General features: G+C 47.2%; 1 long non-coding RNA gene across 1 annotated transcript; it reads right to left on the bottom strand.

The window, feature by feature from the left end:
* Window positions 1-8150: 8150 nt before the first annotated feature.
* LOC144328666 (uncharacterized) lies at window positions 8151-13029 on the bottom strand. The gene is made up of 2 exons (XR_013393852.1): window positions 12243-13029; window positions 8151-8262 (listed from the first exon to the last, which is right to left on the bottom strand). It is a non-coding gene; the product is annotated as an uncharacterized LOC144328666 (long non-coding RNA).
* Between the last annotated feature and the right edge of the window lie 59060 nt (window positions 13030-72089).

The following is a 72089-nucleotide window of genomic DNA, read 5'->3' on the forward strand; positions in this document are numbered from 1 at the left end:
TAAAATAGTGTTCTAAGCTGGGTTGCCAGGACATGTGTCCAAACTGAATGGGTTTGGGATGATGATGATGATGATGATGATGATGATGATGATGATGATAATAATAATAATAATCATATTTATTTATTTATTTATTTATTTATTTATTTATTTATTATTTATACCCTGCCCATCTGGCTGGGCTTCCCCAGCCACTCTGGGCGGCTTCCAAAAAAAATATTAAAATACTGTAATATATCAAACATTAAAAGCTTCCCTAAACAGGGCTGCCTTCAGAGGTCTTCTAAAAGTCTGGTAGTTGTTGTTCTCTTTGACATCTGGTGGGAGGGCGTTCCACAGGGAGGGCGCCACTACCGAGAAGGCCCTCTGCCTGGTTCCCTGTAACTTGGCTTCTCGCAGTGAGGGAACCGCCAGAAGGCCCTCGGTGCTGGACCTCAGTGTCCGGGGAGAACGATGGAGGTGGAAAGGCTCCTTCAGGTATACGGGATCCGGCCTACATAAGTTCCTCTCACAGAGCTACAGTCCTCAGATCAACCCCTCTTCCCAGATAACTTTCGGAATTAGAATCATGGAATTGTAGAGTTGGAAGGGACCATGAGGGTCATCTAAATCCAACCCCTTGTAATGCAGGAATCTTTTGCCCAGTGTGGGACTCAAACCCACAACCCTGAGAGTGCTCTTGTGCTCTACCGACTGAGCCATCCCAGAACTGCAGCCCTGTGAGGGGAACAGGAGCTCTCTCTCTTGCACCCTTGACAGACTACAATTTATAGGGTGCTTGTGGTGGGATAATGTGGCATGAAACTGCTTTAAATGTAGCATATTGCAGAAATGGGGCCTTTGTGACTGGGCTGCGTTGTGCAGAGTAGCCCAGGATTATGGAAGATGCCACGTTCAGTGCTGTGTGTTCACTTATCATCATTCATCTTCATTCCTTTTCCACGGTTGACATTACTATTGCCACTAAGGGGAGCTGATACCTTCCTTCCAGCTTCAGGGCAATGTGGTCAATGAGATGGAAAACACCTGATCGCCCATTATCGAAACCAGCGCTTATTCATGTCTGAGCCCTAATAAATGACTCATCGGGCAAAGCTGGTGTTCAGCCTGCAGCTTGGTGGAGCGGACTCTTTCTCCGTTTTCTGCCAAAAACACCAGTCAGAAAAGAGACACCGTCTTTTCTTGATCATACGGTATGCTGACCTTTGCATTGCTTGGAACTCAACGAGGCAGACTGAAGGGGAAATCGTGGCTGTCTGTACAAAAGGGTGTTGGTTTCTTTAAAACCCAATTAATTAACTGGTTTAAAATAAGGCGGCAAATTGGTAGAGATATGAAAACTGCTCAGCGCTGGGGTAGCAGACACAGCACACTTTCACAGAAAGGAAGTGTAGTTCTGCGGAATCCTTTTCCTGTGGGTTTGTTTTTTACATATATATATATCAGCAGTGGGTGACTTCAGGGGCACGGGAAAAGGAGCTTTTAATTAACCATTTCCTTCCCAGCTATTTGCTTCCCATCATTGCTCTGTTCCAGGTGCTTTTCTCCTCAAGAAGGAAAAAATATATACAGGATGCTTATCTTTTTCTCTCTGGGAGAGAAAAACAGGTGAGGAGAAGAGACAATGTGTCATGTAGACTTTTAGGACCCACCTTATTTTTTCATGATTGTAAGTTGTTTTAAACTGATGTTAATGTTTGTGTTTTAGCTGACTTTTGGAAACCTCTTCTTCTTCTTCTTCTTCTTCTTCTTCTTCTTCTTCTTCTTCTTCTTCTTCTTCTTCCTTGCACAGAGATCCAAAATCCCCTCCCCATTCATAAACGCAAAGGTCAGCATACCATAATATCAAGAAAAGATAACGCCGCTTTCTGGCTGATGTTTCCTGCAATAAATGAAGCAAGAGCTGGACGTCACGGGAATATAGGGTGAACTTAAAAATGGAAAGCATGATGCTGGTGGTCAACAAAAGAGGTTTAAAGACTCTCTCGAGGCAAATCTAAAAAAATGTAGTATAAACATTGACAACAGGGAAACACTGGCCTGCGAGCGCTCCGGTTGGAGAACAGCCTTGACCGAAAGTGTCATGAGCTTTGAAGAGACTCGAACTCAGGACACAAGAGAGAAACGTGCTAAGAGGAAGGAACGCTTGGCAAATCCACACTGTGATCAACTCCCGCCTGGAAACCTATGTCCCCACTGTGGAAGGACGTGTGGGTCCAGAATTGGCCTCCACAGTCACTTACGGACTCACTGTTAAGCCCGTGTTTATGGAAGACACTCTTACTCGGCTACGAGGGATCGCCAAAGAAGAAGAAGAAAAATAGGGTGAAGGTCAGGTAATAAATAAATAATGATGAAAATAACAGTAAATAATAGTAATTTTGATCCACCAGCAGGGAAAGAAAGAGTTAAATTTGTCCCTCCCTCTCTCTCTTTTTATTTTTACCCTCCCCACCCAGGTTCTCCACATAATCTGTACCCACCCATAGCTGTTGTACCTGGTAAATGAAAGCTATCGGTGGGGGGGGGGGGATAGCACTGGAAATATGAGTAGAACCTACCGTATTTTTCGCCCTATAGGACACACTTTTTCCCCTCCAAAACTGAAGGGGAAATGTGTGTGCGTCCTATGGGGTGAATGCAGGCTTTCGCTGAAGCCTGGAGAGCCCCACCACCAGCCCCACAAGCTTGGGGGACAGAGGGGAGGCGCAGCGCGCCTTTCCCGCTGTCCCCCGACTTGGTTAGAAGGCTGGTGGGGGGGAGAAGCCTGCTCCTCCCTGTCGCCAGCCAGGCAAACTCAGGGGACAGTGGGAGAGGCGCAGCGCGCCTTTCCCGCTGTCCCCCGACTTGGTTAGAAGGCTGGTGGAGGTCTTCCCCCTCCTCCAGCCCCGCAAGCTCCCAGAGCCATGCCAAAGCTGCACGCAGCTTCGGCATTGCTCTGGGTCCCATTCTGGGGGCTGGCGTCGGGGGAAGCTCAGGCTTCCCCCACCCCGGCCCCGTGCCGGGGGGGGGGAGTAATTCCCCCCCCTTTATTTCCCCCTCCCAAAATCTAGGTGCATCCTATGGGCCGGTGCGTCCTATAGGGCGAAAAATACGGTACTTCTGTCCTATCCAGTGGAGACTGGCCCATTAGGGCAAGTGGGGCACTGCCCCACCAACTTCAGTCTGTCCTGTGCATAACTTAATGGAGAAGAAGATGATTAGTTGGTTCCACCTACCATTGGCTCTGGTGCCACCTGCTGTTGACCTCCCTGCCTTCTGTTCCACCTGTCCCAAACAGCGCCAGCCTCTGCTGGTCCCCTGGCTCATAGGATATAGGACATATTATTTAGAAGAAGAAAAAATGGGGCGCGGGTGGTGCTGTGGTCTAAACCACTGAGCCTAGGGCTTTCCGATTGGAAGGTCGGCAGTTCGAATCCCCGCAATGGGGTGAGCTACCGTTGCACAGTCCCAGCTCCTGCCAACCTAGCAGTTCGAAAGCACACCAGTGCAAGTAGATAAATAAGTACCGCTCCGGCAGGAAGGTAAACATTTCACCAGAAGCGGCTTAGTCATGCTGGCCACAAGGCCCAGAAAAACTGTCTGCGGACAAATGCCAGCTCCCTCTGCCAGTAAAGTGAGATAAGCGCCGCAACCCCTTAGTCGTTCGCGACTGGACTTAACTGTCAGGGGTTCTTTACCTTTTTATTTAGAAAAATAATATTGATGTAGATACAGATGTGCATCGATTGTTGACAAAGAGGCACTGACAAGTTGCATCTTGCAGGTGTGAAGCAGACCCTGAAATACCTCTTGATTCAACTCCCAAGTTCTTTGTGTACATAATTTTCACATCTCCACAGAATAACCTGAGTAACTGGAATGTGGTGTGGCTCTTGGGGCAGATAAATCTGTCTGGCAGGTCAACTGTGATCTGTGAGGATGTGGAGGAAGACTCTGGTCCTACAAAGCCAAAGCCTGTTTTGACAACAGGAGACTTTGAGCAAGTTACTGCCTATATTTTATTGGTGGGAGACCAGTCATTTAGCTTTGCTGAGGTTGCTAAATCCTTGCTCTCACCTGAAAAATTCAAAATGGATTCTGTCCTCCTGATTTAATAGTTCATTTAGAAATATAATGACAACAACAGCAGAAATCTATGAAGCCAGAAATGATAATGGCAGGTTTCAATTATTGTGATTGGTTTCTTTTTTCTTTCCCAGACTTGTTCAAGTTCTTCACATCTGAGGAAAACAGAATCTAAAGATATTTCAGTGTAAGTACAGCATGTTCCCCAACTGTATTTTGACAGCTGCCAGGTTTATGAATTTGACAAGTGATGCTAATTACATGCAATTTGAACATGCTGATTAGCAGAAGTGTTTGTCTCCAAACCACCACCAATGCATGGTAAATTCCTAGAGTGACCCTCAGTGATCAACAAATTGCCCCTTAGGGTTAATATGAAGTCTCCACATAGTAAAACACTAGGCATGGTAGTTGGTTGGTGGGGGTAGATGGAAAGGAATTGAAAATAAAACTACCACTATATTAACGCCATTATACAAATCTATGTTAGGGACGCGGGTGGTGCTGTGGGTTAAACCACAGAGCTTAGGACTTGCCGATCAGAAGGTCAGCAGTTTGAATCCCCGTGGCAGGGTGAGTTCCCGTTGCTCGGTTCCTGCTCCTGCCAACCTAGCAGTTTGAAAGCACGTCAAAGTGCAAGTAGATAAATAGGTACCACTCTGGCGGGAAGGTAAACGGCGTTTCCGTGCGCTGCTCTGGTTCGCCAGAAGCGGCTTAGTCATGCTGGCCACATGACCTGGAAGCTGTACTCCGGCTCTCTCGGCCAATAAAGCGAGATGAGCGCCGCAACCCCAGAGTCGGTCACGACTGCACCTAATGGTCAGGGGTCCCTTTACCTTTACAAATCTATGGTATGACTGCAATCGAAATACTGTGCTAATGGTCACCTCTAAAAGGATATTGTAGAGTTGGGAAAGGTTCAGAAAAGGGCAGCTAAAATTATCAAGGAAATGGAGGAACCATTGTCCTTATCTTCAAAAAAAGGAAACAAGTAACTTGACATTGATACCAGGAAAGGCCCTAGAACAAATAAGTAAGGACTTAGAAAAGGATCCTGTGTTTACTATGATCCAGCATGGATTACTAAAAAATGCCAGATGAATCTCTTTTCTTTTTCTTTTTGATAGATTTACAAGCTTGGTGGATCAGGGGAATGCTGTGGACATAGTGTATGTTGATTTCAGGAAGGCTTTTGACAAAGTTCCTCATGATATTATCATGAGGAAGCTGGTAAAATGAGGGTTGAACAAGGTATCTGTTAGGTGGATTTGTAATAATAATAATAATTTTTAAAAAATTATTTATATCCCGCCCTCCCCACCCGAAGCTAGGCTCAGAGCGGCTAACAGCAGTAAAAGTAGCACTGTTTCCAGTGGTACTTCAGGTTACATACGCTTCAGGTTACAGATGCTTCAGGTTACAGACTCCACTAACCCAGAAGTAGTACCTCGGTTTAAGAACTTTGCTTCAGGATGAGAACAGAAATCGTGCAGCGGCAGCAAGAGGCTCCATTAGCTAAAGTGGTTAAGAACAGTTTCAAGTTAAGAATAGACCTCCAGAACGAATTAAGTTCTTAACCCGAGGTACCACTGTACATAAAATCACAATCAATTAATTAAAATACATTCTAAAATAAATTCAGGAGGGACCTATCAATCGGGTTTTGTGGCTGTCCAATCTACCCAACCACAACACAGGAGGTCAGTCTCCAGTTCTCACCGCAGCACGTGAGAGGAAGGACACGCTTTCTCAACATCTGGGAATCAAGGGTTGTATCCAGTGCTAGTGCTACTCAGAGCTGACTTATTGAAGTTAATGAACATGGCTACTTTAAGAACATTAATTTCTGTCGTTCTACTCTAGGGTGGACTAGCATTGGCAACAACCCTCAGATGTGATGGGAGAAGGCTTACTGTACAGTGGTACCTCGGGTTACATACGCTTCAGGTTACATATGCTTCAGGTTACAGACTCTATACAGTTTTGGGGAAGGTAAACTAGATATACAGTTTATAAAGAAAAGTATTCTAGAAGTAAACTACAGAAGGGGATCATATGATATCAAATTGCTTAATTTCCTCAGGTTTTGTCACATAGCACATTTTCATTAACAGCTAATTTAGATCATATACAAATGGCATACTCAGGCATATCTCAGAATCTTCTTCCCACTAACGAGAAGTGTTTGCCATCTGCTTACTTAATGAATTAATTGTCTGGCCGATACTCAAGAAACCAACTCGATGCTAACTCCACCGGCTATCTACCATCTCGTATCTATTCTTTCCTTTTGGTGTAAGATTGTAAACTGAAGATTGCCTCTCATCTTCCAGGAAACTTGGCCGACCTCACAGTCCTGGATCCATATGGATGTGCTATTAAGATGCGGATCATTTGGGCTTGTGGGTGAGGGGTACTTATGTATTGTCAAAAGAGGAAACGCATCACCAAAAAAGAAGGCGGGAGAGGGCACAGATTTGCATAAGATTTGCATATGGTAACTTATATGTGTAGATGTAAATATTACTATAATTCAAACAAAAATAGCGGGGGAGACTGTGAGATAATAGAGGGCAATAGAAAGGGAGAGCAGCTGGCTCTACCCATGTTTCGCTCTGATCCTGCCCATTGTTGGCTTTATGGGCATGCAGCCCATAAGAGAATGCAGCTTTTAACAGATATATAAGGTTGCCCACCCTGGTGTAGCTTGCCTTGTTAACTACCAGTAGAGTTTGTTGTCTCCCACAACTCTTTCTGGGAAATCGGATTATAAAGACTACATGCCACAGTGCTCTGGAGATGTATTGCAAAAGGAACTGGATCAGTTTTACACCTCCCTGAGATGAACGGCCATGTCAACAAAATGATTTCATTTGGAGCCCCACAAACCCTTGGCAATTGGAGGATGGATGGCGGCTAACAGATTGAGGTTGAATTCTGGCAAGACAGAAGTACTGTTTTGGGGGGACAGGGGTCGGACTGGTGTGGAGGACTCCCTGGTCCTGAATGGGGTAACTGTGCCTCTGAAGGACCAGGTGCGCAGCCTGGGAGTCATTTTGAACTCACAGCAGTCCATGGAGGCACAGGTTAATTCTGTGTCCAGGGCGGGTGTCTACCAGCTCCATCCGGTACGCAGGCTGAGACCCTACCTGCCTGCAGACTGTCTCGCCAGAGTGGTGCATGCTCTAGTTATCTCTCACTTGGACTACTGCAATGCACTCTATGTGGGGCTACCTTTGAAGGTGACCCAGAAACTACAACTAATCCAGAATGCAGCAGCTAGACTGGTGACTTGGAGTGGCCGCTGAGCCCATATAAGACCAGTCCTAAAAGACCTACATTGGCTCCCAGTATGTTTCCGAGCACAATTTAAAGTGTTGGTGCTGACCTTTAAAGCCCTAAATGACTCAGCCCAGTATACCCAAAGGAGCATCTCCACCCCCATTGTTCAACCCTGACACTGAGGTCCAGCTCCGAGGGCCTTCTGGTGGTTCCCTCCCTGCGAGAAGTGAGGTTGCAGGGAACCAAGCAGAGAGCCTTCTTGGTAGTGGCACCCTCCCTGTGGAATGCCCTGCCATCAGATGTCATTGGAATAAACAACTATCTGACTTTTAGAAGACATCTGAAGGCAGCCCTGTTTAGGGAAGCTTTTAATGTTTGTTGTTTTATTGTGTTGGGAGCCACCCAGAGTGGCTGGGGAAACCCAGCCAGATGGGTGGGGTATAAATAATATATGATGATGATGATGATGGCAGTCTGTGATTCTGTTTTCCTCCTGTCCCCATATGCTCTACTTTTCTGTGTCTCTGTCAATGCTAGGTCAGTGGGCTTTGCAAGAAGTGAAGTGGTCTAATGTTGCCCGTGGAGCACTGAAGAGCTCCAGATTGTTTTGTAGTTGTTGTTAGAGTGGAGGATTAGAAGCTTCATTTAACTTTAACAAAATAATAATCCGATGGTCCGTTGTGAGCTGGCTGCCTCCAGCTCTTCAGAGCTCTGCAGGCAACATTAAGGGCAGCCTCACCTTGTGACGTTAGTGGAGGACGTCCCCACCCAACCCAAAGAAAGCTCTGGGAAATCTAAGCTGGGTGTTGTGAAGTTGTTAAATGCTTTACAAGTGGGCAGGCAAGAGGATGCACCAGTTGGTTGAGTAGGTTTCTTACTTCCAAACTCCTCTTGTAGCTGTAGCGGTAACAACTGCAGAGGAAACAGTTTAGGGGAATTAATAGTGGAAGCCGGAAACAGGCAAGAATTTAATTATAATTAATGTTGCATTTTGTATTCACTCTTATATCTTGTGGGGAATCATACGTATGTCAATGAGCTAATCAATTTATCAACCAACTCCATAATCAGATTGCTACTCTTTGCTCTCCTTCCGTCATAGATTTCTCTGCTGCTAAGCAGCTTGGGCACAGAAAAGTGGTGCTAAATGAGAGAAATCGGCTCAAGTCCTAAGGTGACCTCTAGCTATTAAGTGAAAATACAAACACACCAAATTGGGAGCAGGCTGATCTTTCAAAAAAAGTGGGAGGGGAGAGAAAAGGAGAGGGTTTTATAAGGCATCCGAAACAAGACTGTATTGATGGTAAAACTTCTATGCAGCCAAGGTTTACCGAGCAAATCTAAGCCAAGATGACTTGAAGAATAAATCATGAGCTGCTGGCGTGAATGGCTTATCTTTATACTTCTGGAGAGCTGTGCCACTGTTAACTCCTTCACTGCTTAGGAAAGAGCTGCAGCCCGCCACAAACATCTCGCTGAAATGAATGGGGCTTGCTCAAACATACAGGTCATATTGTAGTTTAAAAAATGGTTCACCCTGTGGCTTTGTCAGGTGGCAAAGTTCCTAACAACCATAGTTCTATCCTCAAGTGGGAAGATGGTTGCAGGTAACATGAAAGACTTCTGGTTGAGACTCAGTGTGGTGTAGTGGTTAATAGCGATAGACTCGTAATCTGGTGAACCGGATTCGCGTCTCTGCTCCTCCACATGCAGCTGCTGGGTGACCTTGGGCTAGTCACACTTCTTTGAAGTCTCTCAGCCCTGGTCTGATCACATACCCTCCAACATTTCTCTGATTAAAATAGGGATGTCCTATTCCATAATAATAATAATTTTATTATTTATAACCCACTCACATGACTGGGTTGCCCCAGCCACACAAACACACACACACCACAAAACTTCAAACTTAAAAAAACTTCCTTATACAGGGCTGCCTCCTAAAGGTTGTACAGTCACACCTTGGATCCCGAATGCCTTGCGAGTCGAACATTTTGGCTCCTGAATGCCACAAACCCAGAAGTGAGTGTTCCGGTTTCCTAACGTTCTTTGGAACCCGAATGTCCGACAGGGCTTCCGCAGCTTCCAATTGGCTGCATGAGCTTCCTGCATCCAATCAGAAGCCACGCTTTGGTTTCTTAACTATTTGGAAGTTGAATGGACTTGAATGGATTCCGTTCGACTTCCAAGCTTCCACTGCATAGTTACTTATCTCCTTGGCTCGGGGGGTCGCATAACTCCTCATCCTCCAACATTTCTCCAGTGAAAATAAGGACACCCTAAGGAAAAGCAGGACATTCCTGGATCAAATCAGAAACCAGGACGGCTTCTGCAAATCTCGGACTGTCCCTGGAAAACAGGGACGCTTGGAGGGCCTGCTATCAGAGCAGTGGTGTTGTATGTGTGCTTCCGGGGGGCGGGGGGGCGAAGAATATGCGGGGCAGCACAGTTCCAGGACATTTTCAGAGCAGACATAGTTATGGTATGTCATCTGCTGGAGCGCCAGGGTAATTAATGGATCAGCCTTGCTCTGACACTGTGAGTCTTTCACATTTATGGGAAAAGCCACAGCTAATTGCTGGAGCATCTGATTTGCATACAGAAAGCTGCAGGTTCAGTCCTTGGCATCCCCAGGTAGGGCAGGAAGGGATCCCTATCTAAAATCCTTTGGTGTCGGGGGCACTGCCACTTGGTGTACACAGTACTGAGCTAGAATTCTGGGGCCAGCAAACTTTTTCAGCAGTCCACTGTCCCTCAGACCTTGTAGAGGGCCGGACTAGATTTTGAAAATAATAATAATAATGAATTCCTATGCCCCACAAATAACCCAGAGATGCATTTTAAATAAAAGGACACATTCTACTCGTGTAAAAACATTCTGATTCCGAGACCATCTGCAGGCTGGATTTAGAAGGTGATTGGGCTGGATCTGGCCCCCGGGCCTTAGTTTGCCTACCCACTAGCTAGATGGACCAATGATCTGTCTCAGTATAAGACAATGGTCTGTCTCCTATGTTCATATAGTTGGTGTTGGATCAGCACAGAAGAAGGCAGAGAATGGGGGAAATCATCATGGCAGGTTACCGCTTTCCTTTTGACGAGATTCCACTTCACACCAGCAGTTTAAATAATGACCCTTCTTTGCAAGATTGTTTGCATTTCTAATTAAAAGCTAAAGATTGCCTTTCAGTTGACTGAAGATCTTTTGTTAAAGCTTTTACAAGTTGAACTTACACAGTCAGAGAATGTAAGTCAGCACTGCTAGGGATGGGAGGAGGAATTCGATGCAGTGTGCATTTAAAACTGAATGTCAACAATATGCAAACCAAACACAGCTCTCTGAAATTTGCCTGATATTTTTTTTTTTTGCATTGCAGCTCTCCAGTCAAAGAGTGTTTATAAGAATGTGTCTATTACGGGAGAATATGCGTAAAAATGAAGACTTTTAGGGGGGACATATAAAATGCATTGTGTTAGATAAAATAGCATGCAAAAAGTGTGTGTGTTGGTCAAAACTCACTCTGAAAATATGTTCATTCAGAAAAAATTCCACATCTCAGAATTCTTGGTGGGAAATGTTTTTTGCCCGTTCAGCCATTTTGATGCAAACTGGTGTTGCAGGAATTTATGTATAGGTTGGGGGGGTTACCCCTCCAACAGATATCATGCACATGCAGCCCACTACCAAAATCAGCCCAATCGCTTTTGTGACTTTTGTGATTTGTCCCCACAAAACACTTCATCACAACTTCTTCCTATCTATTCAAAGGGCCTCTGCTGCAGAATACCAAATGTAACAATTCACTGATCAATGTATCTATGTACTGGCTCACTGGGAAAACTTCAGAAATTCATATAGACATGTGAGCTCAGCTACTCAGCAGCCCCTCTGCCTGAGTGATCGTTCCTGGCACCCTGATACCTGAGTGCCAGACAGGTAGCCATTCCAGAAATAACAAACCCAGATGAAGACAAAAGGGTGTGATTAACTTAGCTGGGAAACAGGGAAATGTAAATATCTCTTTTGTTACGCTTGATGGGTGTTTGGTGGAGGGCAAGGGGAACCATGGGGCAGGGTCTAGGATGCTCAGATTACTGCCACCAGACCTCCCCTTTCATGATGTAACCATGATGTAGTTTGGGGGGGGGTGTAACATGGGGATTTGCAGCTAATAAAAGTTGGGGGGCTCTTTTGTTCGGGGCTTCTTGTTCCACCTTGTGGCAGGTGGGAGTCCTGTCGCGACAGTCTTCAATAAAGACCAAGCCTACTGGCTGCTGTTTTGCTCTGGTATTCCTTGCTGGTGTCCTTGTTTTTTGTCCAAGGAAGCCCTTAGATATCTCCGTTAAGACTGGAAAAGCCTTCAGTGGCACAGGAATAAGCAGAGAGTTGTTCAAATCCATCGAAATGCGTTATTAGACCAAACTTGCTTTTCTGTGCAAACAGAAACAAGTTAACAATGCCTATCAGGTCCTTTCAGTGCTGCCTGGGCAGAGCCTGAAAAATAAATAAAACCTTGGCTTGAACACAACACTGTTCGTGGAATGAATTGGCAATTGTGTGAATGGCTTTCTAAAAGGAGGCTGCAGTTGTGGGAGTCTGATCTGGACTGGGACAGAAGTAGAGGCAGAGGCTCCCCATGACGGGGTCCTGATCCGGGTCAGAGCTCCCCTACCAGCAATTATCTCCTGCGGGGTTTTTCCATCAGTAAAGCATTTTCCAACCGTAAAGCATGATCCTTTTATGTTGTTTGCACTGCCTCTCCAGCAGGAAGTAAAATCCCTACAGTTCTCTTCCCGTCTGTCCCCAGGGTAAGAAAAATAATGGGTGCTTAACTTCCCCTCCCACTGAATAAGAATGTGCGGTGGCAACACCTGCGCAATTCTAGTCATACCTGAATGTGGGTCATTGTTTGCAGACAAGGTCACAGGGCTCACATTTCTAGGTGAGAAGCTTTCGTGTAGCAAGACTGGAGAGACCAGTGCCTGAACTTCAAAGGCCCATACTAGGCTAAAGATTCCAATATTCCAACTTGATATTGGTTGGTTGATAAGACAGAAGTACTGTTTTTGGTTTTATTACAATCAAGCAGTGTATAAGTTTTGTGATATAAATAAAATAATAAGCAAACAAACAAATAAATGAAATGAAATGAAATAATCCATGAGTTAACCCACAAACTGTCCCAACCATATGATAATGCTCATGTCTATGTGCCTGCTGAGGAACAGATTGTTTCAATTGCATGCCTCCCCAAAAAAAACCAACCCAACCCCCAAAAAATCCAAACCAGGAAGGAGGCAAAGAAACCAGAAAGACAGCAGAAGAAAAGTTGAAGAGAAGCTGGTTAAAACTAATTTTTAAAATGTACGTTTCAATGCATTTTGGAAAAAAGGATTCCTTTCTAAGGAGCAATATAAAAACAATTAAAAATGCAAACATCAGCTAACAGATGAGCGTAATTATGTACAATTCTGTTTAAAATACTTGAAACAGCTATGAGTGAAATATGTCAATCATTTAAGACTATTACATCAAACGAAACAGTAATACAGTTCATTGGGCACAATATTTATTGTTGATCTACATAACTAGACACCTCTAGAAATGTCTGAGCCAGGGTCAGCGAACCTGTGGTCCTCCAGATGTTGTTGGACTACAAATCCCATCATCCTTGACCATTAGCTATGCTGGCTATGGCTGATGGGAACTGGAGTCCAAAAACATCAAGAGTGCTGCAGCTTTCCTACATCCCTGCAGTCTAAGCCAAATATGTCAGAAGATGGTTGGGTCAGGATCCTCAGTCACAATGTAACCTGACAGATAGTTATCAGCCCGTAGAGCTTAACTGACACCACAGAGAGCTTTAAAAGCAATGGCAAGACCTATTCCTGAGTCAGACATGAAGGCTTCATTAGGAATTACTGGAGCAAATATGCTCGTTGCAATTTAATCGAGGGAAAAAGGCAATTCGAAGGTAGGAACTGCGACTGGCAAGCTTTTTCTATTTTCGCTTCTCCTTGCTGATTTTGTAAAGTCCCCCTATGCAGGCTCGTTTTCTATAATGTGAACTTATTTTCCAGCCCAGCCTTGGAAATGACTGAGTTACTGAATGCCCCACCACTCTTTGCTGCAGTCACGACTAAAAAAAAGCCCCAGTAACCCTAAGCGGACTGTGATGACCTGCCTCTCCCAAGGGATTGTCCCCAGTTATAAGGGCTGAGTAGGGGGAGTAGGGGGACGCGGGTGGCGCTGTGGGTTAAACCACTGAGCCTAGGGCTTGCTGATCAGAAGGTCAGCGCTTTGAATCCCCGCGATGGGGTGAGCTCCCGTTGTTCGGTCCCAGCTCCTGCCCACCTAGCAGTTTGAAAGCTCGCCAAGTGCAAGTAGATAAATAGGTACCGTTCTGGCGGGAAGGTAAATGGCATTTCCGTGTGCTGCTCTGGTTCGCCAGAAGCGGCTTAGTCATGCTGGCCACATGACCTGGAAGCTGTCTGCGGACAAACGCCGGCTCCCTCGGTCTATAGAGCGAGATGAGCGCCGCAACCCCAGAGTCGTCCATGACTGGACCTAATGGGCAGGGGTACCTTTACGGGGATAGTACAACCTACCATTGGTCTGCTTCGGCAGTGTATCATAATCCAAACAACAGTGAATATTCAGATTCTATGTAGCCAATTCAGAGTGAGGGTATGTAGCAATGCCATCTTTCTTAATAGGTGTTGGGGCTTAAAAATGGGGGGAAATGAGTCACCTCCCTTTTAGAGGGTAAAATATCAATAAGAAGCACTCCAGCTGTGGCAATTTTGACTGCTCTCAGGCTGACAGTGTCATTTTGTTACTAAATGCAATTGTCCCTAAGTTTGCTTTTTTCCTCCTCCCTCCCACACCTTTATTTCCTTTTGTGACGCGTCTCTTCGGCTGTAAGCTTGAGGTGATGGAACTTTAAAAGGTAAAGGTACCCCTGCCCGTACGGGCCAGTCTTGACAGACTCTAGGGTTGTGCGCCCATCTCACTCGAGGCCGGGGGCCAGCGCTGTCCGGAGACACTTCCGGCTCACGTGGCCAGCGTGACAAAGCTGCTCTGGCAAGCCGGCACCAGCGCAGCACACGGAAACGCCGTTTACCTTCCCGCCAGTAAGTGGTCCCTATTTATCTACTTGCACCCGGGGGTGCTTTCGAACTGCTAGGTTGGCAGGCGCTGGGACCGAGCAACGGGAGCGCACCCCGCCGCGGGGATTCGAACCGCCGACCTTTCGATCGGCAAGCCCTAGGCGCTGAGGCTTTTACCCACAGCACCACCCGCGTCCCGATGGAACTTTACCACTGATCAAATAAAGAAAAAATCAGGAATAATAGCATGGAAAGGAAAGTACCTATAACTTCCTTCCATGGCTGGTACCAGATTTCAGGTTGGAAAGTGGTTCCTAAGGAGATGAGGAAAGGTTCCCAAGACAGTGGATTGGCTTAGAAAAATTGCTCTGCTGCTAATTTTTCGTTTTCCTTAAGGAACAACTCTGGTCATTTCTGAGTTGGTGGGAATATTACAAGGTAAGCATACTTTGCTCAAGCCCTCCATCTCTCTGTGCAATTTGAGTCATTGCACGGGGATGTAGTCCTGCGTTCCTACCCTTTGTCGGAAAGACAGCTCATGGAGAACGCCTGAACTGCCATTTAAACCATCACAATCACTCAGAAGCCGAAGCCGCTTTTCCACGGAGCTTCATCACTGCCTCTTCCCTTCACACAGGCAGGAAGTTATTAACTTCCCAATAAAAAAATGTTTAAATGTCATTAAAAAGTTCCAGTTGTATCATAATTCTCCTTAATGGTGGAAATTTCAGGCCTGGCCCCATAGTCCTGAGATTGCATTTTCAAACAACCCTGTGCTTTAAGTCTCAAATTACCTAATTACCATATTTATTGGCAGATTCTGTTTTCTAATCCCTGATGACTTTCTCAGATATATTTATGCCTCCTTGCTTTTTACTGTTATACAAGGGAAATGTACAAAGGCGGGTGGTGGGCTGCGAAAGGGGCTTGCGGGACCCCAAACTGGAAAATGCTGTCGCTACTGAGCGGCGTTACAGACTGATGACACCCTGCAAAGCAGCCAATCCGAAAACCATTTGCCTGCATTATCAGAATGAAGTACAAACAGGTTAGCTAGGCAAAACTGAGAAATCAATGAAGTAAGATTATTCTGTCTCAATTTTACACATGCAGGTTGCAGGGATTCAAAAGCATGGAGAGTTGGGTTCAAGTCCTGCTTTTGGGTTCCCCATTCGCATCTGGTTGGCCATTATGAGAATTAGACTAGATGAGCCTTTGGCCTGGTCAAGCAAGGCTCATATTTTCTTTTGATGTCTTTCTTTTTTTAAAAAAATATCAAAGCGCCGCCACGCCAAAACCTTTTTTATGCACCGGATTTCAAGCCCGCCTTTCTTAAACAAAACCAAGGCAGCTGACAAAGGTTAGGACAATAAAGTCACAATAAAATAACGACAAAAGAACCCACAGCACCAATGACTGTTCAAATCAGTACATTCTTAATGCCCCGTCTTTAAAAAGCCAGCTGCAATAAAGTTGCTTTTACAGCTCCATCTGAGAGCAAACATCAATGGAGAGTCAAAAATCCCTCTCTTAAGGAGGCTATTCCAGGTAGGAGCATAGGAAGGGGGCTGGTGGGGGAGGAACGCCCCGGATGCCCTCACTGAGGGGGGTGACATTCGGCCCGCCGCCCGCCTGTGACTCCCAAGCCTACCCAGAGCCGCCGGGGTAAGGGGGGAGCTGTGCCGCTTTGCCGGCGGCATTCTTCCCTGTCAGGTGTGCGTGCAGGAGCCAGGCCCTATGACCAATAGGACTTTGCAGGACTGGGGCCTTCCTAAGTTTGTTCTGAAGAGGCAAGGCATGGCATCAGACCTGGTGGCAAGAGCCGGGAAGGGATATAAGGTCAGCATTTCCCTTTGGCTCTTTGCCACAGCAACACACCTTGCTGCGTTTGACTCCTTGCTTCTTTATCCTCAGATCCTTGACTTCGTGACTCCTTGCTTCTTGATCCTCAGACCCTTGACTTCTTGACTCCCGGCTCTCTGACCCTCGGACTCTTGGCTTCCTGACTTCTGGCTTCTGGACTCCCGTTCCTGCTCCCACCCCGCCATCTTGCCCTCAGTCCTTACGTCCCCAGCTGGGACTTCAATCACCTGTGAACCGGACGGTGACACCCACTCCCCCCTTCTTTTTGACAGCTTGGGGGAGGCTTGGGAGCCTAGGGCGGGTGGTGCGCTGAATGTCCACCATGGGAGGCTCGCTCTGCCCCATTGAGCGACTCGCTCAGTGCCTGGCTGCTTGGCACATGCGCCGTTCCAGGCACCCAAGCAGCTATCCTGCACCTGGGAGGGCAGCCTTCGTGCCATGCCCCCCTTGGGAGCACGACACGCACTGGGCAGCACGGGCATATGCTCTGCCGCTGATTCCAGGTTGTGAGCACAAGGGTCCAGTCACTGGTGCCCCTTCTGCCATGCATGAGATAGCAAGGGACCCAGAGAAGGCCCTCTGGAGTGGAGTGGGCTTCTTAGACAGATTCACATAGAGATGATTCTCAAGGTCATCTGGCCTCCAATTGTGTGTGTGTGTGTGTGTGTGTGTGTGTGTGTGTACACAGTGGTACCTCGGTTTATGAACTTAATCCGTTCCAGAAGTCCATTCTTAAACCAAAATTGTTCTTAAACTGAGGCACGCTTTCCCTAATGAGGCCTCCCACCGCCGCTGCCCTTCCACCGTTCAGATTCCGTTCTTAGACCAAGGTAAAGTTCTCACACCTTTGCAGAGTTTGTAAGCCAAATCGTTCTTAAACCAGACTGTTCTTAAACCGAGGTCTCTCTCTCTCTCTCTGGGTGTGGGTGTGTTTGCATTTTCTATTTTACATAAATTCATTAAAGACATAAACATAAAATCCCTTTTGGCTCCCTCCCCCCTTTGTGGATCTTAATAAATCAGCAGCTGATGGATATGGGATAAGGGGGGAAAACAAAATTAATAATTGTGAATTGAACATAAGGAATGAAATGCGAATTAGAGATAAGTATGTAGCATCAAGGAGCAATGGAGCGAAAGTAGGGACGCACCCAGGATGAAGAGTGGGAAGTTAACTTTTTTGGGTAATATTGTATTAAATTTGATGTAATTTGGTATGGATTCGTTAAAAATTTGGAAAACTACTAAATTGTGCTGGTCCCGGGGGTAAGGTACCTTGGGTGTAGCAGAGTCCACACGAAGAGGGGCAAGGTCCGAGGCAGAGAGCCGGGCGGTGAACAGGAACGCTGGAACAGGAGGCTGTGCAGGGAACAGGAACACCGGATGGTCGGGAACAGGAGGCCGAGCAGGGAACAGGAGTACCGGATAGTCAGGAACAGGAAGCCGAGCAGGGAACAGGAGTACCGGATAGTCAGGAACAGGAGGCCGAGCAGGGATCAGGAACGCAGGAAGGTCCGAAGCCAACAACGACGTTGCTCCCGCAACCTGGGGCCGGGCTGACTGGGCTTTTATCCTCTTCTAAGGCCAGGGGCGGTCCCGGCCCCCAGGAGCCCCGCCTCCTCTGGCCTTAAGGCGAGCACTCCTCCTGGGGGCAACCAGTTCCCTTCGCCTCTCTGCTCTAAGCCTCTGCAGATCAGGAGAGGCCGAAGGGTTACTGGGCCCTGGAGGAGGCTCACCTGTGGCCACTGAGTCGTCAAGCCTCTCTGGGGCCAGAAGGGCTTCACCTGGGGCCAGCTCCTGATGCACTGCCACAGGTGCAGGCTCTTCAGCATCTAGGCCTTGCCCCAGTTCAGCCGGCCCTGGAGGCGGGGACTCCTGTGCAGGCTGGGATTCCTCTGTTTCATCCTCCGAATCGGAATCCCAGGCCATCACACCATCCCCCCTCCCAGGCCCCCCCCTCAACCGAGGGTCCGGACCCGGCTTGCCGGGGTACGTCGCATGGAACTCTCGGAGGCAGGCAGGTGCGTGGACGTTGGCCGCTGGTTCCCAGGAACGGTCCTCCGGTCCGTACCCCTTCCAGTCAATGAGATACTGCAGCTTTCCCCTGCGGTATCGGGAGTCCAGGATGCGTTCCACCTCGTACTCAGGCTCTCCCCGAACCAACACTGGCTGCGGTCGGGGACGGTTCGGGTGGAACTCGTCGGGTGGGGCCACCGGACTCAAAAGGGACCTGTGGAAGACCGGGTGAACCTTCAGGGTTGCGGGTAACCGGAGACGAAATGCCACAGGAGAGACTTGGTCTACGATAGGGAACGGGCCGGTGAAGCGGGCGTCCAACTTCCGCGAAGGTCGAGAGGGGTGGAGGTGGCGAGTGGAGAGCCAAACCAGGTCACCGACGCGAAGTTCCGGCCCCACCTGGCGGTGGCGGTCGGCCTGGGCCTTGTACGCTTCCTTGGCCTGGTGCAGTTGCTCCACCAAAAGCTGTTGCTGGGACTGGAGCTCTTGAAGCCACTCCGTCACCGCCGGGACTGCGGATGTCGGCAGCACTTCTGGAAACAGCCGTGGATGATAACCATAACTGGCCTGGAACGGGGTCTGCTGGGTGGACGCATTCACCGCGTTATTGTAGGCGAACTCCGCCAATGCCAGGTGGTCGACCCAGTCATCCTGCTGGTAGCTGCAGTAACACCGGAGGTACTGCTCCAGCACCGCGTTCGCCCGTTCCGTCTGGCCATCGGTCTGTGGGTGGTAGGCTGACGAGAGGCAGACCTCCGTCCCGAGGGTCTGGTGTAGTGCTCGCCAGAACCGGGATGTGAACTGAACGCCCCGGTCGGACACCACGCGCTCAGGTAGGCCATGCAGGCGGAAGACATGCTGAAGGTACAGCTGAGCAGTTTCCTTGGCTGTGGGTACAGATGGACAGGGAGCGCAGTGCACCATCTTGGTGAAATGGTCGGAGAAAACCAGAAGGCAGGTACAGCCACGAGACGAGGGTAAGTCCACTACAAAGTCCAACGAAACCGTGTGCCAAGGGTGCGGTGGAACTGGCAATGGCTGAAGTAGGCCGGGGGGTCGCCCGGTAGGTCCCTTGGCGCGCCGGCAGACATCACAACCAGCAACGTAGCGAGCCACGTCAGCCTTCAGGCGGGGCCACCAAAACTCTCGACTGACCAGATGGGTGGTCCGATACCGTCCAAAGTGCCCCGCTGCTGGGGCATCATGGGCCATCCGGAGAACCTCCAGCCGTAGTGGCCCTGGCGGGATGTACAGACGACCGTGGTGCAGCAGAAGGCCCTGATGCAGGACCAGCCCCGGATACTGTGGGCTGGACCCTTCAGCCAGCTCCCGGAGTCGTTCCTGGGCCCAAGCGTCGACCCGCTGCTGTTCCCGCACCCGAACCTGCAGTGGCTGCGCCTCCTGGGTGGCCAGGAATGCAGCCGGAGGTAGGATCGTGGTGGGTTCTGCTTGCTGTACCGTGTCTGCGTTGTCTTCAGGTTTCCGGGACAGGGCATCCGCCTTCTGATTCTGAGAGCTAGGGATGTAGCGGATCCGGAACTGGAACCGGGAAAAGAACAACGCCCACCGGATCTGTCTTTGGTTCAGCTTGCGGGTGGTCTGGAGGTACTCCAGGTTCCGGTGGTCGGTTCTCACCTCCACCGGATGTCGTGCCCCCTCAAGATGGTGGCGCCAGACCTCAAAGGCTACCTTGATGGCCAGTAGTTCCCGCTCCCACACAGTATAGTTACGCTCCGCTGGTAGGAGCTGGCGGGAATAGAAGGCACAGGGTAAGAGTGGCGCTTCAGGACCAATCTGTTGAGACAAGACGGCACCGAGAGCCGTACTGGAAGCGTCGGTCTCCACCACAAAGGGTCGAGAGGGGTCAGGATGTTGTAAGATTGGTGCCCTCTGGAAACAGGCCTTCAACCCCTGAAACGCCTCCTCTGCCTCCTTGTCCCAGGAAAACGGCGTCTTTGGGCGCAGTAGCCGGGTCAACGGGGTGGTGCGATGAGCATAATCAGCGATGAAGGTCCGGTAGTAATTGGCGAACCCCAGGAAACGCTGTAGGTCCTTGCGGTTCCGGGGTGCCGCCCATTCTTGAACCGCTGTCACCTTCCCCGGGTCCATTTGCACCCCATCTGGAGAGAGCCGGTGACCAAGGAAGTCCACAGTCCGCTGATGGAACTCGCACTTGCTGAGCTTTGCGTACAAACGGTGCTCACGCAAGCGCTGCAGCACGGTCCGGACATGTCCCTCATGGCGAGCCGGGTCACGGGAGTAAATCAGTATGTCATCCAAATACACCACCACGTACTTGTCTAACAAGTCCTGAAACACGTGGTTGATGTAGCGTTGAAACACAGCAGGCGCGTTGCACAAACCGAAAGGCATAACCAAATATTCGAACTGCCCGTACCGGGTCCCAAACGCTGTCTTCCACTCATCCCCGGCTCGGATCCGAATCAAGTTGTAGGCCCCTCGGAGGTCCAGCTTGGTGAACACCTGTGCCCCTTGCACCCGCTCCAGCAGCTCCGAGATAAGGGGCAAGGGGTACCGGTCTGGGACGGTAATTTTGTTCAGGGCTCGGTAATCATGGCAAGGGCGGAGTTCCCCACATTTCTTCTTAACGAAAAGCACTGGTGCCGCGGTAGGTGAGGTGGAAGGCCTAATGAACCCACGCTCCAGGTTCTTGCGCAAGAAGTCCTGCAAAGCCTCGCGCTCTGGCTCTGTTAGGGAATATAAGCGACTCACTGGTAAAGGCGCTCCGGGTTGGAGGTCTATGCCGCAGTCAAAAGGCCGATGCGGCGGCAGCTGGTCTGCCCCCCGTTCCTCGAACACGTCCTGGTAGTCCTGGTACACGGCTGGGAGCGTGGGTGCTGCCTCCTCTGAGGGCGCGGCCGCCAGCGTTCCGGATTGAGCATGGGAACATGGGTCTGGGAAGTGCACGGTCCGTTTGACCCAGTCAATCTGAACATTGTGGGCTTCCAGCCAGTCCATCCCGAGCACCAGGGGGAAGCGGGGCATAGAGGCAATGTCCAAAGTTCGCAACTCCCGGTGCTGCTGGAGACACAGGACCAGAGGCTGGGTCTCCTGAGTAACGGCACCTGAACGCAGAAGTCGTCCGTCAATCGCTTCCACCTGGACCGGTACTGGCTTGTTCCGAAGTGGCACCTGATGATGGGCGGCAAAAGCAGCGTCCATATAGGAGCGGGTTGCCCCTGAATCTACCAAAGCATGGGTGAGGATCCAGGGCCCACCTGGAGGGTATAAACGTACCGAAACCATAAGATGCTGCAAGTCCATTGGTGCGGGCCCATTCTGTACGGTTTGGGACCCCCGGTAGCTAGGGCCATCAGCTACTGGGGTTGGCGGTTTCCCTGCGGCTGGCGTTTCTCAGGGCAGGACCGAGCGAAGTGTCCACTTCCGCCACAGTAAAGACAGAGATTTCCCTCCCGACGCCGCGCCTTCTCTGCGGGGGAAAGGCGTGGCCGCACTGCCCCGAGCTGCATAGGCTCCTCCGTTAAATCAGTTGTGACCGTGGGGCTGCCGGAAAAAGCTGGTGCCGTGAACTGGAAGTGTCGGCGACCCCGGGCCTGACGACGATCCTCCAACCGGTCGTCTATTTGTAGACTCCGTTGAATGAGAGTGTCCAGCGTGGTGGGGCGTTCCATTGTGGCCAACTGGTCCAGTACCTCGTCCGAAAGCCCTTCGAGATACTGGTCCCGCAGTGCCGAGTCATTCCAGGTCAAGTCCTGTGCCAACAGCCGAAACTCTGTGGTATATGTGGCCACCGTGGACTTGCCCTGTTTCAAATGCCGAATCGCCCGGTTGGCTTGACTCTCTTTCTGGGGGTTGCCGAACGCGGCCTCCAAACGATTGCAAAACCCCGTATAGTCTGCCAGCAAGGGGGAGTCTTGCCTGAGTAGCGGCAACGCCCACTTGGCCGCCTGGTCCTTTAACAAACTAATCAAAAAGTGCACCTTGGTGCGGTCGTCAGGAAAGTTCCGGGCTCGCCCCTGAATATACAGCTTGGCCTGGGCCAGGAACATGGGAAAGCTGGCCGGGGCTCCATCAAATTTCTCAGGCAAAGCCACTGGGTACTTGCCCGGAGCCGGGGCGTCGGCCCCAGGAGCCGGTAGGGCTTCCAAGCGTTGCTGAAGTGCCACAACCGCGTCACTGAGCTGCTGCACGGTGTGAGACAAGGCCTGGTTCTCCTGGGCCAAAGCCACCAGTGCAGCCGCCTGTTCAGCCATGGCCTCTGGCTCTTCCCGAACGCACCCCTACGAAGGGGGAGTGCGGGTGTGGCGGGAGCAAACTGTGCTGGTCCCGGGGGTAAGGTACCTTGGGTGTAGCAGAGTCCACACGAAGAGGGGCAAGGTCCGAGGCAGAGAGCCGGGCGGTGAACAGGAACGCTGGAACAGGAGGCTGTGCAGGGAACAGGAACACCGGATGGTCGGGAACAGGAGGCCGAGCAGGGAACAGGAGTACCGGATAGTCAGGAACAGGAAGCCGAGCAGGGAACAGGAGTACCGGATAGTCAGGAACAGGAGGCCGAGCAGGGATCAGGAACGCAGGAAGGTCCGAAGCCAACAACGACGTTGCTCCCGCAACCTGGGGCCGGGCTGACTGGGCTTTTATCCTCTTCTAAGGCCAGGGGCGGTCCCGGCCCCCAGGAGCCCCGCCTCCTCTGGCCTTAAGGCGAGCACTCCTCCTGGGGGCAACCAGTTCCCTTCGCCTCTCTGCTCTAAGCCTCTGCAGATCAGGAGAGGCCGAAGGGTTACTGGGCCCTGGAGGAGGCTCACCTGTGGCCACTGAGTCGTCAAGCCTCTCTGGGGCCAGAAGGGCTTCACCTGGGGCCAGCTCCTGATGCACTGCCACAGGTGCAGGCTCTTCAGCATCTAGGCCTTGCCCCAGTTCAGCCGGCCCTGGAGGCGGGGACTCCTGTGCAGGCTGGGATTCCTCTGTTTCATCCTCCGAATCGGAATCCCAGGCCATCACATAAATACTATTTGGCGGGGGGATGTTATTTTGGGTTTTTTTATGGAGCAACATTCAAACATGCAAACTCCCCGACACCACTTCCAAACACACAATCTAAAGTCCAGGGAAATATTTAGCGCTGGATTCTTTGGCATGTACGAACTTGCTGTACAATGCCAGGACTTCACTGTCGCTTTCCTGGGGCATGAAAAGAAGAACACCGGTGCTCTCGATATATCATAGGAAAAACCATTAATAATTTCACCCAGATCTGGCCCAAACAATGCCTGCATTGCTTAGGCTGGCCGTTGTTTCTGCCACGCTGAACTATGAAATATTCAGGAATAAATCAAAAGTTGCTCCGGAGATGGATAGGAATTTTATTTTCTAATCCCACATTATTAAATGGAAATGCTGGTGTGTCTCAGAGGATTTAGGTACCTAGGACTAATTAGTGAGAAGCCCGGGGGCATAATCAAATCCACTCCGGTCCAGTAAAAAACAAATAGAGTGAGACCTACCACAGCCAGCTGGAAGGAGCTAAAGCTCACTTGACAGGAAAAATTCAGTTTCATGAAAACGAGCAGCATTCATGGGACATTACTTTCAACGGTCTCTCCTGCATATAAATGCGCTTCACCAGGCCTTCACTTGATTTACCTCAAGAGTTTTAAAAGGGTCTTTTTTAAAAAATGGAGAAGTTACTCTTATTCTGCACACACAGATCAAAGACTTAAAAGCAGGGGGGGGGGTGAGGAGTTCTATAGGAGACTGAGTAAAACAGGCAAAATTAAAATGTAACATATTGCATTCAACAACCCAATAAAAAAACCATAAATCGATAAAACCACCCCAGCAATATTACAAAAATAAAATCCAACCATGAAATCCAACACCCACAGAGGTAAAATATATCCAGGGGGAGTGGTCGAGAAATCGTTTTTATTGTGCGTTCACAACGATTCGTGGTCATGATGCTATTGGGGTGGTCACATATGCATTGCTACTTTCTAATACTGGAGTACGCAGGTGGCGCTGTGGTCTAAACCACCGAGCCTCTTGGGCTTGCTGATCGTAAGGTCGACAGTTCGAGTCTGCACGACGGGGTGAGCTCCCGATGCCCTGTGTCAGCTCCTGCCAACCTAGCAGTTCGAAAGCACACCAGCACAATTAGATAAATAGGTACCACCACGATGGGGAAATAAACCGCATATCCATGCACTCTGGCTTCCATCACAGTGTCCCGTTGTGCCACATGACACGGAAAAGCTGTCTGCGGACAAACACCGGCTCCCACGGCCTGAAAGCGGTGATGTGTGCCGCACCCCATAGACAAATTCCACTGGACTTAACCACCCAGGGGTCCTTTCCCTTTGATCTTTACCCTTTGTACCTGCAAAGGTTTCAAGGTGGTCACACTGCTTCGTTTCCAAACAGTGCACATCATGTAACTTCCTACAGAAATCCTGTGGCCTTCGTTATAATCCTGTGGCCTTCATTTATAATGAACTCAAAAAAATATTTAGGTATACTTTCCCCAAAAGACTGGAAGCGTGTCTATTAGGTTTAATAGGAATGGAAATCAAAATGGGAGACCAAAATCTGTTCATCTATGCTACGGCCGCCGCAAGAAGCCTCCTGGCCCAAAGATGGAAAACACAAGACATACCAACCATCCAGGAGTGGCAGGTGAAGTTGACAGAATACGCAGAACTTGCCAAATTGTCAGGGAGGATCCGGGACCAGGAAGAACAAAGATACCAGAATAATTGGAGTAAATTTATTGAATATTTAAAGGAGCATTGTAAAGAGGTCAAGACACTAGCAGGATTGACATAATACCTTCAATGTATAATAGTACTATTGTAAGAATGATGTGCGCGATAGAAAGGGGTTAAATATACCAATTGCAGGGAGGGAGGGAAGTCGCAACTTGGCAGAGTCAAAGGGAATGTATGGCATTAATATGGTTTGTTGGGAAAGAATATGTAAGGAAAACAATAAAAATTTACTTGAAGGGGGGGGGAGAAATCCTGTGGTCTTTTATACCACAAATGCTCTGGCTAATTTTTTGTCCCACTTTTGATGTACTTCGTAGCCTCTGCAGACAGCAATATTGTGGTAGCAATGGGGCTAGGGGCAGAGAAAGGGCTGTGTGGTGGGGGCAGGATGCCCTGGGTGTCACCACTGAGGGGGGAGACAAAATGCCGGCTGGCACTCACCACGGGGGCTGCAGCGCGTCTGAGCCACACGTCTCTCCTGGGAGTGACACAGTGGCTTTGGTGTGCACATGCTCCGCGCTGCCCCAAACGGTCCGCCCGCCGCTTCCCCCTCAGCTGTAGGGCGGCTGAGTGGGAGGAGGCAGGCAGACTCCTCAGAGGCCACACCCCATGGGTGGCTGGCCCCGCCCCTGGATGCAGGGCATGTGCGCCACCCCAGGTGCCCAATCTACCGCTTGCTCCACCGCTGACTGACACCGCTGACACTGAGGTCCAGCACCGAGGGCCTTCTGGCGGTTCCCTCACTGCGAGAAGCCAAGTTACAGGGAACCAAACAGAGGGCCTTCTCGGTGGTGGCGCCTTCCCTGTGGAACGCCCTCCCACCAGATGTCAAAAAGAACAATAACTACCAGACTTTTAGAAGACATCTGAAGGCAGCCCTGTTTAGGGATGCTTTTAATGTTTGATGTATTACAGTATTTTAATATTTTTTTGGAAGCCACCCAGAGTGGATGGGGAAGCCCAGCCAGATGGGCGGGGTATAAATAAATTATTATTATTATTATTATTATTATTATTATTATTATTATTATTAGGCTGGGGCTTTCCATTAGCATCTGATTGGCCACTGTGATTCTGGGCTAGATGGGCCTTCGGCCTCATCTAGCAGGGCTCTTTTTTTATATTTTTAAACAGAAGGAAAGAGCATGATTCAGCAACATAGAGTCCCAGGTGGAGGCAATACCCTTGCAATACATGGGTGACGCCCTCTGATTGGTTCCCTGCCAGCCTCACAATCTCATCACCATTCCTAGACAAGCAGTCCGTTCTTCAGTTGTACAGGTGTGTTTTGAAATCCATCACCATATAAATTCCCCCGATTTCCTAAGCTGCGTAAGCTCAGCTCCTTTAACTTCTAAATTGCTTTATCCAACTCCAGGAAACATTAAGGCTCATAAAAGAATACCCAAGGGGGTGTATCGGAAGGAGGTATATGTGATACATTTTAGGCTTTGGTGGTTTTCTTTTTTTCCTTTTTGAATAATAATCAGCCTTTAATATATAGCAATAATTTCCCAGAGTGTTTACCCACAGCTAAGGGTATTTAATTTCCCTCTGATTTTATGAGCCATTGGCTTTGATATGAAGCCGCTGAGCTCCAATCAGATGACTGTCAATCACCGGCTTGAAAGAAGAAGCCAAGGTATTGTTGAAAGGTGATTTAAAAAACAACAACACAAGGTCTGTGCACTTTTAAAAATGTATTCTTTCACTAAACATTGTTCTATGTGTTGCTCTGCTCAAGGGAAGCCACTGTGTAAATCAGCCTGTGTTTTCACTGAACTGGAAAGGGAAACTGACATTACGTGAAGAGCAATGGTTGCTCCTCAGCCAAATTTCCATAGCAGAAAAACTATGGATAAATGTTTTTACAATGGAGGTACTGGGTATCTGGGGCGGGGGGGGGGGGACAAAACACACACACACGGAGCTGTCATCTAACGCTTAAATGTGTCATGAAGCATTTTAAGAAGTTTAAATAACTCAGGATCTTTAGAGTAGCACAGGTTTGTATACTTGTGCCTGGACAAACGCCATAAAAGTGATTGAAAGCATATTTGCACAGAGTGTTCATCAGGTCATGGATGCATGATTCCAGCACCTGGTTCATGCAAGCTTTGTGGCCGAAATACACACATATCAAGAGTTCCTATACTCACTCAGACCAAACTTTTCGAATTAATTTCATTAACAACCTATTTATACAGCCTAATAATTAATGTTCTCTGAGCAGTGAACAATACAGTTTAAAAGCCATACTTATTTATTAAAACAAAACAAAACACAAAGCAAATTACCTTTTTTAAAAAATAATAATAGTTGAGATAGAAACCACCAGCATATGAAACAGAACTGAAAACTATTTGAGGATCTGAAGAATTCAGAACAACTGGAAAATATATTAAAAAACAAAGTGTTCACCCAGTGCCAAAAATTCAACAACTGGGTGCTGTCAGGTAAGCCTCTCTGGAGAGCGTATTCTGAATTCAAGGCACCTCCACCAAACAGACTCTCTCTCCAACAGTGACCTGTCACTATTCTTTTGGTGGGGGCAGATGGGAAGAGACTCTGAAGATGATCTCGATAGGAGTAGAAGTGTCCTGGAAAAACGGGGGCATTCTGTTTGTTCTTGTGAGAGACAGCTGCCATTTAGGATGCCGTGATCTTGTGCAATTTCGTGCCACGATTTCAGAGCTGCAATCTCACACGGCACCCCAAAATGCGTGCCTTTGGGTGCGGTGCCCGAAAAAGCGCTTTTTTTTCAGTGGAACAGCTCTGACCATAAAAATGTATTTCCTGATGTTTGTTCAGAATCTCCTTTCTTGTAACTTGAATCCATTGGTTCAAGTCCTACCCACCAGAGCAGGAAGAAACCTTATATGGAAGAGGCCATTGGTCCATCTAGATCTTTATTATTAAACAGAGTGCCAGTAGCTCTCCAGGCTTTGAGACAATGACTCCTTTCCCAGCGGTACTTGGAGAAGGCAGGGAATGAACCTGGGACACTATGCAAATCATGAGCTCTATCACTTAGCTACTGCCCTTCCCATTGCCACTTCCACAGTGTCTAATAAGCTGTGGTGTAGTGGTTAAGAGCGGTAGACTCCTAATCTGGTGAACCGGGTTCGATTCCCCTCTCCTCCACATGCAGCTGCTGGGTGACCTTGGGCCAGTCACACTTCTCTGAAGTCTCTCAGCCCCACTCACCTCACAGAGTGTTTGTTGTGGGGGAGGAAGGGAAAGGAGATTGTTAGCCGCTTTGAGACTCCTCCGGGTTGTGATAAAGCGGGATATCAAATCCAAACTCTTCTTAATTTGATTTATATTACAAAAGCCACACATTCTAGTTTCAAAATTCGTTTGTTTTTAAAAAAAACAAAACATTGCACTTTTTTACTTTAGAATTGCTTTGCGGTGCTAAGCTTAGCCTCCTCTATATTATTCATTTTCTAGTATAAGTTGTGGAACATCTGGCTGGGTGCCGATGGCTCTGTTCAGTCGCCACAGAAAACCTGACCTCAAACTTTGACTATTTTCTAATGCAATCCTTGCATGTTTCCTTCCATTCTGCAATCTGTTCTGGCACGGCACGTGGGGCCTAATAAATAACAGGAGCCGTGCTGCATATCAAGCCAGCTAATATTTATTTCTTGATATTTGTTGAAATAGCGATCACTCCAAGGAAACACTGACTTATTGCGGCAATCTGAAGCGTAAGATAAACTGTAGCAATTTTGACAGTGTAGTTATGAACATCTACGACTGGGTATAATTCTTTCTGCTGTGATATTTGGAGTGGGGGGATGTTACTTTCAAAGCGGGACTTTGCATCCTCTCACTTGGCCATCCCATAATTGACCACTCTGGCAAAGGAGGACCATGCTTCTAAGCAAATACGCATACATGCATATCATGGCCTAGCATATCAACTAATGCAGAACTCAGCAGCCAGGTTGCTCACATAGTACACCGATCCTGGTCCGACTACACTGGCTACCAATTAGTTTCTGGGCCCAATTCAAAGTGCTGGTTTGACCAGGGATGAACGAAGGCATTGTGACACCCAGGATGGGGCATCGCTATGTAGGGTGCATGTGTGGCGTCGCTACGTACAGCGCATGTACCATATGTAGCGCTGCCGCACATGTGCTGTACATAGTGGTTAGAGGTACCACTGTAATTGCACCCACTTCCTTAATGTTGGGCAGTGACACTGAAGGAGCGTCTCCACCCCCATCGTTCTGCCCGGACACTGAGGTCCAGCGCCGAGGGCCTTCTGGCGGTTCCCTCACTGCGAGAAGTGAGGTTGCAGGCAACCAGGCAGAGGGCCTTCTCGGTAGTGGCACCCGCCCTGTGGAACATCCTCCCACCAGATGTCAAAGAGAAAAACAACTACCAGACTTTTAGAAGACATCTGAAGGCAGCCCTGTTTAGGGAAGCTTTTAATGTTTGACGGACTATTGTATTTTAATATTTTGTTGGAAACCGCCCAGAGTGGATGAGGAAACCCAGAGCCAGATGGGTGGGGTATAAATAAAATAATAATAATAATAATAATAATAATAATAATAATAATAATAATAATAATAATTCAAAGTGGAGTGGGAAACTCCTAGCCGGTAGGCCAAACTTAGATGAAAATGACTTTTCAGGCACTGCTGATAGCTGGTTGATAGGGAGAGATAAGGATCTGGCCCTCCTTTCCGATGCAAATCTGAACCGCCTGGGGAATTTTCACCACCAATCTTTGCATGTTCCTTTTGTTTTAACCACAGCGGGCGTCTGCCCCATGCACCAAAATGCCACACAGCCTCTAGCAAACACGCCAGGATGCAATGGGAAAGCATATATTTGATGCAGCGATATAAATGGAGGGAAGCATGCGATGGAGATGAGGGCTGTTATCATTGTGACTAAAAGCAAGGTGAGTTGTTCCCTGAAACTTCACAACTGAACCATCTGTACCTGTTTTCCGCTTTGATGCCTGCCTTAAATGGCAGCATTTAACGGAGTGGCTGTCAGCGCCTGCTTTAGCTGCTGAGGCAGCGCACCCTGGGAAGGCAGGAGTGGCGCTGGGACATTGAATCCCACACGCTACAATTAATACAGACACCGCAGATGCTCATGAAAGCATTTTGGTCTCGAGCCGTCCAATTTTAATCCTATTCTGAGTGAGAGTTTTTCTTTCAAAAACCTTGTTTGTCTGACAAAGGGGAGCATGTATTAAAAATTGCAATATGCCTAATTTTTCCTCTCTCTCTCACGCACAAGCTTGCGAACTTTCAGTGCACAGCAGACTTCTGGAAGCCTACACTCAATGCTCAACTCTTAAAAAAGAAAAGAGATATGTTGGGGAATGTTCGTCTTCCAAAGGAATATAACCCCCTTCGTGTTTTATTCCAACTCAACACCTGCTCACTTGCACACCCTCTATTCCACCTTCGCTGTGTAGCTCAGTTGGTAGAGCATGAGACTCTTAATCTCAGGGTTGTGGGTTTGAGCCCCATGTTGGGCAAAAGATTCCTGCATTGCAGGGGGTTGGACTAGATGACTCTTGTAGTCCCTTCCAACCCTACGATTCCATATTTCTCTTGCAGTGTAAAAAAGGTCGAGGAAGTAACCATTTTGGAAAAGAATTGTAACTCGCCAGAGTGGTGCATGTTCTAGTTATCTCCCGCTTGGACTACTGCAATGCGCTCTACGTGGGCTACCTTCGAAGGTGACCCGGAAACTACAACTAATCCAGAATGCGGCAGCTAGACTGGTGACTGGGAGCGGCTGCCAAGACCACATAACACCAGTCTTGAAAGACCTACATTGGTTCCCAGTACGTCTCCAAGCACAATTCAAAGTGTTGCTTTAAAGCCCTAAACGGCCTTGGTCCAGTATACCTGAAGGAGCATCTCTACCCCCATTGTTCAGCCCAGACACTGAGGTCCAGTGCCGAGGGCCTTCTGGAGGTTCCCTCATTGCAAGAAGTGAGGTTACAGGGAACTGGGCAGAGGGCCTTCTCGGTAGTGGCGCCCGCCCTGTGGAACGCCCTCCCATCAGATGTCAAAGAGATAAACAACTACCTGACATTTAGAAGACATCTGAAGGCAGCCCTGTTCAGGGAAGTTTTTAATGTGTGACATTTTAATGTATTTTTAATCTTTGCTGGAAGCCATCCAGAGTGGGGTACAAATAAATTATTATTATTATTATTATTATTATTATTATTATTATTATTATTATTATTATCATTATCATTATCATCATCATCAAGCCTCAGGGGATTCCGATCGTCCCCCCTCATGGCAGCCTGCCAAGGAAGTAGACAAGAAAGCTGTTACCGAGTCTTTATTCAATATTCACTGAGAGAGGCTTAGGAATGCTGCCTCTTAGAGTAAGGGCGCTGCTGCAAGTAATCTCCACCCCTTCCTCTCCTCAATTGTCAGCAGCAGCACCTGCCCTTATGATGGCCGCAAAGGGCCATTTGTCTCTGAGCCCTTTGCTCTCCCACTTTCAATGCTCGCCGGGTTCTGGGAGAAGGGGGGTCTGGAATGCTGTCTAGTGATAACATGTCAGCCAGCTGCTCCGGCTCTGTCTCCCCCTCTTCTTCCCCCATTACCTCCCAACTCTTCTCTTCATCTATCTCTGAGCTGTGACCTCCCTCAAACCACTGTTGTAAATCTATACTGCTTTTCTCTTCTCTGGAATGTCCCAAGACTGGGAAGAATGTGGAATCACTGCAGACAAGTAGGGCGCTTGAAGCACGAATCTTGGCAGAAGGTGGCTTTCTGTGTTCCATAGCAACTATTAACATACACAGACCGAGAGAAAAAGATTCCAGCCTTTTCTGTGAGTCACTCTCACTTCCTTGCAACTTGCTGGTGGTCCTAGTGGGTACAGAGTGAGGGCTTAAATGGGCTCTTTGTGAGGCAGTAACTGTTGACATTTCCATTCCACCTTAAGGAACAGGCATGAGATTGTTGCGTGCCATGTCTATTTACATTCCAGCAGAGTATGCTGGGAACTTCCGTTTGTGTATAGCTTTTGCTTTTGCTGTTCCCTCTGAGACGACATGAGAGAGAGAGACGACATGTTTCTTTGTTCTGATTTATGTTTAATAAATCTGTAGCTGTAGCATGACTCCACACGCCTCACGCCTACTTCTGTGTGCACAGTATACTCTGCTAATTGCGTGGCCTGGCTTTTGAAGTTCGGGTTGCTGATTTACGTCGGAGCACGGGCTGATGAATGGAGACGTCTGAGCTGGGCTTGCCCAGCTGGCCTCCCAACCCTCTGCATGTCGACAGTAACAGCAGGGCTGACATCAGAAGGTCCCATCACTGGGCATCATCTGCCAATGCCCACATCCAAACAGGGGCCTACTTCTCTCTTTTTCTTTTGTTTAAAATAAAATTTAGGATTAATGACATCAGCAGACTTGCAAAGTTAACATCAACTTTTTCTAAGCCTTGGGGAGAATCAGCAGCATGATATCTAAATAAAGAAGATCTAGAATATCAAAATAAGCTTCTCCAAAAAGAAAAGTGGAGAGAAGATGGACTAGATTCTTCTGCCAAGGAATTCTATGAAGAGAGGTCAGTTATCATAAAACTTACCTCTAATAATGTTGCCTCTAAATACTCTGCAATGTTGTGCTACCGTATTTTTCACTCCGTAAGACACACTTTTTTCCCTCTTAAAAACTAAGGGGAAATGTCTGTGTGTCTTATGGAGCGGTGGTCCCTGGAGCTAAAATGCCAGAGTGTGGCACACTCCTAAGCTGCTCTTTGGGGCTGGGGGGGGGAACCTGGGCTTCCCCCTCCAGCCGTGGGAGCAGTGGGCAGGCTGCGTGCAGATGCCCAGCGCTCCTGAGCAGCTCTGGGCATCTGCCCACGAAGCTTCCGCAGGGCAGCGGGATGAAGGCTCCCTGCTGCCCTGCAGAGGCTTCACGGGCTACCCCAGAAGAGGGAGCTCTAGCTGTCCTAGCTTCCGCCTTAGCAGCGTAGCCCCACGTAGAGCGCATTGCAGTAGTCCAAGCGGGAGATAACTAGAGCATGCACCACTCTGGCGAGACAGTTCGCGGGCAGGCAGGGTCTTAGCCTGCATACCAGGTGGAGCTGGTAGACAGCCGCCCTGGACACAGATTTGACCTGTGCCTCCATGGACAGCTGTGAGTCCAAAATGACTCCCAGGCTGCGCACCTGGTCCTTCAGGGGCACAGCTACCCCATTCAGGACCAGGGAATCCCCCACACCCGCCCCACCCCCTTTCCCCCCAAAACAGTACTTCTGTCTTGTCAGGATCCAACCTCAATCTGTTAGCCGCCATCCATCCATCCATTGTGTAGAAACACAACACGTTGGCTAATAGTTAGTAGAAAATATATAATAGAATAATAATATCATTCAAATTATAAGAGTAAGCCACTTAAAGTTCTTATATACAATATAACAGAGTAGTAGTGAGGACCATCAAGCCATGTGTTCAAAACAGATGTCTAAGGACAGTCTCACAATAGTCTTTCAAAAGTATCAACAGAAGACATCTCAAAAGTTTCAAAAGTAAAGTTTCTCAATCGTTTTTCAAAAGTTTCAACGGAAGACGCCTCAAAAGGACAGTTTCTCCGGAATGATGCTACTGTTTCGTATAGCCGATATTTTTCAACAGATTATATAAGTAAGATTCATGCTAAGGATCAGTGCTCACTAGATATGAAGACTATTACGCGTTGTGTTTGTATTGTTGTGGTTAGTTCTTATTGCAACACAGGGGTTTGTTTTTTTGTTTATTTAGCTACAAGCATGTTTGGGGAGGCAGAAACATGAAGAACTAGTTTCAAAGAGAAGTTCTTGTCTTCAACAAGTACTGATTTCAAAAAGCATATCCACACATGTGAAATGGGTGCAAGTTCCTCAAATACAGCGTGTCCCTTCCACACAGATGCCTATCTGAACCACAATGTTTATCTGTTTAGAGATCAAGCAGAGCTTCGCAAGCCCCGGTGGGATGTTATCTCTATCTTCAGGAAGCACACACAATCACGATGGGCCAGAACTTCTCATTGCTTTGCATGTGACATTTCAGCTGCTGCTCTCTGTACCTTCTCCAGCTGTATAATACATTTTCCTTTTTATAAAAACCATATCCCTAGTTAAGAGAACTCAAAACCTACAGTGCTGGAAGGCTATGGGGTTTTGTGCTAGAAATGAATGCGCTATACATTTGCATGCTCAAAATAGAAACCTGGGCAGAAACACAATCCGCGTTTGTGAAGTGCTGTGCTGTAATCCCATCAAAAAGATGAGAAGGGGGGTTGCATCCTATTCCAGGGATGCTTTTGTCTCCCAAATCCCCTTCGTTTTCTCCCATCCTATTTAGAGTTTGTCATAGAACAAAGCAAAATTTCAAACGTGGAGAGGCCGGCCAAGGAGTTTTGAAGGAAGCAAGAAGCAGCATTTGAGTACAGCCAGAATGTTTTCTGAGGAGGACGGGAGGGTGTTTATACACGTCCCACAGAAAACATTCATGCAGGTTGTGGTAGCCGAATAGACAATACATGGAGGATCTGGGTTTCCTTATGATCAATTCTGTGTCCAGGGCAGCTGGCACGCAGGCTGAGACCCTACCTGCCCACAGACTGCCTCTCCAGAGTGGTGCATGCTCTGGTTATCTCCCGCTTGGACTACTGCAATGCGCTCTACGTGGGGCTCCCTTTGAAGGTGACCCAGAAACTACAACTAATACAGAATGCGGCAGCCAGATTGGTGACTGGGAGTGGCCGCCAAGACCATATAACACCAGTCTTGAAAGACCTACATTGGCTCCCAGCATGTTTCCAAACAAAATTCAAAGTGTTGGTGTTGACCTTTAAAGCCCTAAACGGCTTCAGTCCAGTATATCTGAAGGAGTGTCTCCACCCCCATCGTTCTGCCTGGACACTGAGGTCCAGTGCCGAGGGCCTTCTGGAGGTTCCCTTGCTACGAGAAGCCAAGTTACAGGGAAGCCAAGTTTCAGTAGTGGCACCCGCCCTGTGGAATGCCCTCCCACCAGATGTCAAAGAGAAAAATAACTACCAAACTTTTAGAAGACATCTGAAGGCAGCCCTGTTTAGGGAAGCTTTTAATGTTTAATAGGCTATTGTATTTTAATATTCTGTTGGAAGCTGCCCAGATGGGTGGGGTATAAATTATTATTATTATTATTATTATTATTATTATTATTATTAAATTGTCACTTTAAAACAACTATGAGGAGGAGTCCATATCTGGTCAGTGCAGTGGCACAGGGTGAGAAAAACTGCTGTCCTGGTCTAATTAATCAACCTCTTCTCTCTCTCCATCTTCCTTCTTTCTACACTACCCCTCCTGCTGGACTCTGGCTCTTCATCCTAACTGGCCAGACAGCAGTGGCAGAAGCAGCAGTTCCCCAGGTTGGTTGGGGAGGAGGAAGGTGACCAATAGCATCACCAGCCAGCCTAGAGAACTGGATCCCAGAGGCAGGAGTCCTAAAGATGGCAGGGTGAGGAGCCAGCAGAGCTGAGGGGCTGCTGCAGCTTGTTCTGGCTGTCTCTCCATAGCTTGCCTAGGCTGCGCATCCACCACTTCTCATGTTGCAGTTCACAGTGCCACCTATCTGTGGGAAAGCAAACTGCAGCCCGACGACATTCTTACAATTTTATTTCTATAGGAAGCTATAACCCAGTAAGGCTAATAGCAGTTTTGAGGGTGGTTTAGATCCACATTTGAATTACAGAGGGAAGCGTAGAGCATCCTAAGAAGCTTTTATCTCCATGGGAGGGGGAGAAGCAGCTGGGGCTAATTGTCAATAGGGGGAAAGAAAGGAGGAAGGATTAATAAGCTCTTCTCCCCTCCTACCACTCTATGGGTCTTTCACTTCTGATTGCAGCCTCTGTGGGTGCATTTTATAAATAGCTAACACAAAAACTCCAGGGGGGTAAAGCCATATGGGACTCAGCATCACACGTGCTTTGGCCCTTAGTAATATTAGTCAAAGAGTTTTGGATTTGCATAGAGAAGTGATTATTCATAAAGCTTCCTGTGCATATGTGATAAGGAATAATATTTGTTTCTGGTGAAGGCACCATTTGTGCATCATTTTCAGGTTTTATGTGCGGGAAACTTCGGTTGCCTATGAGTATGCTGATACAATATCTTCTCAAAGAGAGCCAGTGTGGTGTAGTGGTTAAGAGCGGTAGTCTTGTAATCTGGGGAACCAGGTTCGCGTCTCCGCTCCTCCACATGCAGCTGCTGGGTGACCTTGGGCTAGTCATACTTCTCTGAAGTCTCTCAGCCCCACTCACCTCGCAGAGTGTTTGTTGTGGGGGAGGAAGGGAAAGGAGAATGTTAGCCGCTTTGAGACTCCTTAAAGGGAGTGAAAGGCAGGATATCAAATCCAAACTCCTCCTCCTCTTCTTCTTCTTCTTCTTCTTCTAAGCCAGGTCTTATTTCAGCAAGAGTCTAACCCATGAGTAGGCAAACTAAGGCCCAGGGGCTGGATCATGCCCAATTGCCTTCTAAATCCGGCCCGCGGACCGTCTGGGAATCAGTGTGTTTTTACATGAGTAGAATGTGTGCTTTTATTTAAAATGCATCTCTGGGTTATTTGTGGGGCATAGGAATTTGTTCATATTTTCCCCCCGAAATATAGTCCAGCCCCCACAAGGTCTGAGGGACGGTGGACTGGCCCCCTGCTGAAAAAGTTTGCTGACCCCTGGAGACTCTAACCCCATCTTCTGTGAGCCAGTACTAATGTAGCTACTTATGCAAAAAGAAAAGGAAGTTCACCCAAAAAAGGGGACACCGATTTGCATAAATTTTGCATATACTAATTCACACTGTGGCTATGCTTGTCCTCCAGAGTCAGAGGCAGTAAAGTTGCTGAATCTCATTTGCTGAAAACCAAGGAAAGGAGAGAGCTCTTGTGCTTGGGTCTGGCTTGAAGGTTTTCCACAGGCATCTGGTTGGCCACTGTGAGAGCAGGATGCTGGATCAAATGGGCCAATGTCCTGATCCAGCAGGCTCTTCCTTTGCTCTTACATTGTTGTTTAGTCATTTAGTCGTGTCCGACTCTTCATGACCCCATGGACCAGAGCACGCCAGGCACTCCCGTCTTCCACTGCCTCCCGCAGTTTGGTGAAACTCATGCTGGTAGCTTTGAGAACATTGTCCAACCATCTTGTCCTCTGTCGTCCCCTTCTCCTTGTGCCCTCCGTCTTTCCCAACATCAGGGTCTTTTCCAGGGAGTCTTCTCTTCTCATGAGGTGGCCAAATTATTGGAGCCTTACTTCAGGATCTGTCCTTCCAGTGAGCACTCAGGGCTGATTTCCTTAAGAATGGATAAGTTTGATCTTCTTGCAGTCCATGGGACTCTCAAGAGTCTCCTCCAGCACCATAATTCAATGCATAGATACAATTAGAGTGGTACCTCGGGTTACAGATGCTTCAGGTTACATACGCTTCAGGTTACAGACTCCGCTAACCCAGAAATATTACCTCGGGTAAGAACTTTACCTCAGGATGAGAAGAGAAATCATAAGAGTATATATTTAAAGTAGATGAATAAATGAACAAATTAAGTTAATTTGGATATGCAGAAAATATTAAAAAATAAATTTAAGGAACCATAGAAAGAGAGGGAAGGAAGTCAAGTTTTGAAATGTTAAAATGACTGTAAAATTATTGAAGTGTATAAACCTGAAAATTATAAACAAACAAACTGTTATGTATTAAGCTTGGATCCCAGAACAATAGGCAAGTAGGATCATAGAATGCAACAACTGATTGGCTTGCAGGAAAAGACCAATCAGGCTCCAGGAGGAAGTTAATCAGCCTGTTAGGCTGGTAGGATCATAGAATGCAACAACTGATTGGCCTGCAGGAAAAGACCAATCAGGATCCAGGAGGGAAGCAGAATCAGCCAATCATTGTGTAAATAATGTATATAAAAGCCTGAGGTTTGGGGGGCAATTAAACCACTGTTTTAGAAGCTGCAATAAAGAGCATGAAGTCACTACAGGACTCGGAGTATATTTCACAAACATACATACATTTGGTTTCTACACTGGATGCACCTGACTTCTGAACTGAATCAAGTCAATTCAGGGGGATCCTGTTTTGGGCCCAGTTGGGTCAAGAGAGCAATTTGACTTAGGTGAGAAAGAAAAACAACAACAGAAGTTAATATTGCCTTATTTTAAAAATATGCATGGCTTTCCATTGTATTTTTTCCATCTCCACTATTTTCTAAGTTGGAGACAAAGCAAGCCTTTTCTTTCCCTCAGCGCTTGCATCTTTTGTGACGGTATTTTTATACCTCCGAAACAGGCAATTACATTTATGCAACTTTGCAGACGTTGAATGTCATGTTCCCTTTTTAAATATTTGCAAATTTTCAATGGGGGTGGGGGGGTAGGGAACCGCATCTTAAAAGAAATAACAAGATCCAGCTGGTTAAGAAATGGATGTGGCAGGATCCTGAAGTATGCCTTATTCAGAATAGCTCCTCTGCTGCTTGATGACTCTGAGTAAAGCAGGAAAGGTGGAGAGACATTCTTGTACTTCAGACGAAAGCCACGGCTGATGGTCTTGTACTTATGCAAGTCACACCACACGCCAGCATCAGCAGCGATAAAGAGCAGCTATAGGGAACTGCAGATTCACTCTTGTTCTGCTTAGGAAATTTCAGTAGCCAGAGTGCTTTCAAAAGACTAACCCACCACACATTAAATAAAGCTGATTTGACTTCTCAAAAGGGGATGCCAGGGCTTTTGTACTGAGCTTACTCAGTTGTTGTTTTTTACAGGGCCTCATTCTTACTATTATCACCACCCTGGCAAAGTCCCCACTGTGATTTTGCTGTCACTACTTCAGTGTTTCCGAGATGAGCTCTCGAGAACGGGGTTGGGGGAGGGGGGAGGGACTTGTCAATGAGAGGAGAAAATTGTTCTGAAATCTATTTGCCTTGAGATGTTTCCCCCTTTCTTTCTCTTCTTCTCTTCAGTTATGTTTATCTTTAGTGCCTTCTGCATTTTCCGCTTTCTTTTCATAACATTGTTTGTGCCACAGCTCTTAGATGGATTCAGTCTCCTTCCCAGTCTCTGGAAGGATCTGCGAGAATTCGACTCTATCTCCGTCAGCAGACAAAAATAAATAGAATTGTAAAATTTTTAGTAGGGCCCTCAAATCCTAGCTCTAAGGCAGGATATCCTATTCATAAAACATTCCTCCTTTGTATTCCTCTCTTTAAAAAGGGGGGGGAGAGACTCTCTGAGGAAGCTGTAATGAGGGAACTGGGTGAGATGGAGATGGAGAAATATGATTGTATTATACAGAATAGTGTATTCAGTTTATCTGTAAAGTGTCTTATCACAGATGCCAACATGCATATGATTACAATATTGCGGCTTTGCATTTTCCATTGAATTTCTCTGTGACCAACCTTCCTGAAGGCTTTTCTGAAGATTGACCAGATTAGGCTAAGTGACCATTCTCCTTCCTTCTGTGTCAAATTAAATGTGGATTGGCCATTGTTAACTGGGAGAGTCTAGGAAGTTGATGCGATAGACCTCATATAGATATGACAATGATGTCAGGATTGTCCTACTCATGTGTAGGACCCTAGCAGAGACACATGCCCGACGGGCATGTTCTCTCCCTCCTGGTCGGTCGTTCGGGAGCTTCAAAAGCTTTCTCCAGCCCGAACATCATAGTGACTGATACCAAAAGGTACTAGCATGCTTAGGAACCTGCAGAGTATTGGCAGTTTGTGGTTCGAGGGCCCGACCCCCGCGAAGTGAAATGAAGACACAAGGACACGTGATATAAGGTTAATGGGCTAGAAAAGGCCACAACTTTATTGATTACAGCAATGAAAAGGTATTGGCTTAGGCATTGGATCGAAACAAGTGGGTTTATTCACCAGGGGTTCATCACCTGTTGATGCTAATCCAACTATAGGCTCACCCCTGCTGTCACCGAGGGTCGTGCCATGGCCTCCCGCCAAGCAGGCATCAGACAGAATACACGACCGCCAGATTCCTTTAATGGAATACCCCTAAAATTGAAGGCATAGGCGATGGCCACACCTAGCACTTCGACACACCACAACACATTATTCCAATGCCTAACCTACCCACCAATACCACAAAAGTTGTGACGATTGCTACGAGGTAGGCGAAAAAACCAAAAAGCCTATTGCCAAATGGAAAAACTCCTACCAGGCCCCCCGGGCAACCAGGGCGACCAACCTAAGGTCCATAGCAAGGCCAATGACCTAAGCCCTAACTAAAAGGGAGTGGAGGGTGGGTGACTCATGACGGGACGACGAGGTGGAATGAGGCCAGGGAAAGGCTGGCGCTGCAGCAAAAGGCTGCTGAACACGCCCCCGCCGCAGCACCTGGTTGGGTGGCCACGGGGGGGGGGGGCATGAGCGCCAGCCAGGTGAGCTGGAGGCAGGGGGCAACGCCCCCTGCTGGGCGGTGCTCGGGCTCCCGCCCACAACCACTCCCCTCTCTTTCAGGGAGGAGAGTCTTTGCGTAACAGATCTCAGTAGCTCAGCATTTTGGCTAATCTACTTTTATTTACATAAAATATACTTGGAGCATTCTGCCTCAGCTACTTCCTCTTTTTTATCAGACAGCAAAGAAAAAGAGCAAAGGGCAATAGTCCCACATCACGGAACACAGTAATACCAAACATCCTGTCTCCGTCACTTCCCACACTGTGGAATGAAAACATACACTGTCATGTGATAGACAACAATCTCATGACTGCAAGCACAGAGCAAGAATCCTAACAAATGATGTGTAGGGTGTATGTTCAGATCCTCAATAGGCTGCTTCTCACAATCACTTAAAGGGAATAATACGAACTTCAGTTTCCAGTCTGGTGGTCTGATTAAATATTGGGATGGTAGGGCAGTGCAGGAATCCCTACAAAACCCTATATGCATTGTCCTTTGTGATGGGATATAGGAAAGCAGGAATATGGAAGCTGCCATTAGCCTGTCCATCACAGCATTGTGTATTCTGATTGTGTTACATTTGTCCAAGGGAACCCCCTGGGAATCCCCCCCCCGGGAATCCTTCAATGCACTGCATAGGTGCCAACTCCCTGGGGCCCTGGATGCCTGAGCATCCACAAAATTCCTCGTGCACCCACATTTTGTGTGTGCCAGGGCTACGCAAGCTGCATGGCACCCAAGGCCAAGGGAACCCACGGTTGCTGGGCCAAGCTGGCACTCCTGATACACTGTATAAGCTAATACAGTGGTACCTCGGGTTAAGAACTTATCGTATTTTTCGCCCTATAGGACGCACTTTTTCCCCTCCAAAAATGAAGGGGAAATCTGGGTGCATCCTATGGGGCGAATGCAGGCTTTCGCTGAAGCTTGGAGAGCGAGAAGGGTCGGTGCGCACCGACCCCTCTCGCTCTCCAGGCTTCAGGAAGCTATCAGCAAGCCTGGGGAGCCCGCGGGAGTTCCCTCAGGGCTCCCTAGGCTGTGGATAGCAGCCTGCTTCCCGGAGCGTGGGGCGCGCTGAAAGCAGAGCGCCCCGCGCTTCGGGCAGACATCGGGCAGCCCCACAAGCTCGGGGGACAGCGGGGAGACGGAGCGGCGCCATCCTGCTGTTCCCTGACCTGGTTTGGATTCCCCGACCTGGTTTTGGGGGGGGGGATAAAGGGAGGGGATTTCCTTTATTTCCCCCCAAAAAAACTAGGTGCGTCCTATGGGCCGGTGCATCCTATGGGATGAAAAAATACGGTAATTTGTTCTGGAGGTCCGTTCTTAACCTGAAACTGTGAGGTACCACTTTAGTTAATGGGACCTCCTGCTGCCGCCGTGCAATTTCTGTTCTCATGCTGATGCAAAGTTCTTAACCCGAGGTACTATTTCTGGGTTAGCGGAGTCTGTAACCTGAAGCGTCTGTAACCTGAGGTGCCACTGTAATGAAAAGTTGTGCATGGAGTCAACCACACTGTTCTAAATATATGCCTAATCAAACTCTTATATGCAAGAAACACACTTGTGCAGCTCCACGCAAAACATTGTTACATGAAAGAGAGCACACAGATTACAATGGTACCTTGGTACTCGGACGGCTTGGCTCCCAAACGCCGCAAACCCGGAAGTGTTCCAGTTTGTGAATGTTTTCAGAAGCCGAACATCCGAGTGCAAGAAGCTCCTGCAGCCAATCGGAAGCCGTGCCTTGGTTTTCGAACAGTTTCGGGAGTTGAACGGACTCCCGGAACGGATTAAGTTCCAGAACCAAGGTACAACTCTATATGCTCAGTAAGCAAGGTGGATTAATTATATAGGAGACACCCAGGTTAGCATTTACAACTGATATGTTCCGATGCATACTTAATATGAGATTAAGAAGCTGTCAGACAGTTCCAACCCCTAGACTGGGGCCACATTCATGCCTCCATTTAAAAGATTTTGATAACACTGTAAAGTCATGGTTTCCCCCCAAAGAATTGTGGGAGCTGTAGTTTGTGAAAGATACTGAGAGTTGTTAGGAGGGCTCTATTCCCTCCTCAGAGCCAGTGGCGTAGCGTGGGGGGTGCAGGGGGGGCCGGCCGCACCGGGCGCAACATCTGGGGTTAGGGCAAATCCACAGGTTAGGGGGCGCAAATCCACGGGTTAGGGGGTGCAAATCCACGGGTTAGGGAGCGCAAATTACTTGCCTTGCCCCGGGTGCTGACAACCCACGCTACGCCACTGCTCAGAGCTACAGCTTGCAGAGGTCTCTGTGAAGAGCGATTGATTTGTTAAACCACTCTGCAAATTGTAGCTCAGAGAGAGGAATAGGGGTCACCTAACAACTCTCAGCACCCTTAACAAACTAGAATTCTCCCAGAATTCTTTTGGGGGAAGCCATGACTGCTTAAAGTGATATCATAGTGTTTTAAAATGGATGGTGTGAATGTGGCCTTAAACGAGTTTAAAACTGGGTTAAATGTCTAGTGTGGGCAAATTTCTTTCCCAACATTTCCCATTAGGGACAGGATCAGAAACGTTTTTGAAGGAGCGCCATAGAACTTATTAGGAAACAATCTGTGATGTGCGGTTAAGAGAGGCACAGGAAGCCATTGGTATCACTGTTTTGGAACCCAAATTATTTTTGTTTCTCAAGTCACACTCCTTGTGTTCACGATAGACTGCTGAAAAATTCAATTCAGTGCAAACTGAATGAGTCACTGTGGTTCTGTCATTCATTCCATTTCTTTTGAAATGTTTCTGAACATGCCATTCTCCTTCACCACGCAGTCCCAGTGCATGCTTTCCCATTGTGACATCACAGTCACAACATGCTCAGCGTTTCATAATCTGCCTGCCACACACCTGTTCTTGGCAAAAGAAAAGATAGAAGACAGCAGTGTGCAGGTTTGGGGTTGCAAGAATTTTCCTCCCCAAGAGGAAACACCATGCATATGGGAAACTATCACAGTTAGGACCAGTGGTGTTGCCTGGGGAGGGCCAGAGGGGTGATTGCTCCAGCCACATTTTAATTTGGGGTGGGGGGGTGCATTTTACTCCTCGCTGCCCTGCCAGCCCTGCACTGCTGTACCCTTGGATCCCGGAATGTCCCTATTTTCCCCAAGTGGCATCATTGCTGGCAAGCTCAGGGAGAAGATTAGCCGGTGCTTTTCCTGAGTGATGACAATGGGGATGGTTGCCTTTCCGTGGACACCTCTGCTCCCTTCAGCAGCTTGTAGCGGCTGCTGGAGAGCAGGAGAGGAGGAGGAGAGACTGCCACTGCCATCCCAGCTCCATATGACACACCTGCTCTGTGGGGCAGGTAGAGGGCAGGGCTGCCCTATGTGGGAAGAAAGAGGGAGCAGAACAGAGCGCAAGGAGTCTTGATTTTTTAAAAAAATGAGTGCTTTGTGCATTCATGTCTAATCTTGCCCCTTTCTAAGTTTATTTATTGGTGTGTGGTTTTTTCCTTTTTGCAAATCTAGCAAAGAATAAAATTAAATCAGGATTAAGGGGTTTTCTTAGGACGATGGAGGGCATGTGTGTTGTGTTCTGGTGGTGTAGTGCTCGTGGCACTCCCCCTTCTTCAGACAGGAAATGCTCTGTGGTGGGGGCACACATTGTCAGGAGTGCGTGCAGGAGTCAGGCCCTGTGACTGGTAGGGCCTCGCAGGACTGGGGCCTTCCTGAGTTTGGCCTGGAAGGGCAAGGCGGGGCCGCACAGGTGAGGCTTGACAGAAGACTCTTAGCACCTGGTGGCAAGGGCCAGGAGAGGTATATAAGACCAGCATTTCCCTCATGCTACCCACCTAGCTGTGCTTCAGCTTCCAGACTCCTGGTTTCCTGATTCATGGACTCTTGGCTTCCTGACCCCTGGACTGCTGACCCTGGACTGCTGATTCCTGCGTCCTGTCCTCTACCCCGGTACTGACATACCAAGCCAGAACTCTGACTGCCTGTAACCCGGACCATGATACACATACAAAAATGGAGGGCCAATTGGAGGGGGAGTGAGAAATGTCCCTATTTTCATCTAAGGAATGTTGGAGCGTATTTGACCAATGGGAGTAGTATGACAGAAGGAGGGGAGGTCAACCATAGAAGGAGACAGAGCCAATGATAGGCTTTGTTAGGGGTGCTGGGAGTTCTTAAAAGGTAAAGGGGACCCCTGGCCATTAGGTCCAGTCATGGCTGACTCTGGGGTTGCGGCACTCATCTCGCTTTATTGGCCGAGGGAGCTGGCGTACAGCTTCTGGGTCATGTGGCCAGCATGACTAAGCCACTTCTAGCGAACCAGAGTAGTGCATGGAAATGCCGTTTACCTTCCCGCCAGAGCGGTACCTATTTATCTACTTGCACTTTGACGTGCTTTCGAACTGCTAGGTTGGCAGGAGCAGGGACTGAACAATGGGAGCTCACCCCGTCGTGGGGATTCGAACCACCGACCTTCTGATCTGCAAGTCCTAGGCTCTGTGGTTTAACCCACAGCGCCACCTGCATCCCTCTACTGGGAGTTCTTAGGAGGCCCCTATTCCTGTCCCCAAGCTAGAATTGCCAGTTTCCTGTGAAGAGGGGTTGATTGTTAAACCAATCTGGAAACTGTAGCTCGAGGAGGGGAATAGGATTATTTTGATTTGATTTGTTGTATCTCTACACCGCTTTCCATTCAAACAAATCCCAAAGCGGCTTCTGTACAATAAATGTCAGAAACGTAACAGAACATCGTGAGTACAGCACAAATCATATAATTAACAAATCGTCAGCACAATCTATAAAACACTATTACCAAGCAAGCAAAAAATACACATCACAATTACAGCACAATTCATGCTGGACGGTTAACAAATCAATAAGGCATTTCTAACCTATAAAACAATATTAACAAAATAGAAACTAAAAAGTAAGCTGAATGCTATTAAGTTCGTACACACACTCTCCCCTCCCTGCAATGACTCACAATCTTTCCACTTTATTCAGTTCATTAAAATACACATCCGCCATACAGAAGGACCCTGATCTAACAGAAATTCCTACAATAGAGCTATCTGTAACTTATTAGCTATAAAGTTAAACCTGTGAACCGTCTCCAAACAACTCTCAGCACCCTTCACAAACTACAGCTCCCAGAACTCTTTGGGGGAAGGCATGCCTGTATCATAGAGCTGTCAAAGTACAGTGGTACCTCTGGTTGTGAACGGGATCCGTTCCGGAGGCCCGTTCGCAACATGAACAGAACGCAACCCGCGTCTGCGCGTGTGCGGGTCGTGATTTGCTGCTTTTGCGCATGCGCGTGACGTCATTTTGCACGCTTGCGTATGCGCGAGCGGCGAAACCCAGAAGTAACCCTTTCTGGTACTTCCGGGTTGCGGCAGGACGCAACCTGAAAACGCGCAACCTGAAGCAAACGTAACATAACAAGAGGTATGACTGTACAGTATGTTGTGAATGTGGCCAAAGGCAGCTGCCTGAGGTGTCTGCCACACTCTACCGAATGGTAGGGCCGGAAATAGTCCATAGGATTGGAAACTTAGCTATTGTGGTGAAACCATGGAGATGGCATTGCTCTCCAGTGAATGAGGTTTTGTTTTGGCTCAGGAGCTCACTCTGTCTGCAATCTCAGCAAGTCAGTCTATCCGTGGGAAATGGCCCATAAATACCACTACAGGAGGCACATTTGAACATTATTGTTCCAGACCCGCTCATTTGAAATCCCTTCCATCTCTGTGAGGTTTTCAGGCATGTCAGGGGAGAGGAGGGAGGGAAGTACGAAGGGGCGCCAGACGCAAATGAAGATCAATGTTTGAGAATAACTGGACCTGAACTGAAAAGGTCACGAGACATTTTATCAACTTCCTAGCCAAATCCTAAGAACCCCAAAGCATGGCCACTCTATCGTCATTGCCTCCAAATGAGAAATAAAACATCTGAAATCAAAACTCAGCGGTGCAGAGGATGCGGAATGAGAATCGCCCCGTTTTTCATTTCGGTTCATCTCCATTAACTTGCCACTCGTTAATAAGAGCAGAAGAACAATCAATCTAAATAGAGGCCCAGCAATCAGCTCCTCTAATGTACGAGCAAAGGCGATTAAATCATCCTTTTCACAGCTCGGAGAGGAATGCTACTCACGGAGGAGAGAGCGAAGGGAACTTTATTAGAAGCGTGTCAGGGTGTAATTTTTATTTTACAGTTTCTCCATCTGATGAAGCTCCAGCCACTGTTGGATCCAATTTTGCCTTTGAAGCTTGGCAAATTGGCTCCGAGAAATATCTTGTCATCATAGTTGTCATAATCAAGACTGCAAGATGCGTATTTCAGAGAATTTGCAGCTTCTGCAGAGTTTTTGTGGGAATTAGAGGCACAATCTTGGGGTGGGGTTTTTTTGTGTGTGTGTGTGTTTTAATAAAAGGGAATCACTCACATTACAGGGCAAGGAGCTCATTTCTCAGAGCAAAGCCATGATATTGTCAGAGTGAAAGTGCTCTAGCCAGGATTAGGGATGCTTGAAGGATTCAGTTTATGGGAATCCCAAAGCAAAAGGACCTGATCCGCACCTCTGGGACTAATGTGTAAATCAGAATTTCCCATCAGATTCCGTACCTTGGTTTTCGAACAGCTTAGTTCTCAAACGTTTTGGCTCCCGAGCGACGCAAACCCAGAAGTGACTGTTCCGGTTTGCAAACTATTTTTGGAAGCCAAATTTCTGACGGGGCTTCAAGTCCGATCAGCTGTCACCTTCACTAACATTACTTAAGCTTGTTTGTTTGTTGACACTGAGATGAACAAGAACACACATATTTAAAAAACGCTTTGAAAATACTTTTTTTTAAAAAAAAGTTTTCAAAAATAATTCAAATTTGCCATAGCTCGCCATCGCCATCTAGTGTCACATTTGTATATTGTGCTTTACAACACACTGAAAACATTTTATTTGCTGCTGTGTAGCTGCACCAGGGGTTGCGGGTGAAAACAAAGCACTTTGCAAGACATCTCCTCGGCAAAGAAGCCTTGCCTTCATAGAGCAGGGAGTTGGGCTACATGATTTTCAAGGAACCATCCCTCCGTTTTATTCTATATTTCATGAAGCTGAGCTTCTGCTGGGCTAAAACAGAACTTGGACAATGAGCCATGACTCACTTCGCTCAGTTGTCTCACACACATTGCCAACATCTCGGTGTTACAGAAGCTGAAATTGGATGCGGGTTTCTCCCCTATTTGTTTCTCTGCTAATTGTAGTGGTTTGTGACTTCATCTCATCACCCCAGTTTCCAAAATGCTGGCTCCTTGCTTGTGAGTATCTCAGGTTGTACACACCCTAACCCATTTGTAGCACAAAGTTTTTCTCGATCTGGAATTGAAGCTGGGATAGCTCAGTTTGCAGAACACAAGACTCATAATCTCAGGGTCATGAGTTTGAGCCCCACGTTGGACAAAAGATCTTTGCATTGCAGGGGGATATACTCGCTGACCCTTGTGGGCCGTTCCATCTCTACAATTCTACGATTCTATGCTTGCCCTCAACACGCCGTTTTCAATCTAAATTGATTGCGGGTCCTGCCATTGACAAGGGTGAGTGTGAGTGCTTGATATGCATTTGAAAAACCATCCCTTTGCTTAACTTACCCATGCCTTCCTTACATTCTTACCTGTCTGAGTATTGAAGGACCGCATTGAAGGAGCGTCTCCACCCCCATCGTTCTGCCCGGACACTGAGGTCCAGCACCGAGGGCCTTCTGGCGGTTCCCTCACTGTGAGAAGCCAAGTTACAGGGAACCAGGCAGAGGGCCTTCTCGGTAGTGGCGCTTGGCCTGTGGAATGCCCTTCCACCAGTTGTCAAAGAGAAAAATAACTACCAGACTTTTAGAAGACATCTAAAGGCAGCCCTGTTTAGGGAAGCTTTTAATGTTTAATAGGTTATTGTATTTTAGTGTTTTGTTGGAAGCCGCCCAGAGTGGCTGGGGGGACCCAGCCAGATGGGTGGGGTATAAATAATAAATTATTATTATTATTATGACATCAGAGGGGCTGCTGAAAAGGAAATGAAGTAGCTGATCACCTTTGATCAGCAGTAGAAATTCGGCAGGAGCGAAAGCGAGTTAGACAGGCGAGCAGACAAAGACAAAGGATGTGGGTGATCTGGGAGATCCCTTGGCACCCTCTTCTAGAAGGCCCACAGCTGCTGTATAAAAAGGTTGTTTTCTGCATTTAGGAGGCATTTGAACAGGGGGGGGGGGTCTAGCACAACAGCAAGTCAGCAGTCTGAACAAACACACACATATATATTCATGCAGAGGTTTTTCAAATTATAACTACCCCACCCTTCCTCCAACAATTCCTTTTCATCAAGATTCCAATTTGCCTCAGACCCTGTAAGCACAGCTTAGCACTTGGTATTCAGTACCACACACTCAGCCTTAAACAAGGGAAAACTTCTCTTTAAAGAAAGGCAAAAGAAAAAAAAACCTTGCTTGTGCTTTAAATTCCCTGCAGGCAAACAGCAGAGTTCTGGGATCATTTCCAACCTGTTTTAATAGGCTAATCTGCTTACTGTATCACACACCAAGAAATTAGGCTTGTTTGTTCTGATGGCTACATGGAAAGATGGAAGGCTGTACCCAGCAACCAGATCGTTTGGGGGAAGAACTATACAGTGGTACCTCGCAAGACGAATGCCTCGCAAGACGAAAAACTCGCAAGACGAAAGAGTTTTCGTTTTTTGAGTTGCTTCGCAAGACGAATTTCCCTATGGGCTTGCTTTGCAAGACGAAAGGATACAATGTGACGATTTTCAATGCATTCCTATGGGAAACCGTGCTTCGCAAGACGAAAAATTCACAAGACGAAAAAACTCGCAGAACGAATTAATTTCGTCTTGCGAGGCACCACTGTAAATTAGGGCCAGAAGTAGGAGCAGGTTTTGGTCTTTCAAATTTAAGCAGCGCCCAATGAGAGCCCCAAAATCAACACACACCCCTCACCTTCTGTTCTGCTCAATTCACTATAAAGGTAAAGGACCCCTGGACATTGAAGTCCAGTCAAATTCAACTATGGGGTGCAGCGATCATCTCACTTTTCAGGCCGAGGAAGCCGGCGTTCATCCAAAGACAGCTTTCCGGGTCATGTTGCCAGCCTGACTAGACCGCTTCTGGCACAACTGGACACTGTGACAAATGCCAGAGCGCACGGAAATGCTGTTTACCTTCCCACCACAGTGGTACCTATTTATCTACTCGTGATGGTATGCTTTCGAACTGCTAAGTTGACAATTCATGATATCATAATTGTGACACCCGGCAGCGCTTCCCTTGGCTCAGCATCCAGGGCAGGGGAACTGGTTGTGCTGCCCTAAATCCCCTTTTCCCCTATGTGTAGGGAAGTTTATCTTTAGCAGAGGAACTGTTCAGTCATGCAAGTCCCTACCTCCAAAATAAAGTGAGGTAGTCCAGAAATAGGTCTACTGCTTTATCAGTTAGTTCTGAGAACTAGGCCCTAGGCCATGGGTAGGCAAACTAAGGCCTGGGGGCCGGATCTGGCCCAATCGCCTTCTAAATCCGGCCCATGGACGGTCTGGGAATCAGTGTGTTTTTACATGAGTAGAATGTGTGCTTTTAGTCAAAATGCATCCCTGGGTTATTTATTTTGGGGGATATAGGAATTTGTTCATCTCCCCCCCCCAAAAAAAAATGTAGTCAGGGTCCCCACAAGGTCTGAGGGACAGTGGACTGGCCCCCTGCTGAAAAAGTTTGCTGACCCCTGCCCTAGGCAGTGTCTTTTAAATGCAAATGTCCACACATGCTAGAGAGGTAGCAAGTAAAGGTGAGGCTGCTTCACCTGTACCTGTCAGAGAGCATCAAGAGATGTGCCCAAATCCTTCTCTTGTTCAAAAGATAGCAAGGCCCATTTTTGAAGAAGATCCCTGTCAGCAAACCCTTCAATAAGCCTAGAAGATGTGCTCAGGAGAGCAAACTAGGTCTCTCAGCGTTTAGCCGCGTTGAAGCTTCTCTATTAGTGCTATCCCTGAGAGAATAAGAATGCATCACAACAATAGCTCATCCAACAGAGGGATGGAATGAGGGACAAGGGACCTCTCTCACTCGACTCCTGCAGATCTGTACAGGATAGGATTTCAGATGAACCACCAAAATGAACTTTTCTTGCCTCCTATTCTTTCCCAAGTGTTTAGAACGAGCCGAGGGGCTATGCTGCATGTTTGTCTTCATCCATTTCCGAGTTAAAAGTAGTGCTTTCAAGGAGGAAGGGAAGAAATTTTCTTTTGGACTTGTGGAACAGCAACATGTGGAGGGCCATAGGTTCCCTGTTGTTGTTGTTTAGTTGTTTAGTCATATCCGACTTTTCATGACCCCATGGACCAGAGCACGCCAGGCACTCCTGTCTTCCACTGCCTTGAGACTCCTTAGGGTAGTGATAAAGCGGGATATCAAATCCAAACGCTGCTGCTGCTGCTGCTGCTGCTGTTGTTTAGTCGTTTAGTCATGCCTGATTCTTCGTGACTCCATGGACCAGAGCACGCCAGGCACCCCTGTCTTCCACTGCCTCCCGCAGTTTGGTCAAACTCATGCTGGTAGCTTCGAGAACACTGTCCAACCATCTTGTCCTCTGTCGTCCCCTTCTCCTTGTGCCCTCCATCTTTCCCAATATCAGGGTCTTTTCCAGGGAATCTTCTCTTCTCATGAGGTGGCCAAAGTATTGGAGCCTCAGCTTCAGGATCTGTCCTTCCAGTGAGCACTCAGGGCTGATTTCCTTCAGAATGGATACATTTGATCTTCTTGCAGTCCATGGGACTCTCCAGAGTCTCCTCCAGCACCATAATTCAAAAGCATCAATTCTTCGGTGATCAGCCTTCTTTATGGTCCAGCTCTCAATTCCATACATCACTACTGGGAAAACCATGGCTTTAACTATATGGACCTTTGTTGGTAAGGTGATGTCTCTGCTTTTTAAGATGCTGTCTAGGTTTTCCATCGCCTTTCTCCCAAGAAGCAGGCATCTTTTAATTTTGTGGCTGCTGTCACCATCTGCAGTGATCATGGAGCCCAAGAAAGTAAAATCTCTCACTGCCTCCCCATTTCTTCCCCTTCTATTTGCCAGGAGATGATGGGACCAGTGGCCATGATCTTAGTTTTTTTTTGCTGTTGAGCTTCAGACCATATTTTGCACTCTTCTTTTTCACCCTCATTAAAAGGTTCTTTAATTCCTCCTCACTTTCTGCCATCAATGTTGTGTCATCTGCATATCTGAGGTTGTTGATATTTCTTCCGGCGATCTTAATTCCGGCTTGGGATTCATCCAGCCCAGCCTTTCACATGATGAATTCTGCTGCTGCTGCTGCTGCTGCTGTATTAATACAGCCAGACAGTTGCGAAGAGTAGCTCTGCTTTGATTGACAATTCACTTCTTTAGTAAGACACACGAAAAGTATGGAGTGCTGGAGACAGAGCCAAGGAACTGCTAGATGATACCTACTCTAAAAATGGAGAATCAATTATGATATATCTTTTCTTTAGCTCAGAAGCCCTCACTGCAACCTGCAATCTGATGAGCACTTCGGAAAGGATAACCGAGGGAGCCTGCAATCCAATATATACTCGCTTGGGAGTAAATCCCATTGAACTCATTGGTGTTTCTGGGTAGGGATGGGAGATAAATTTGTTTTGCATTTGAATGCAAACCTAGCTAATTTGCACTTCCTGAATTAAAACACTGTGCACCTTTGAAATTCGCACTTCTCCGAATTTTGCAATGCAACTCTCCAACCAGAGATTGTTAAATAATATCTTTGCTAGTGGAAACCACTTAGAAGCATATTTTGGCATTAAATGGTATATAAATTAACAAGTAGCCAGAAGTACATGCAAAAAAATGTGTACATATTAGTTAAAAAAAAATAGCACACAAATTCACGGTGTGACTGGTGTACAAATGTGTTTTCACCATAGATCATGCAGCCCCCATCCCCTTTTTAAGACCGTTAATCAAAATGAGCTTCTGTAAACCATGAGAGGCTGGTCCACAAGTGCAAATGGGGCACAGTCACAACAGACCCTCTAGGTTTCCCTATTTTCCAGGGACGTCCCTGATTTAGAGATGCCATCCCGATTTCTGATCCCAGAATGTCCCACTTTTCCTTAGGAAGTCCCTATTTCCACTGGAGAAATGTTGGAGACTATGAAGTTATCTGATCCCCGAGCTGTCTGAAGGCAATCCTGTATAGCAGGGATGTCCAACAGGTCGATCGCGATCTGTGGCTGTTTTCTTTTCTTTTTTAAAATTAATCCTTATTAATTTAAATTACACACATATACAAAGAATTTACAATCTCAAACTACAAAAAGAAAATTAAAGAAAAAACAAGTGAGAAAAAAGAAAAGAAGAAAATACAGAAAATACAGAAAGAAGAAAGAAGAAAAAGCAGATTTACGTGCATAAAAAACTTAGTCTTCCTAATTAATATTCAAATAAACACTTAAATAAAAAAGACTTCTGACAAAACAAGTCTTCCAGTCATTCTCATTCTACTGTTTATACTGTCGTCGGTTTCCCCCCACAGTTTTATATTCTTTAATATTTTTCCTGTCTACTCCACAAACAATATTGTTCCTGTCTACTCCACAAGCTCAACAACTTTGAGCTGAACCCCTAAAAAAACGGGGGTAGATCACTGCCAGATTTTAATTCTGAAAGTAGATTGCAGTCTCTCGGGAGTTGGCCACCCCTGCTGTATAGGGAAGGTTTTTTTTTATTAAAAAAAACACTTTAATGTTTTACTCTGGTTTTTATATATGTTGGAAGCTGCCCAGAGTGGCTGAGGCAACCCAGTAAGATGTGTGGGGTATAAACAGTAAAGTTATCGTTATGGAATGGGACTTCCCTAGTTTCATTGGAGAAATGTTGGAGGGTATGCCTTCCTACCTGACACGCCTCAGGATCGATGCCTCTGTTCAGCTGCTGCTCTCAGCCCTCACCTACCTTCCTTCTTTACTTAACAGGAATCCAGGGGGTGGTACTTCCTGTCACCTTCCCGTTCCTCCTTAGTCTTAGTGCTCCCCCTGTAGAACTCAGCAGGGAGGAGGATGGGTGCAAAACTGGGAATGAGTCGGCTCTCTCTGTCACGGGCTCTGGCGCCACCTACTGTTGGCCTCCCCACCTTCCGCCCTACCGTTACCAGCAGCCACAAGCCGCTATTGGCCTAAACTCTGAACACATATATCAAGTTGAAGCAAGCATTCTTATTCCAAAGCAAGAAGGGAAGAATTACAGATCCCCCCCCCCCCCAGAAATGAAAGTTATTTGAATTTCTCCAGTATGTGTTTATTAGAGCTGTGATCTGATAGCGTGCTGGTGGGCGGAGGTGATTTCTTTTTTCTTTAAATTATTTATAAAGTATACAACAGTGAGGGTTCATACCAATAAAACAATTTAAGCTGAAAGGGGAATATATCTTTTAATGCAGAGAGAGAGAGAGAGAGAGAGAGAGAGAGAGAGAGAGAGAGAGAGAGCCTAAATTCTCTTCTTTTCACAAGGAAAATAAAATTCAGATATACACCCCAGCCAAACACAGGATGGGGTAAGAAAATTGTTTCACCTAACTCACTACCCACCTTTTGTCACCACCTGTCATTTAAATATTTGGCAAATCAATAAATAAATACATAAACATATAAGTCACATTTTCCCCAGCCATCAGCCGCATAACATGACAGTCCCTGACGACAGCTTTGCAACCTTAAAGACATGAGACAAAAGGAAAAGAGGGTGAGGAGGCAAGCAGCGAATGTACGCATCATAAAGCTACAATTTATTTTATCATGGTCAGCTTGGTGCAAGGAAGGAACCAAACAGCAGCTGATCTCTTAGCAGATCCAATGGATTGGGTCCAGCAGTCTCATCTCTCCCTCGGCTGTAGCCAGAGCAGGAATTGAAACAGAATTGAAGAAGAATAAGAGGTCTAGTTGGGGTGGGCCTAGCACCAGGAGCCTCCCCTCATACATGGGGCCCCAACTCTTAGGGGGTGAGGTCCCTTTGTCCCTTCAATAAAATATTGTCAGGGGTCCTCAAACTACGATCTGTGGGCCAGATCCGGCCCGCCAGGGTCCTGAACCCAGCCCACCCAGCAATTGCAGAATCCGCTGCTGTCTAATGAGTCTATGGCCTTAGAGAGCGGCGGCACCACCACCACCCCCAGCACGGAGGAGGTGGGGAAGAGGGTGTGAGGGTCTCCTCAGCCCTCATCCCTGTTTCCCTCGCTCGCTCTAGGCCAGAGGTTGACAAGGCTTACCTTGCAGTCTTGAAATTAAAATTAATTTGGCTGGAGAAGGCAGGGAAGAAATTAAAAGATGATTGCTTCTTGGGAGGAAAGCAATGACAAACCTAGACAGCATCTTAAAAAGCAGAGACATCACCTTGCCAACAAAGGTCCGTATAGTTAAAGCTGTGGTTTTCCCAGTAGTGATGTATGAAAGTGAGAGCTGGACCATAAAGAAGGCTGATCGCCGAAGAATTGATGCTTTTGAATTCTGGTGCTGGAGGAGACTCTTGAGAGTCCCATGGACTGCAAGAAGATCAAACCTCTCCATTCTGAAGGAAATCAGCCCTGAGTGCTCACTGGAAGGACAGATCGTGAAGCTGAGGCTCCAATACTTTGGCCACCTCATGAGAAGAGAAGGCTCCCTGGAAAAGGGAAAGATGCTGGGAAAGATTGAGGGCACAAGGAGAAGGGGACGACAGAGGACGAGATGGTTGGACAGTGTTCTCGAAGCTACCGGCATGAGTTTGACCAAACTGCGGGAGGCAGTGGAAGACAGGAGTGCCTGGTGTGCTCTGGTCTGAAGAGTCGGACATGACTAAACGACTAAACAACAACCTTGCCTGGGCCTGTTCACTGCCACAGAGCCCCCTCCATGGGTCGGATCATTTTCTGCATCTATGCAGAAGCGATTTTCTGTGTCGATGCAATTTCCGGCACTGCGCATCCCCCTATTTCGATATCCATCTAATGACCATCTCATTAGCCAAAAGCAGGCCCATACTTCCCATGGAAATACTTAAAGTTTATGTTGATTAAAATTGTTTTTCGTTTTAAATATTGTATTGTTTTTCCTGCTTTTTTGTGCACCACAAATAAAATATGTGCAGTGTGCATAAGAATTCGTTCATATTTTTTCATACTATTGCCCATCCCCCAACAGTGTCTGAGGGACAGTGAATTGGCCCCCTGATTAAAAAGTTTGAGGACCCCTGGTATAAACAATATTGAACTAGATGGACCAATGGTTTGGACAGGCCCGCCAAAATGAAATACCTTCCCTGTCGAAGGCCTTGCGCACATTGTTTTACCTGAAAGGGGGTTCTGAGGGCATCTGGTAGAATAAATCCTCACAGGAATGTTTGAAGGAAAGTAATCATTCTTTATAAAGCATGAGGCCATTCTGAAGCCCTGCTTCTTGCTTATTATCTCCATTTCACCCACCTCTCCTGCGTCCTTTCAGTTTTGTCTATCCCACGCAGGGTTTGTTTTGTTTGTGCCTGTTTCATTAAATTGGCATTTGGAAACTATTTCCCCCAGAATGCCACATCCCGGCATAACCCACTCAGAGGCAAGTCCTCTCACGCATTCCCCTCCCTTTTGCATTCCTCTCAGGGACCGTGGGCATGCATGCAAGGAGAGAGGCTGCTCTCCGCCTCTGGAGACCAGTCACTACCCGACATCTTGCCCCCACCCCTGCTTGGTTTAATTAACATTACACAGCAGCTTGAAAACCCAAATGACTAATATTCACTTCATCCTAGGCTAGGAGTGGGCAGTGGGGGGGAGCAAACACACACACACATTCTTTTGTATATGAGATTTATTTGGCAATAAAGGAATTTGACCTAAAGGATGGGGTGATCAGAATCCTCAGCATTGAAGTGAGGAGTTTTGACAAATGTCTCCGTGCAAGTCAGGCTCCTGCAAGATTTCAAATGATGCCTGTTGCTTGAAAATGAATCTCTTCCCCCAAATTCTCCTTTCAAGTATTTGCTTATAATTTAAATGTATTCATTATCTTGATGTTAAAGAGTTGCCTGATACTGTCTGGAGAGCAAAGTATTTGCTGAATATATCAAGGCCCTACATTTAAAGCACTCTGGTGCCACTACAAACAGCCATAGCTTTCCCCAAAGGATTCTGAGAGCTGTTGTTTGTTAAGGGTGCTGAGAGTTGTTAGGAGGTCCTGATTCCCTACAAAGAGCTATGATTCTTAGAGTGAGTTAACAATCAATCTCTCTTCCCAGGGAACTCTTAAGAAAAACCCTAAGTCAGGAATCACCAACACAGAATCAAAGAAATCTCAGCCAGAGCATCATGACAGATGGCCATCCAACCTCTACTTAAAAACCTCTGAAAGGAGAGTCCACAACCTTCTAAGAGGGTCCATTCCACCCTAGAACAACTCTTACTGTCAGAAAGTTCTTCCATATGTTCAGTCAGAATTTCCTTCCTTGTTACTTGAAGCCATTGGTTCGGGTCCTACCCTCCAGAGCAGGAGAAAACAAGCTTGTGCAGTCCTTGAGATATTTGAAGATGGCTATCATATCTCCTCTCAGTCTCTTTTTCCCCAGGCTAAACATACCCAGCTCCCTCAACAGTTTCTCACAAGGCTTGGTTTCCAGACCCTTGATCATCTTGGTCACTCTACTCTGCACACGTTCCAGCTTGTCAATATCTTTCTTAAATTGTGGTGCCTGGAATTGGGCACAGTATTCGAGGCGCGGTCTGATCAAGGCAGAATAGAGCTGTACTATTACTTCCCTTGACCCAGAAGCTATACTTTTGTTGAAGTATGCGTGGTGCCCCTACAAGATGATGTTGGACTCAAGTGCCTCTCATCAACTCCAGCCAGCATGGCCATGACATGACTAAAGACTTTGAGGGCAGAAACTGGAAAATGCTGGAAGATACTAGTTCATTCTAGAAGGTTCTTTTCTTTTTTTACTGATACAGTTGGAAATGTTATGTTTTATGTTTTGGTGATCTTGAAGTCACACTGAGCCAGGAGAGATAAATTTGTGTGCTCAGCAAGCTGGTCATTCTTTCTTGCTTTCATTTTCAACCTCGGACGTTTGCAGATTTCTCTGAAGTATTATTTTATTTTATTTTATTTTATTTATTTTACTTTACTTTACTTTATTTATTTATTTTTATTTTAATTTTGGTAATGAAGTCTTTTGCCTTTAGTCAAAGTCCCTCTTTTACTGATGAACTTTTGACTCTGCATGTTTTATTACTACAAGACTCACCCACTCCAAATATACACTTGAGGCAGAGGGTCTTCTTGGTAGTAGCCCCTGCCCTGTGGAATGTCCTCCCATCAGATGTCAAGGAAATAAACAACTATCTGGCTTTTAGAAGACATCTGAAGGCAGTCCTGTTTAGGGAAGTTTTTAATGTCTGATGTTTTATCATTTATTATTATTATTATTATTATTATCATTAATTCTGTCGGGAGCCACCCAGAGTGGCTGGGGAAACCCAGCCGGATGGGCGGGGTATAAATAAATTATTATTATTATTATTATTATTATTATTATTATTATTATTATTATGCAACTCTGCTATTCGTCAGGACATGGAGTGGCAAGGATTTTTGGCCGATTCCCATTAGGCCAATAGTCAGGGATGCTGGAAGCTGTAATCTACAGCCTCTGGGGGGTGTCGCCTTGCTCCCTGTGGATCTGGTTCACATTATCTTGAATGGGATCTGAGCCATGCATTGATATAAAAACAGTAGACTTTTACTAGTTATCAAATCTATTGATTTTTATATCTTTATGCAACAGAACGAAATCATCGACGCTGACCTCCCAGAGCAGGAGATATGGAAATGTCTGTAAAAATATTATTTCAGGTCATGCCAGGAAGTGACACTGTTGCGTAAAGCGACTATTCAAGCTCTCCTTAATCTCCTTGTGCTGCAAAATGAGCAATGAAGGCGCCAAAGTCTCCCTAGAAGTACTTACTGTACCTGCTCCTTGCTGATCCTGACATTCCCTAAAGCCGCCTTATCCTCCCAGGGTATTAAGCCATTGCTGCAATCACCAAGAGCTTTTTTCAATGGCGAGCTTGAGTCTTTTGGCTGCCGTTTATCAGTAGCATTCCTTGTTGGGGGTTTTGTGCATTACAGAAGAAACTTAGAAAAACTTAAAATGAAGAAAAAGGAAGCGGAGGGCAGGGGCGCCCGAGGAGAAAAGAAGCATAATTCCATACTTCTGCAGCAAGGGAAGTTTAATAGTCCCAAGTTTGAAGCACGAAGTCAAGTAGTAGACAGAGAGCATTTCCATGGGTGGTAAGAATCCAGCCCAACTGCAAGGCTTGTGGAGCCAGCAAATAGCTTTTAAGATGGGGTGTACCAATTGTTTCTTAATTTATTTTTGTTGTTCTAGCCCTCTACATTGTATCCAATTGGCTGTGCAATGGCTCCAGCCAAATCCCAGATCCCAAACCAATTGGAGCTCTGATTTAGGTCAACCTGGGGTTCATCCGGAGTAGGTTAAGGCAGTGCCAGATCAGATCGGGTCCAACTGGAGCAATCCTGGGCTGTCAAAATGGGGGGTTGTTGGGCAACAAGGTTGTGCACCTCCACCCCTCCTGATAGCATGTTTAATCAGGGTTAAACATGGTTTTAAATTCTGATTAAACCCTAATTAAAAGATGGTGCAAGGTCCCCCATTAGATTTGGGACCTGGATTCAGGTCCAGATCATACCCACGCACCCCAGTTCATCTAGGTCAGATCAGGGCTGCCCCAAAGCACCAGATCTGGCGCTGAATTAGATCAGGATATCTGTGCACAGCCTCAGTACCCAAGTAAAGGTACCCCTGCCCATACGGGCCAGTCTTGACAGACTCTGGGGTTGTGCGCCCATCTCACTTAAGAGGCCGGGGGCCAGCGCTGTCCGGAGACACTTCTGGGTCACGTGGCCAGCGTGACAAAGCTGCATCTGGCGAGCCAGCGCAGCACACGGAAACGCCGTTTACCTTCCCGCCGGAGCGGTCCCTATTTATCTACTTGCACCTGGGGGTGCTTTCGAACTGCTAGGTTGGCAGGCGCTGGGACCGAGCAACGGGAGCGCACCCCGCCGTGGGGATTCGAACCGCCAACCTTTCGATCGGCAAGCCCTAGGCGCTGAGGCTTTTACCCACAGCGCCACCCGCGTCCCTCTCAGGACGTACCCGCGTACCCAAGGCTGCTAACAAATATGATGCCTGAATCACTGCAATCTTAAACAAAGCAACAGTTCCATGTGCTGACAGTTCATAAATGAACTTCACGGTGCCCGTTCAGTATTGTTCAGTAACCTCTGTTGCACCTTGGATGGAACCAGGAGAAATTATTGTGTCAGGTGTTGGGTGTCTTAGTGGCTTGAGAGCCAGTGTGGCATAGTGGTTAAGAGTGGTAGACTCGTAATCTGGTGAACTGGGTTCGCTTCCCCGCTCCTCCACATGCAGCTGCTGGGTGACCTTGGGCCAGTCACACTTCTTTGAAGTCTCTCAGCCCCACTCACCTCACAGAGTGTTTGTTGTGGGGGAGGAAGGGAAAGGAGAATGTTAGCCGCTTTGAGATTCCTTTGGGTAGTGATAAAGCGGGATATCAAATCCAAACGCCTCCTCCTCTTCTTCTTTGAGAAAGTAGATACAATGAGAGATTAGCAAACACCAAGGCACTGAGAAATTAAATTACCTGAGTAATAGGGTTGCCATATTTCAAAAAGTAAAAACCATGACACACCAAAACTGTTGAGCTTTTTTTTACACAAACTACAAACTACAAAAAAAACCAGGAATTTTTGATTGACTTGCCTAAGTTCCAGGACAAAGTGACGCCTTTCGGAAATTCCCCATGGACGTTAATTCTGCCTTGGAGATCCCAGTAATGTCCGGGAAAATCTGGACGTATGGCAGCCCTACTGGGTAACGAATAGGTCATGTAGAAGTCACTTTTTCCCACCTTCAGAAGGCAGAACATAGTCACCAGGGTTGGTATGACATCAGAACCATATGTAAGAAGGGAACTCAATACAGAGCTTCGATTTTCACCAGAGGCACCATGTTTCTTGTAACATGTAGTTCAACTCATCATTTAAACCATTCCTGGAAAGGTTAAAATTGTGCTTAAGTCTCAGGCGGTCCTTGGGCATAAAACCATAGAATCACAGAATTGTAGAGTTGGAAGGGACCTCGAGGGTCATCTAGTCCAACCCCCTGCAATGCAGGCTTCTCAACTAAAGCATCCATGACAGATGGCCATCCAACCTCTGCTTAAAAACCTCCAAGGAAGTTCACCACCTCTCATGTGAGTCTGTTCCACTGCCGAACAACCCTTACTGTCAGAAAGTTCTTCCTGATGTTTAGTCGGAATCTCCTTTCTTGCAACTTGAAGCCATTGGTTCAAGTCCTACCCTCCAGAGCAGGAGAAAACAAGCTTTTCCTCTCTTCCATGTGATAGCTCTTGAGATATTTGAAGATGGCTATCATATCTCCTCCTTTCCAGGCTAAACCCAGCTCCTTCAACTGTTCCTCATCAGACTTGGTTTCCACACCTTTGATCATCTTGGTCATCCTCCTCTGCACACAGTCCAGCTTGTCAACACCCTTCTTAAATTGTGGTGCCCAGAATTGGACACAGTATTCCAGGTGTGGTCTGACCAGAGCAGAACAGATGGAATATGATTTCCCTTGATCTGGACACTATTATTATGTTCCTGCATGGTAAGTCATTACTGGAATGGCAGCCAGTGACTTTGCCTGGCCTCTGGGGTCTGACATAGTCATCCACAGTGAATGGGGCAGCGGTCGCAGTTAATAACTCGGTGAATGGAAAACCAGACTTTAAAAGCACCACACAATGGAAAGCAGATAGCGTGAAATAAAGTAGATTACCTCTTTCTCTTTCCCCTGCTTTTGCTATCTAGAGGTATTGGTGTCAACCATCTGTAAGCGCCCATTGTGAGAGGCCCACATTCCTCAAAGGGAAGATTTCGACTATTAAATCCTGGAGCAGCGGTTATGAAACTGCAATCAAGGGAGTAATCCCTTGCTAATATGCAATCCTATTTTGGGCCTCAGCGCAAGATACGTCAATTTCATTCAGCGACATGGCTGCTTTTTCCTGAATAGCGTAGCAGGTTACTGGATTATATAAGGTAGGGATAGCTGTTTATACCTTGCAGTTTCTGCAGATATGCAGAAAAAGTAAAAGAATTTTTTTTTTGCTGAAAAAACACATGGAGTGGAAGAAGATTCCACCTTTCTAAGACTCATAGTCTTTCTTTCTTTCTTTCTTTCTTTCTTTCTTTCTTTCTTTCTTTCTTTCTTTCTTTCTTTCTTTCTTTCTTTCTCCTAAGCCTTATAGTTGAAGCAATGCAACAGTCAGCAGCTACAGTACTGGTCTTAGGCCTGGGAGACTGAAGGTAAACATAGGATGAGCCTGGGACACTCGTGTTCTCTCAGCCTCACCTACCTCACAGAATTGTGAGGATAATAGCAAGAGAACCATGTGGTATGCTGCACTGAGCTGTTCTGAGGGCAGATGGCTTGACAACTGTAATAAATAAAAAGTAGAGCCTGCAGGAAAAAAACTTGCAAGTTGAGGTTTCATGTACAGGGTTCCAACGAACTGGGCATGCCCTTTTCCTGAATTTTCCATTTCATTCCCTCTTCCAGTCTTCCCTCCCCTGCCCTGCCACCACCCAACATTCATAGAATCACAGAATTGTAGGACTGGGAAGGGACCACAAGAGACATCTAGGCCAACCCCCTGCAATGCAGGAATCCTTTGCCCAATGCAGGGCTTGAACCCCTGACCCTGAGCATAGCAGACAACTCCTAGGGGCCAAGGTCCTTTCAGCACCTCCAATAAAATATTTGAGGGGCCAGGGCCCCCCATAGTTGATGGGCATTGTCATTCAAATGGTGTGCATGCTCCCTGTCTTGTGATCAATTATGTGGGGCAAGGCTTGTTGTTGTTTAGTTGTTTAGTTGTGTCCAACTCTTCATGACCCCATGGACCAGAGCAAACCAGGCACTCCGGTCTTTCACTGCCTCCCGCAGCTTGGTCAAACTCATGCTGGTAGCTTCGAGAACACTGTCCCACCATCTCGTCCTCTGTCGTCCCCTTCTCCTTGTGCCCTCCATCTTTCCCAACATCAGGGTCTTTTCCAGGGAGTCTTCTCTTCTCATGAGGTGGCCAAAGTATTGGAGCCTCAGCTTCAGGATCTGTCCTTCCAGTGAGCACTCAGGGCTGATTTCCTTCAGAATGGATAGGTTTGATCTTCTTGCAGTCCATGGGACTCTCAAGAGTCTCCTCCAGCACCATAATTCAAAAGCATCAATTCTTCAGCGATCAGGCTTCTTTATGGTCAAGCTCTCACTTCCATACATCACTACTGGGAAAACCGTAGCTTTAACTACACAGACCTTTGTTGGCAAGGTGATGTCTCTGCTTCTTAAGATGCTGTTTAGGTTTGTCATCGCTTTTCTCCCAAGAAGCAGGCGTCTTTTAATTTCGTGACTGCTGTCACCATCTGCAGTGATCATGGAGCCCAAGATCACTGGCTTACCTGCCCCCCAATATTTTATTCCAGTTGGAATCCCGACCCTGAGATTAAGAGTCTCATGCTCTACTGACTGGTCAACATTCCATGCCCACCAAGCACTGGGCTGCTTTTGGTTCCCCTGCTCCTTTTAGATTAATTCTTCCAAATAAGTTTTGTACTTCTGGGTTGTCCCTCCCCCCCACCTGCTGATAACCTCCCTTGTGTGTGGATGGTGCCATTTTGACTAAAGGTAAAGGTACCCCTGCCCGAACGGGCCAGTCTTGTTAGACTCTAGGGTTGTGCGCTCATCTCACTCTAGAGGCCGGGAGCTGGCGCCGTCCGAAGACACTTCCGGGTCACGTGGCCAGTGTGACATCGCTGCTCTGGCGAGCCTGCACCAGCGCAGCACACGGAACGCCGTTTACCTTCCCGCTATAAAGCAGTATCTATTTATCTACTTGCACTTTAAGGGTGCTTTCGAATTGCTAGGTGGGCAGGAGCTGGGACCGAGAGACGGGAGCTCACCGCGCCGCGGGGATTCGAACCGCCGACCATACAATTGGCAAGTCCTAGGCACTGTGGTTTTACCCACAGCGCCACGCGCGTCCCATCCGTCATTTTGACTACAGAATGGCAAAGATTAGTAGAAAATCAGTGACACCATCAGCATCCTAAGCTTTGAATTTGATGCTGCTTTTAATGCACTTACTGCTTTGTACCTCTGAAGCTACCTTTTACAGAGTCCATCCAGCCCAATGTCATCTGGTCTGGATGGTGGCAGTTCTTCAGAGTCTCAGACAGGGTTTCCCACCACATGCTCCCTACTCTTTTGGCTGGAGATACCAGGGAAGAAACATAGGAAAACACCCTACTTTCATGTAAGGCAAGCACTCTATCACTGAACTATACCTGCCTCTCTTTACTTATGCAGCTATTGATCTCATTGTCATTTTAGTATTGGATGTTTCAGGGCTGGGTTCATATATTTTCTTATGCCAGCTGCCTTGAAAGGTAGATTAGAAAGGCAGGCTAGGCATTCACTCATTCATTCAGTATGGACAATGATAACTGGTCACTGCCAGGTAGGGATGGATGAATCTGTCAATATTGGTTGCTCTCAGTTCCTCGTTTTTCTGGTCCTAAACACAGTTTGTTGCATTTCCACATCAGTTTGTGAATCTTTAAAAAGTAACTACATGAGAACATAAGAAGAGCCTGCTGGTTTCAAGCCCGTTTCCAGTTCCCACAGTGATCATCCAGATACTTGTAGGATGCTGTCAGAAGCCAGAGCCAGAGGCAAGTTAATTATAACTGATACACGGTGTCAGTGAAGTTAAGTCTGTATTCAAAGAAACCAGAACAGGTCTAGTGTTCTCAGCAACTCTTACCAGTAGGTCAGAGTCTTCCAAACTGTGTGTCACAACACGTTAGTGTATCGGCTGCAGTGTGTAGGTGTGTCGCATGAACGCTCCCTTCCGGAGCTGGTAAGGTGTTAGTTTAACCTCCAGTTTGCTAATAAAACTGAATTACTCTTTCATGAAATGATGTGTGTCTAAAAAGTGTGCCACCAACATGAAAAGTCTGGAAAGCTCTGCAGTAGGTCTTGCCCCAATGAGGCAGTTGTGAGGACAGAAGGTCTCTGCCTTCCCAAGTCCCTTCCTCTCTGGGGGTTTTCCCAGGCAGCCTAAGGCTCCTTCGTTTTGTCTCTCTTTGCTCCACCCTCTTCATTCCTCTCTGTGTTCTAGGAGACCATTGAAAAGGGGAGCTGGTCACAGCAGGAGGGAGAGCTTCCCTGGCTTCTTCAGTAGCCTGCCTCCACCCTGTCTCTTGAACACGAGGCTTCTGATTCTGGACTGCTCTCTGCCCCAGCCTCTTCCTGCTCACTAAACCCTGTTGCCTCTTCCCCTTCCAACATCTCCTCCCCCTCCCAGTCTGCTCCCTCTTTTCCCTCTGACCACCCATCTTTGTCCCACCAGCAATCTCCTGGCTCTGAGCCCTCTTCCCCTGGGGGTTCCCTTGGGGCTTCCCCAGCTAGTGCCTCCCAGCACTACTTTGCATCCAGACAGTCCATGACAAGCAAGCAGGGCTGTTCAGAGAAGGGTTCCACTGGGTGCATCTTGCCCAGGGGCACCCCCAAATCTGGAGTCAGCAGTCCAGAATGGAAAAACACCAGAATGGATTGGGCAACTAATTTCTGCCATGTGGTTCCTGTATACCGGGGCAGCCATGTGCAATATTGGGGCATATGCTTGTAATATACTCCCTTTTTAATTGCAATGAGAAAAAAACATTTCTGGGGCACAGAGCTTGCTCTGGATTATATTTGAGGATTATTAGATGGATGAGATTTCATTTCTGAGCTATTCAAGTGTGAACTTTGGTGACATCTCTGTTAGATACCACAAAGAACACCTATTTGCATCCTCCACTGTGCTTTCATAAGTAGTTTTGAATGATTTAGGAGGAGGAGACTGCTATGGTGAAAAAGAAGCCCAAGAAATCCAATGAGCATTGGGATCTGGGCACTTGAGCTTCTCTGGATCGGAGCCAGTGCTTAGAATTGCTTTTACGTTTCTCATCGATGCTCGTATTGATTTGAGCTCCTCCATACTTTAAGGCTTATTTTGGAACTGCAATTGAAATCAATCAGACTTACTTTCAAGTAAACATGTCTAGTACTGAGGAATTTCTTGGCCTCTTAAGGGGAAGACATAATGTTTGAGTGCCATCGCTCTGCTGATTTCAAGTGGTCAGTCATCGATGACAATACGCTCACCTTGGAAATTAAAACAATTGGAGATTACTTCCTGCAAAGAAGAGTTGAATGAACTGTGGATTTGATTCTCCTTCCTGAATCTAAATTCTTCTGCTATTTTTTGTTTTTGTTTTTACTACTCAGTTTCTTTCTAAAATTGTTAGGTAGTACAAAAGAAATACCATGTAATTTATCCCCCGCAGATTGAGATTCCACACAGATTAAGTAGAGATGGAGGGGAGTTCCATCTGGTCTGCATTTTTAAGCTTGTCCTAAACAGTACTATTGGTTTTCTGGGAGTGAACACACAAAAGCTTATTTCAGCCAGAGATGGCTGACTGCACATTTCTTTTGCGACATATTACAATAGAGATATGAGGATGAGAGATGGGATTATTGCTCCGAGCAACAGCTACACATCAGTTGTATAAGTGCCAACTCCATGGGGTCGAGGAAATCTCAGACCCCCCCACCAAGCATGTGGGGATGAGGCTGAGCTCTCCCATTGTGCTGGTCCCGTGGGTAGGTCAAGAGGCAAGGTCCTAGTCCAGTCCAAGGTCGAAGGAGCAATATGGAGGCAGTCCGTAAAAGCTGAGGCTGGGTGCAGAGCAGGGTTCAGGCAGGAACTGGCAACCAACAATGTTGCTTCCGCAACTTGGGACTGGGGCTGGCTGGCTTTTATCTGCCCCAAGGCATAGGGCGGCCACAATCCTCAGGTGACTCACCTTTCCTGGCCTGGAAGCAAGCACTCCTCCTGCGGGAACTTAGTTCCCTCTGCCTCTCTGCCCTGAGCCTCTGCAGCCCAGGAGAGGATGGAGGGTTACCGGACCCAGAGGCAACCTCAGCTTCCTCTGATGGGGCTGAGAGTGGAGCACCTGCAGGCAATGGGTCCTCGATCACCTCAGGAGCCAGAGCAGACTCAGCTGGTGTCTGCTCCTGAGGATCCAGCACAGGTGAGGACCCTTCAGGCTCATGCCCCAGCCCCGGCTCAGCTGGTTCTGGAGGCGGGGAATCCTGTGCAGGCAGGGATTCCTCAGGTTCAACATCTGACTCCGAATCCCAGGCCATCACACCCATGATCTTGAGGAGACAGGCCCTGTTGGGCCCGCCTTAGCAACAGAGGGCCCCATCGGGCCTCCAAGCCGTGGCAGGCCTCCCCGGGCCCTGTGGCCTCCTCCCAACACATGGGACTTCACACGTGTGTGTCGCATGTGTGACATCATGTGCAAACGACGAGACCCCCTGCCATGTTGTGTGGAACTTGCCACCTCTGATTGTCTACTTCTGATCTCAATCTGGGGGGAACCCCAATCTTTTTGGGGTCACATCCATTATCCCTTACAAAAGGACATAGGCGCGAGAATTTCATGTGGGGAATTTGTATTTTAAAGAGGCTTTGCTCAATGAAAAAAATTAAATTCCCTCGTACTGTAAGGAAGTGCCCGGCCAGCTCCTTGAACACACTGCTGTGAACGACAGTTGCTCGAAGGCACTTAATTGCTGCCCAATTAAGAAAGCAGCAAATGACTCGCAATGCAATGAACAGCACATGGAATAGTATGACACCATACTGTTCTGCATCTCCCTGGGCCCCCTGAGGAAATACAGACAAGGAGTCCAGGGCAGGTTGCTAAGGAAGAGAGCCATCTTTTTTCTGGGCATAGATAGCATGATTTCAACCACTGTATGAGAAGCAGAATCTGAGTAGGTGAAACATCAGCATCACTAGGAGGAGCACCATCATGGGAGACTACAACCCTGGAGGATGTTAGAATTCCTGCTCCGTGATTGCAGTCATAGGATTCTTGTCTATCACATGACGGACGGTGTATGTTTTGACTCCATAGAGTGGAAAGTGACAGAAGCAGGATGTTTGTGTTACTGTGTTCTGTGAAGTGGGACTATTGTCCTTTGTTCTTTTCTGTGATGGCCTGGGAATCCGATTCAGAGGCTGAACCGGAGGAACCCCAGCCTGCACAGGAGTCCCTGCCTCCAGGGCCGGCTGAGCTGGGGCGGGGCCTTGGATCTGAAGCGCCTGCACCTGTGCCGGATCCTCAGGAGCAGGTACCAGGTGATTCCACTCTAGCTCCGGAGGTGATTGAGGACACAGTGCCTACAGGTGCGCCTCTCCCGGCCCTGCCAGAGGAAGGTGAGCCTCCCCCTGGGTCCAGTAACCCTTCAGCCTCTCCTGAACTGCAGAGGCTCAGGGCAGAGAGGCGAAGGGAACTGGTTTCTCCCAGGAGGAGTGCTCACCTTAAGGCCAGGAGAGGCGGGTCTCCTGGGGGCTGGGACCGCCCCTGGCCTCAGAGAAGATAAAGGCCAGTCAGCCCGGTCCCAGGTTGTGGGAGCAACATCGTTGAATACCTGCTCCTGCCCGGACCCAGACCTGTCCTTCCAGTGTTCCCGTCCCCGCCCGGATTCCTGCTTCAGACCCCGCCTCGCTCTTTGTGAACTGTTTCCAGACTAGTGACCCAGGACCGGACTTCGACTACGCCAACGGGACCAGCACATTTTCTCTCTTTGCTGTCTGATGCTAGAGAGAGAGGGAGCCATGTTGCAGTGCTCCGTGTGTGTTTATATGTAAATAAAGTAGATTAGCCAAAGTGCTGAGTCGCTGAGGTCTGTCACGCAAGCTGCGAAGACTCTGTGGATCCCTAAGTGTGACGATGTTGGTTGGCATCGGTCGCTGTGATGTTCGGGCAGAAGAAAGCTTTTGAAGCTCCCGAACGATCGACCAGGAGGAAGAGAACATGCCAGTCGGGCATGTGTTTCTGCCATGGTCCTACTCAAGAGTAGGACAAGCTCCTGACAGAGACATGGTATATCTACGTATGTTTCCATTCCCCCACAACTTGGTCATGTTGAGCATTACTGTATGTGCACATTAAGGTTTTGGGGATCCAGCAACATTTGGGAGGCTCCCTGTACTTTCTAGTAGAAAAATAACCATAGAATTTTAGAGTTGGAACCCCAAGGGTCATCCAGCCCGATTTGCTGCAATGCAGGAATCACAGCTAAAAGAAAATCCCTGACAGATGGCCATCTGTATGGGAAATGCATCCGGAGGACCAAAATATATCAAGGAGTTAGTGATCTGATACAGTTACCCTTCCTGCCTCTGTTCCTTCCCCCTCCCTCACTCTTGTTAAGTTTTTGATGGTGTGAGAACAGTCTTTAATGTCCTGAGAATGTTGGGAGGAGGTGCCTTAATCAGTTGTGGAGGATAATGCTGGGCACCTTCTTTGATGTTGGACATTGTTTTGGGAAAGTGAGGCATTGGGAGGGGGAGGCTAGTGGAGGATCTGCACGTAGCCAGTCTTGGAAGCCACACAGGCTATCTGTAAAATCAGATCATTTGGGCAGAGTTTCTTTGAAGCTCGTGCATGGACTGATTGGCCACAGGGCTGTGCAAACTGAGACTGCCTGAGGGAGTTGCTTTGCTGTTTCTTGAGGGATTCCAAGTGGCAGATTGCTTACTTGGTATGTACGTATTGCCTGCTGTTTTGGAACAAAACCTTTAATCTTCTCACTCACTTGTATATTTTGTATTGCTTCTGAATCTCATTTTGAAAGAACCACCTTGCCTTTTCCTGCCAACCTAGCAGTTCGAAAGCACATCAAAGTGCAAGTAAATAAATAGGTACTGCTCTGGCGGGAAGGTAAACGGTGTTTCCGTGCGCTGCTCTGGTTCTCCAGAAGCGGCTTAGTCATGCTAGCCACATGACCTGGAAGCTGTACGCCAGCTCCCTCGGCCAATAAAGCGAGATGAGCGTCACAACCCCAGAGTCAGTCACGACTGGACCTAATGGTCAGGGGTCCCTTTACCTTGCCTTTGGCAAGACACCATCCAACCTCTGTTAAAAAAAACTTCCAATGAAGGAAAACCTGCCGCTTTCTGAGGTAGTCAGTTCCACTGTCCAATGGTTCTTACCTATGCCCCTCCAGTTGCTGTTGCTTCTCCAGCTCTCAATAGCCCAGCCAGAAAGCATGGTGGATAATCAGAGATGATGTGAGATGTTATCAAACAACACCTGTCAGGCCACAGGTTTCCCATTCCTGCATTGGAGGAAGGGAATATGTCCTCCTGCCACTGGAAGAGTAGTGTGACAAAAGGTCAGAAGTCCCTATCTGGGTTCTAAATATCCTATGCTACACATAGGCTATTCTCTTCAGGCTATAATATCCAAAACAACATATTATCTAGGGTTTCATTTACAGGTCACATGGACAGGAGATGCTGTTCCTGTGATGCAGGAAAGGGCAGATATACCCTTTCCCACCACACCCATAATGTAATGTGTGGTGTGATCTCTCCACATGAACACTTATCCAGAGATGATCCAATGCAGCCATACACATAGAGAATCTTCCAACTGTTTTGAGGAGGGTGGATCACTTCTGAATAGCCAGGCGTCTCAGTGGAGAACCTGTGCTACAAGTTTCACCATTAGCATTGTGGATGACCTGGACCTTTGGCCAATCTTAATTGGTCCAAGGGATTCTTCGTAGGAAATAATGTGTGTCCTCCAGATGTCTCAGAAGATAATGCCCATCACCCCTAATCGTTGGGCAAGCTGGGTGGTGCTCATGGGAGCGGGAGTCCAAAACCTCTGGAAGAAACAAGTTGGGAAAGTCTGGTCTAACTTCTGAGCGGAGCGTTGACCTTTTGATCCTTAAGGGAAGTGGCTCTTTTGAAAAGTATTCTGTGCCAAATGGAAGCTGCTCCCAATATAGCAAGATCACAATTGAAAGTTGCACTGAGATATTGTATGAGGTTGCCTCAGAAATAGAGCTAAAAGCACCTCTTCAAGGCACCAAGCGAGACACACTATCTGCCTTAAATTAATGCTTTCAGCAGCAACAACAACAAAAAGCATCTTAAAGAACATTCTATTTCACTTCAGCATTATTCGTTAACTGCCTTATCTGATGCGCTTCCACGGACTGAAATTGGCATCCAGGTGCCTTCTTATTTATTTTCAAAACTCCAGGTTGCCGTTCCATTAACATCTATATTGACAAGCTTATTTTAAGATAAGCGTTTTCATATCAGATCGTCCTTACAAGGGATTTAAGGCTGCGGTTGGCGCTGTAACTACACAAGGAGCATAATATTCGAGTTCTGCGTATCTAGAAGAAGAAAAGCAGATGATGACATCATTTTCTGGTCCAACATCTGCTGGCATAAGAGTGTAAGATTTAGATAAGAATGTAAACCTCTACTTAAGCAAGCACATGCATTCTGAGGTACAAGGGGCTGTGATCGTTAGGTCTACCTTATAATCTGGAGGTAGACTGACATCATTCTGGCTACTACTGGTTTATTGATTGAGTTTTAATTTACTGATAGTGTCCATTTTGTGTTTTTAATACATCTGTATTCTGTATACAGTGGTACCTCGCAAGACGAATGCCTCGCAAGACAAAAAACTCGCTAGACGAAAGGGTTTTTTGCTTTTTGAGCTGCTTCGCAAGGCGATTTTCCCTATGGGCTTGCTTCGCAAGACGGAAACGTCTTGCAAGTTTGTTTCCTTTTTCTTAACACCGTTAATACAGTTGCGACTTGACTTCGAGGAGCAACTCATAGAACGCAGTGTGGTAGCCTTTTTTGAGGTTTTTTAAGACTTTGGTGATTTTTGAAGCTTTTCCAAAACTTTCCCGACACCGTGCTTCGCAAGACAAAAAAAATCGCAAGACGACAAAACTCGCGGAACGAATTAATTTCGTCTTGCGAGGCACCACTCTAATTGTGGCCTATTTCACATTTTAATGCAAACATACTTAATTTGCATTTCATTTTAAAAAAATACACTGACAAAATTGCAGGTATCATTTGAAGTTCACACTTCTGAATTTTGCAATACTCTACCCAAACGATGTGTACAAAAATGCACATCTTATTTATCATATGCATATCCCATCCTTCCTTCAAGGAGCTCAGGAAAATGAAGGTTTTTTTAGGGAAAGACCTGCCAAAGAAGCTGAAAAACATCTTTATGTATACGACAACGGCGGCGAGAGTTTTAATAGCACAGGATGGAAGACTGAGGAAACCCCGATTAAAGAAGTATGGCAAGAGAAATTGATGCACTATGCAGAACTGGCAAAATTGACACATAAACCACGGGACAAGGATAACTGTGATTTTAAAGATGAATGGGAACCTTTTACA

This window comes from Podarcis muralis, chromosome 8 (genome assembly GCF_964188315.1).
Source record: "Podarcis muralis chromosome 8, rPodMur119.hap1.1, whole genome shotgun sequence".
Taxonomy (NCBI): Eukaryota; Metazoa; Chordata; class Lepidosauria; order Squamata; family Lacertidae; genus Podarcis; species Podarcis muralis.